Source organism: Camellia sinensis, chromosome 4 (assembly GCF_055761805.1).
Source record: "Camellia sinensis isolate YWXY chromosome 4, ASM5576180v1, whole genome shotgun sequence".
NCBI lineage: Eukaryota > Viridiplantae > Streptophyta > Magnoliopsida > Ericales > Theaceae > Camellia > Camellia sinensis.
This window is the reverse complement of record NC_138964.1, coordinates 159,350,669-159,422,757: the sequence shown is the minus strand read 5'-3', so window position 1 is coordinate 159,422,757 and position 72,089 is coordinate 159,350,669. Positions and strand designations below refer to the sequence as shown.

Here is a 72,089-nt window from a genome sequence, read left to right as displayed (position 1 = left end):
CTCAGTAATTTTGGCGAGAGGTTCTGCTTCGACCCATTTGGTGAAGCAGTCAATGGCCACTATGGCGAATTTTACTTGAGCTCTGCCAGTCAGCAAGGGACCTACAAGATCAATTCCCCATTTGTCGAAGGGACAAGAGCTGTTGAGTGTGATTAACTCGGTGGGAGGAGTGTGGGGGATATTAGCAAAGCATTGGCATTTGTCATATTTCATAACAAAATCAGCAGCGTCCTGATTGAGTTTGGGCTAAAAGTAGCTCGTTCGGAGAATTTTATGGGCCAGAGATCGTCCTCTAGAGTGGTTCCCACAAACGTCTTTATGTATTTCTCTCATTACATACATTGCTTGGTCATCATTGAGGCATTTGAGATATGGTCGAGAGAATCCTCTCTTGTATAAGGTGCCATCAATAATGACGAAATTCGACGACCGAGTTCTGACTTTGGCAACTTTGAGTTTATCCGCTGGAAGTGTGCCCTGTTCAAGGAATGTGGTGATGTCTTGGGTCCATGGGATGGGGTTGTCCTCGAGCAGGTAAATTGCTTGTTGATTTGGTGAGACTGCTGGATGGGTCAGGTATTCGACCCGAATGACGTGACAAATGTCCGACTGATCGGCTGAGGCTAACTGTGCCATTTCGTCAGCTTGGGCGTTTTCTGAGCAGGAGACGTGTCGAATACAAAAACTGTTAAAGAGGCGGGTCAGAGGAAGAACAAGGTCCATGTATGATCGCATGGCTTCTTATTTCGCATCGAACTCGCCCGTTATCTGGCCGACGACCAATCGGGAGTCGCTAAAGATTTGGAGATGGTCGACTCTGATATCTCTAGCTAATCGAAGACCCGCTATAAGAGCTTCATATTCGGCTTGGTTGTTGCTTACTTCAAATAGAAACCAGAGGGCACATTTGAAAGACTCTCCTTCTGGGGTTGTGAGGATTAAACCAGCTCTGCTGCTTTCTCTGCGGGATAAACCGTCGACACAAAGAGTCCAAGAATGGAGGTCTTCTTCCTCGATGGGGGCATATGCTAGAGGAGGCGGCACAGATAGGGTAATATTGGTGAATCCTAAGATGAAATCAGCGACAACCTGGCCTTTGATGGTTGTTCGTGATCGGTAAGAGATGTCATACTAACTTAATTCAACGGACCACTGCATGAGCCTGCCTGAAGATTCTGGTTGTTACATGATCTTTTTCAAAGGTTGGTTAGTAAGAATCACTATGGAATGAGCTTGGAAATATGGTCAAAGTCGTCTGGAGGCGATGACTAGGGCGAGAGCCATTTTTTCCAAGAAAAGGTAGTTCTGTTCAGCCCCCCTAAGTGCGCGGCTAATGTAATAAACGGGGCACTGCACTGTGCCGTCTTCTATGATGAGGGCAGTACTAACGGCGGTGCAGGACACAGCTAGATAGAGGAAGAGGGTTTTGCCTGGTAGTGCTTGGGAGAGTAGAGGAGCATTGGCCATGCACTGTTTTAGTTGTTGGAAAGCTTCCTCAGACTCGGCGTTCCATTCGAAGGCTTGTTGAAGGACTTTGACGAAGGCCAGGCATTTGTCAGTCGCTCGTGAAATGAAACGATTGAAGGCAGCAACTCTGCCTGTTAGTCATTGGACTTCTTTGACAGTCTTGGGAGACCGCATTTCTATCAAGGCCTTGATTTTTTCTGGGTTGGCCTCAATGCCCCTCTGGCTGACCATGAACCCTAAAAACTTACCAGATCCGAAGGCACACTTTTCTGGATTCAGTTTTATTTGATATTTATGTAGAGTTTGGAAAGTCTCCCATAGGTCTGCCAAGTGGTCGAAGGAGAGTTTGCTCTTGACGAGCATGACGTTGACGTAGACTTCCATGTTTTCACCTATTTGGTGTTGGAAGACAGCATTGACCAAGCGTTGGTAAGTGGCTCTTGCATTTTTCTAACCGAACGGCATAATGCAGTAGTGATAATTCCCCCTGTCAGTGATGAAAGAGGTATGTTCCTGTCGACGGTCTGCATCAAGATCTGATTATAACCGTAGAAAACATCCATGAAGCTAAGCATCTGGTGCCCCGTAGTTGCATCGACCAACATATCTATCCTGGATAGGGGGTAGCTGTCTTTGGGACATGCTCGGTTGAGGTCGGAATAGTCGATGTAGAGTCGCCATTTGTCGTTATTTTTTGCGGACCAGTACTACGTTGGACAACCATCTGGAATAGTCTACATTTCTGATGAATTTCACCTTCAGCAATTTGTTAACCTCAGCGACGATGAGACTGTTACGTTCTGGGTGAAAAATGTGTTGTTTTTGTCGGAACAGTCGAAAATATGGTTCAATGCTAAGAAGATGGGTGATAAAGGAGGGGTCGATACCTGGCATGTTGGAATGAGTCCAAGCAAAGACATCATTATGTTCTGTGAGGAGAGCTATGAGATCGGCCTTGGCCTGAGAGGACAACTGACTGTCGATGTTAGCCGTTTTTGTTGAATCTACACGATCGATAGATACTTCGACGAGTTCCTCGACTGGTTCCCCTCTTATTAACTCTTCCTTGTCTCTAACATCGAGGCCCTCAATGATCATGGCTTTATACAATTTGATTTCCTTTAATGAGGCGACGTAGCGCTCTTGGGCTATCATCTATTCTTCCCTAACTGTGCCAACTCCCTGGTCAGTGGGAAACTTCATGGCCAAGTGGTACGTGGAGGTTATGGCTTGAAAGGCATTGAGGGTGGTGTTACCTAATATAATGTTGTAAGTAGAAGGACAGTCGACGATAAGAAAAGTTAGGAGTTTGGTGGATTGTCACGAGTATTCTCCGATGGTAATCATAGGTTGATGAAGCCCATGAATGTGACCCGATTGCCAGTAAAACCCACCAGAGGGGTTTGTAGAGGTGATAACTTCTCTTCACCGACCTTTAGTTGGTAGTAGGCGTTGAGTAAGATGATGTCTGAGGAGCTGTCGTTGTCGACCAAAACTCTCCTGACTTTATAGTTTGACAGCAGAGCAGAGATGACCAGGAGGTCGTTATGAGGATAATGAACGCCTGTGCAGTCTGTCGCTGTGAAGGTGACTGGCTCGGGCCACTGCTTACGTTGTTTGTGGGGGCAGTCTACCGTGACTACTTCTCTATCGGATCCCTATCGGATTTTGCGGAGTTCAGTTTGCTGTGCCAACTTGGACGGTTCGCCGTACGCGAGGCCACCAGTGATGAGCCGTATTTCACCTAACGGGGGGGGGGCATCACCGTGCGCTCTGGGTTGGTGTTGGGGTCGGTCATTATTCCGCTCAGGTGGTGCTGGTCGTCGTGGGGGAGGTGTTGGCAGTGATGGTTTGGGGGGGCTAGTTCTAGGCCTCTGCGGGGGATGGACAGAGGTGAATTGGCTGAGGCGCCCCTGACGGACCAGATCCTCAACCTTATCTTTGAGGTTAACACATTCGTCAGTGTTGTGGCCATGGTCTTGATGGAAGCGGCAGGACTTGGATTGATCTCGTCCAGTGGATGGAGACCTGGATAGTTGGGGCCATTTTAGGTTATAGTCTCGTTGAATTTGGTTCAGGACTTGTTCCATGGGTGAGTTGAGGGGGGTGCATCGCTCGAACCGACCAGGTGGATGAGTCGGTGGCGGTCGATCCAAGCATGGGGGCCGATCTGGATGTGATGGGGGTCGGTATGTATACTGCGAGGGCCATGACTCAGAGTCTTTTCTTTTTTCTTTGGAGAGTGGGGTTTTGGATGTGGAGTCTTGATGAGCTACCAGGAAGTCTTTGGCGTTCATTTATTTTTGGGCTTTGGTGAGGAGGGAAGCCATAGTGGTCGGGGGGTTTTTGGAGAGGAAGAAAAGGAAATCGGATAGGCGTAGACCACCCATTAAGGCTATGAAAATGACTTTGTCATCGTTTTCCTCCGCTTGGAGGGCTTCGGTGTTGAAGCGGGTGACGTAGCTAAGTAATGACTCCCCATCTATCTGCCGGATGTTCAATAGTTGGGTGGCTAGATGTCATTGTCGCTGAGCACCGATGAAATGACTTAGGAAGGATTCGCTGATTTGGCGAAATGAAGTGACCGAGTATGGAGGGAGCTGACTAAACCAAAGGCTCGTCGACCCCTTTAGCGTGACCGGGAAAGCGCGACACATGATTTCGTCTACAAAGACGTGTAAGATCATGAGTGTCTGGTATGCTTCTACATGGTCGAAGAGGTCGATGGTACCATCGAAAGTGTCAATTAACAGCATCTTGAACTTAGGAGGGAGAGCTTTATCCCGGATAGAGACAGTGAAAGGAAAGTTGATGGTGGATGAAGTCTTGTATTGCATGTTCTACATGACCCTCTATAGTTGGAGTTTCATGGCCCGCAGCTCTTCATCCTAGATGGGAGCATTATCCCCACAGGCAGGGATCGGGGGTTGAACACTGTTAGCCTCGCCCTCATGGTAGGGGTGTAATTTTAGCCCGTGGCCTGCAGGTGGCCCGAAACCCACTCACGGCCTGGGTGAGCCCGACCCATTAAGGCCCGTTTAGGCCCAAACCCAGCCTAGCCCGAGTCCTTGGGCCAGGGCCTGGGCCATCGTTTTGAAGCTCGGCAAGCTTAAGGCTCGCCCAAAAACTCGACCCGAGGCCGGCCCGTTTGGCCCACCCGAGGCTCAGTGTTATTTTTAATGAAAAATAATAAAATTTTGGTAGAAAATATAAAAAATAAAAAATAAAAAAAATATTTAGGCCCGCCCAAAGCCCGAATACCCCTAGGCCTGGGCTTGGGCCGAGGCCTAGTTTTTTGGCCCGTGGGTCGACCCTATTTTTTGGCGGGAGCCTGCAAGGCTCGACATGGGCCAGGCCATGCCGGGCCAAAATTACACCCTTATTTCATGGGTGATTGTATGGTGTGGTAAAGGGTGGTTGTGGAAGGCTGGTGGTATATCTAGGCGAGGTTGTGAGCCTGACTGAGGAGGATGAAAAGGTTGAGGATTTGGTGGTGCGAAGGTTGGAATGGTTTCTTGAGACATGTGTGATGGGAATTGGTGGTGATGATGGGCTTGTTTTGGGTGCGGGGGAACCATAGGTTGTGGTGGAGGCAGGATAGACAGATCACGCTGGAGTAGAGCATTGATCAAGGCCTGGTTCTGTTCAGTCAGTCAGTTGATGCTGTTGGTGAGTTCTGTGAAATATGGAGGCAGGTTATTTGGGTTGGAGGGCTCAGCTTTGGGGTTACCAACATTGTGTTGGGAAGCCATGGATCTAGTCGTGACCATCCACTTTGAGGTAGGATGAAGACGGGGTTCCTTCCGATAACAGTGAACATTATCTTTCCGAAATGAAGTTTCCCACAGATGGCGCTAACTGATGCTGTTCTTTTTCTGACGGGAGATGGACCGGGTTGAGTTGAGCTCCCAACATTTCTACTGGTCTTGAGGTCCGTGGAGCACCCCTGCAAAAGGTCCAATGAGGGAGATAGTCCCTCGGCAGACACTCTGACGCTCAAGTTAGAATATGAGAGATTAACTGTATAGAGAGAGAGAGAAGGAGAAAGATTAAAAAACATACCCTTTGATGTGTCTCGGAAACTTCCTTATATCCTTTGCTCATCATTTCCTTGTCTATTTTAGCCTGTCGTTCTAGCCGAAAGTCGTTGTTCTAGCTTGCGTTATTCATGGTGAGTCTGTATATTTCGACGTAAAAAGGTTGTCGCATTTAATGCTGTGAGAGCCTTATTAATGGCTGATGTGTGGTGCAATAACTTTGCAGGATCTTTGTCTGCTTACGTGTCTGGGCTCCTGTTTGGCCAAATATTATTGGTCTTGGTCTAATGTTGTTGGGCTTAGATCGCAAGAATATGGGCTGGGCCCTTGATTCGTGGGTTGGGCCCATCGGTATCAATTATCATTCACTATTAGTATAATGAAAATAAAATGGCAAGTTTAATGAATTATCATTCTATTTTATTTGTGCTATTATATTAAGTGAGGACTAATTTTGGTCTCCTGCAACTTTTACCATGCGTAAATTATATAATAATAATAAAAAATCCCTACACCTACACATGTTGTAGTTTAATTGCCCTACACAGTTGTAGTTCCCTCACTTTTTATTGTTGCATACCTACACGTTCCCTCACTTAACTGTCTAATTAGATTTTTTTTTTAAGCAAAATACTTCGTCCCTACACCTACACATTCTATAGAGATTTTAGGAATTATCTCTTGTGATTGTTTTCTATTTGTAGATTAGGAAATAACTTGATTGTTTTCTATTTGTAGATTAGGAAATAGTTTCATTGTAGCTTTGATTATAGAAATAGCTCAATTACAGGACTTACTGCTTACTGATGATCTATCTCTATAAATAAGTAATTATACAATGTATTGAATTAAGATGAATAAAAATATTCTTCTCAAAGTTTGATTTGCAAGTTGGTATCAGAGCATTGAAAAAATCATCATCATTCTTTCATTGAATCCTTATCACCATCAAACCATAGCTAAGTCAGATTCTGAAATATTTGGCACCAAGTCTGCTCCCATTGTCATTCAATCCGAAGGCTCATCGTTCAATGCAGGGATTGTACTCAATGAGACCAATTATGATAAGTGGTCTCAAATCATGGAGACGCATATTGCTGAGAAGGAGAAACTCTCATTTATTCGTGGCAATTCATAACCACCAACCGAGACGAATGATGGATATGAAAAGTGGTATGCAGATAATCAAAGGGTCAAGATGGCTGTTGATTTCTATGTCCCCAGACATTATGAAGCGATACATTCGCCTACCCACCGCTCGCGATATTTGGAAAGCTCTTTCTCAAGCTTTTTATGATGGAGCTAGAAATGGCAACGGGGCGGGGCGGGGGCGGGGATCACCCTCCCCGTCCCCGATCCCCGATGGTGAAAATTACCTCGGCCCCGGCCCCGGCCCCGATCCCCGACGGGGGACCCATCATCGTCCCCGTCCCCATTCCCTAACGGGGATCGATTTTCCCCGACCCCGGACATTCCCCGGGCCAAAAAAAAAAAAAAAAAACAGCAACAACAATAATAATCTGTAATAATGTGTTAGATCTGAGATGAACAACAATGAACAACAATAAGAGGATTATTATTGTTAGATTATTCTAACAACAATAATAATAATCTGTGTTAAATTATTTTTGTTGATATTATTGTTGATATAACAACAATAATAATAATCTGTGTTAAATTATTTAAATAATCTAACAATAATATTATTGTTGATCCTCTTATATAAAAATCTGTGTTAGATTATTTTTGTTGATCCTCTAACAACAACAATGAACAACAATATAGATCAACAACAACAATGAGATGATACATACATATATACATACAAGTTAATCTATATTTATATATATTGAAAAATCCATGAGATGACACATACATACATACATACACATATATATATAGATAGAGAGAGAGAGAGAGATCTAAGGGCTTCACGATTCACGATCTGTTGGCAATCGGCGGAGGCGAGAGTGATTCACGATCTGTTGGCGATCAGTGAGGTGGCGATTCACGATCTGTTGGTGATTCACGGAGTGTGATCAAATCTGAGAAAGAAAAGTGAGAGCGAGAGTGACAGAGGAGAAGAAAGAAGAGAGTGGTTCTTCGATTAACGATTGGTGGTGAGTCGATGACAAGGCAGCAACGGAGATGAGAAGAAGAAGAGAGAGAGAGAAGGCTTAGGGTGAGACGAAGACGATGATGAAATCTAGATTAGGGTGTGTATGAGAGAGAGAGAGAGAGGGAGAGAGAGAGAGAGAGAGAGTAATTGATTTAGTGAAATCCGTGAATATAGAGAGTGAATAAATGAGTGTAGATGAGTGAATAGAAAAATATATACATATACAGGGATAAGTTCGGGGATAAATCGGGCCAGGAAACGGGGACGGGGCCGGGCCGGGTACGAGGCTGGAACACTTATCCCCGTCCCCGGCCCGAATCTGTTCTGGGATTGAATTTCAAATATCATCCCCATCCCGTCGAGGGTATTTTTCGAGAAAAATCCGCTCAATTTGGGTTTGGGGGGTCGGGTCCCCATCGGGTCGGTTTCAAATTGCCATCCCTAGATAGAGCGAACGAATTACAAGTATTTACCTTGAACTAGAGGGCCTTCTCTGCCAAACAGAGTGGCAGAACACTCTCTGTGTATTACGAAGAGTTAATTGAAATTTTTAGTGAATTGGATCATCGTAATCAAATGATCGTGGAGAATGAAAAAGATGTTGCATCCTATCATAAATCAGTTCAATGGCTAAGGATGCATATTTTTCTTGCTGGATTAGATGGTGAATTCGAACAAATACATGGTGAAATTTTGAGGAAGAATCCAATTCCCACATCAGAGGAATGTTATGCACTGGTCCGCCATGAATGTGTTCGACGTGAAACGATGAATGCTGAACTTGGAAATTCTGAAGCTTCCACCATAGTGATTCAAAACCATTCTAATCAGAATTGGCCTCTTTAACACCAGCAGAACCGACCAAAGCCCGTTCCTCTTGAGACTACTATTGGTGCAATAAATCTTCCTACAAATGCACTCGCTGCAATCCAAGTGGTCATACCAAAAATCGATGCTATGAACTTGTGGGGTATCCAGAATGGTGGGATCATAGTCGTGATTCATGGAAGATGAATTCTAAGAAGACCTCTACTGCTGCGATTGTTGAAACAAAGACAGAGAATGCTATTGCCGAAGCATTCTTGGCATTAGCAGCAGCGACAGGTAATGATGGTAAGGTTTTAAATGTTTCTGCACCTGTTTCTAATAGTGCATGGATAATTGATTCCGGTGCTACGGATCATATGACATTTGATTCTAAACAAGTCTTTCCTCTTAACCTTCCACACAAATTTTTGTTTCCACTGCCAATGGTACCTTAATTCCGATTATTAGAGAAGGATCTTTATTCCTCATTGACACTTTGAATTTAGATTCTGTTTTGATTTTCCATCTTTAGATTATAATATCTTGTCAATTTCTTAAATAACCACTACCTTATTTTGTGTTGTCATTTTCTGGCTTGATTTTTGTGTGTTTAAGGATATCCAGACAAGGCAGACAATTGATTGTGGTGTTCTGCGAGGGAAGCTGTATTACTTAGACTTGGTGTCAAAGAGTTCGAACCGGTTGCATCATGCTTTAATGATAGGCGGTTCTGTGGGTGAAAAGAATAAATCTAAGATATGGTTATGGCATCGACGTCTAGGGCATGCTTCATTTGGTTACCTGAAGAAACTGTTTCCTAATTTATTTGCAAAAAGTGATATTTCCAGTTTCAAATGTGATGTTTGTGAACTTGCTAAGAGCCATCGTGCTTTATTTCCGTTAATTTTGAATAAAAGTCCATTTCTTTTTATGATCATACATTTTGATATTTGGGATCCATTTAAAGTTACTAACTTAGATGGATCTTGTTGGTTTGTTACTTTTATTGATGATTGTACTAGGATGACTTGGGTATGTTTGATGAAGTCCAAAAGTGAAGTAAACTTGTTATTTCAAAATTTTCATAAAATTGTTCCAGTCAGTACCACACACAGATTCAGGTTTTCCGCAGTGATAATGGAGGTGAATATTCAAATCCTGAATTGAAGCGGTATTTGGAAACCCATGGAACTATTCATCAAACTACTTATTCTGATACACCCCAGCAAAATGGGGTCGCAGAGCGAAAAAATCGGCACTTGTTGGAGGTTGTTCGTGCTTCCGTGATAGAAGCCCATATGCTGGTTTCTTATTGGGGACACGTACTTACCTCTACAACTTATTTGATCAATCGAGTACTTTCTAGCACCATTGATTTTCGGACACCATCTCAGGCTCTCGCTGAAACAATTGTAGCTCCCGTTACCCCCAACTTATCTCCTTATGTGTTTGGTTGTGTAGCATTTGTACACCTTCATAAGCATCAGTGCACCAAATTGACTCCTCGAGCATTGCGATGTGTCTTTCTAGGATATGTTGCTTCTCAAAAGGGGTACCACTGCTATCACCCTCCCACCAAATGCATTCTTGTTACGTTGGATGTCGTTTTTCATGAAGACTCTATATATTTTTCCTCAGAGCTTGAACTTCAAGGGGAGTACCAGGAATAAGTTCAAGCTCTAGACTATGACTATAATTTTTTGATCTCTACCAAAGAGGAGCTCTCTGAACCTAGTAATCAGGATGTGAATAATGAGGAACTCTCTGAATCGACTGAAAATAATGCGGGTGAATTAGATTTGCGTAGTATACCTTTGGACCAAAGTGGTGATGAACACCCAGACAATGATGAACACCTAGAAAATGAAGTTGCAGCTCTATCTCCGTCTGAATCCCTCACACCACAGGCCGCTAATACACCAAACCAATCGCTTGCTGAAGATGTTCCTGAACCATCCAGAAAACAGCTACCACTGCGTCAAACCAAAGGTATCCCTAAAATCACATATGAACTCGAACTTTCTAGTAAAGTTAAATACCCCATGAGTCATTATGTGTCTAACTATAGTTTGTTAGAATCAAATAAGTCATTTGTAAATCAATTATCTGTTGTATCTATTCCTAACAGTGTGCAGGGAGCCTTAGCCAACCCAAGGTGGAAAACTACTATGAATGAAGAGATGAAATCCTTGCAGAAAAATGAAACTTGGGAACTTGTTGATCGTCCACTGGAGAATAAAACAATTGGATGTCGGTGGATGTATATTGTGAAGCACAAAGCAGACAGTACAATTGAACGCTTTAAAGCAAGACTTATAGCAAAAGGGTACACCCAAACTTATGGGATTGATTATATAGATATATTTGCACCTGTAGCTAAAATCAACACAGTTCGTGTATTGTTGTCTCTAATTACGAACCTGGATTGGCCATTACAACAATTTGATGTGAAAAATGCATTTTTTTATGGCGAGTTGTCCGAAGAAGTCTACATGGATTTGCCACCAGGATGCATGATACCAGAAGTGCATTGTCAGAAGGTGTGCAGATTAAAGAAAGCTTTATTTGGGTTGAAACAATCTCCTAGAGCATGGTTTTGAAGGTTCACAAAGTCTATGAGAGCCTTTGGCTATCATCAAAGTAATTCGGACCACACTTTATTAGGAATGGCAACGGGCCGGGCCGGGGCCGGGGATCACACTCCCCGTCCCCGATCCCCGATTGTAAAAACCTCCCCGTCCCCGGCCCCGATCCCCGACGGGGAACCTATCAACGTCCCCATCCCCGCCCCCAACGGGGATCGGGTTTCCCCGACCCCGAAAATTCCCCGGCCCAAAAACATCATCATCAACAACAGATACACTATCAACAACATCATCAACAACAACAACAACATCACAAATAGAGACATATTCATACATACACGATCTGCATCTCCGATTAAAAAAAATGGAGCCATATACATACATACACTATCAACAGATCCACTATCACAGATCAAAAAAAAAAAAATTGGACAAACAGAGACATACCATTTTCAACATCACAGATCAAAAAACACAGATCTAGGGGTTCGAAACCCTAGATCTAGAGGGGGAAGGAGAGAGAGAATCTGGAGAGAGAGGCGAGAGAGTAGAGGGAAGACAGCAGCGGTGATGTCCCGGACAGCGACGTTGGCGTCGCCGACAGCGGGGTCGCGAACAGCGGCGGTGGACGGCGACAGTTCTGGCCCACTCTCTGCCCTCTTCTTCTCGCGAACAGCGGCGGTAGTGTGTTTGACGATGCTTACAACGGAGGGAGGGAGATCGATCGGAGGGAGGGAGATCGATCGGTGGTGGTGATGAGAGGGTTAGAGAGAGAGAGAGAGAGAGACCCAGAAAGAGATGAGAGAGGGGCATGACAGAGACGAAAGTGTTTTATGCTTTAGGATTTGATTTATATATATATATATACAGAGGGGCATAACAGTAATTTCACATCGGGGAAATGGGGCCGGGGCCGGGGTCGGGGGTCGGGGACGGGCCGGGTCCGGGGCTGTGAAAGCTATCCCCGTCCCCGGCCCGAAACTGATCGGGGGTTCAATTTTGAATACCATCCCCGTCCCCACGGGGATATTTTTCGGGGAAAAACCATTCTAATCGGGGTCGGGGGGTCGGGTCCCCGTCGGGCCGGGTTGAAATTGCCATCTCTACACTTTATTCTTGAAAAAACATGGTAAGATCACTGTCCTTATTGTGTATGTTAACGACATGGTGGTCACAGGAAATGGTCCTAAAGAAAAAAAGGCTCTACAGAGTTATTTGTCCAAAGAATTTGAAATGAAAGATCTCGGTCACTTGGAATATTTTCTTGGTATCGAAGTGTCTCGATCTAATAAAGGAATTTTTTTGTCTCAAAGAAAATATGCCTTAGATTTGTTGCAAGAAACTGGTACGTCAGCATGTCAACCAGCTGATACCCCAGTAGAAGAAGGATTGAAGTTATGTATTGAGACTAATCAGGTGCATGTTGATAAAGGGAGATATCAAAGACTCGTCGAAAGATTGATGTACTTAGCCTACACAAGGCCAGACCTTGCCTATGCTTTGAGTATTGTCAGCTAGTTTATGAATAATCCTGGAGAGCAACATATGAATACAGTTATGCGCATTTTGAGGTATCTGAAGTCTGCTCTTGGAAAAGGAATTTTATTTACAAAAAATGTAGATTGTTAAAGTGTGGATGCATATACTGATGCTAACTAGGCTGGAGCAGTAGATGATGATATATTTTAGGATATTTCACCTTTGTAGGTGGTAATCTCGTTACATGGAGAAGCAAGAAACAAAATATTGTTGCACATTCAAGCGCAAAGGTTGAATTTAGAGGTATGACATTTGGAATATGTGAAGCATTATGGCTAAAACTTCTCTTGGGGGATTTGGGCTATTCGCCTACGCAACTAGTTCAACTCTACTGTGACAATAAAGAGGTATGCGATATTGCTCATAATAAGGTTCAACATGATCGTACAAAGCATGTGGAAGTAGACAAATTCTTTATTAAGGAAAATTTGGATGAGAAAATTGTGGAGTTGCCTAAAATTGGCTCAGAAGATCAATTGGCTAATATCCTTACTAAAGCAATGTCTAGTTGAGCATTCTTAAAGTTTTTGGGTAAGTTGGGCATGTGTGACATCTATGCACCAACTTGAGGAGGAGTGTAGAGATTTTAGGAATTATCTCTTGTGATTGTTTCCTATTTGTAGATTAGGAAATAGCTTGATTGTAGCTTTGATTATAGGAATAGCTCAATTATAGGACTCGCTACTTACTGGCGTTCCATCTCTATAAATAAGTAATTGTAAAATGTATTGAATTAAGATGAATGAAAATATTATTCTCAAAGTCTGATTTGCAAGTCATTCTCCCTTAATTTTTAGGTATAGTTTCATTTTATTGTTCTGCAAACTTTTCAAACGTTTTCTTTCCATCAAACCATTGACAGATTTGATTAATTCTATTATCTTTTTCTTCCTAAAGTTGTTCATTTTAATTTTCTTAATCAAACAATTGTTGTTTTTATTAACCTCAATCATTTTGTTAATTTTGGACGTGACTGTTTCTCAAGTAAAAGTATAAAAATAAGTATACAATTTATTTTTATGTTATTGGTATGTAGAACATGAATTGAGTGCTGTAAAAAAAATTTCCCCTTCCATTTCGCTCTTAATTTCTTTTTAACTGAAACTCTTTTCTTCAATTTTATTAATTTTATTTTTAATTTGATTACTTTGTTATGATGTATCATAAAAATTGTGATGAACTAATTTAGATGGTGGTATTGTTCTATTATTCATCAATATGAGCACAATAATACTAGCCCACGTGACTTGTTACCACTTATTTCTAATTTAGAATGCAATTTTATTTTATTTTATTTTTTGTTGTGGCAAATCATTGTTTGTTGAAGGCAATGCAACTTCTTTTATGGGTTATTTTTTGGTTGTGATTAGAGCTAAAGATGATCGGATAGCTTGTTGCTTCCTTGATTTTTAGGTCGTACATAAGAACTTGACAAAATATGAATATAAAATAATTGTTCCTTCTTGATCATGTTACTTAAAAAAATAACCAAAAAAACCAAAAAAAACATATATGTATACATTATGATGTGGATTTTAGGCTCAAATTTTTATAAAAAAAAAAACTTTTTAATTTTTCATACCATATAAAAGTTTAATCTATTCTACAAATTATCATTCTTACATTTTTTTTTTTTGGTATAAATTCAGCTTAAAAAAGCCTTTGCTTGAAAGAGGTTGATTATTAACCAATTACAAAAACAAAGTCATGATTGCAATCAATTAGCTAAAGTATATTTATTTATTAAAATAACGTAAAATTTTATTTTAATCTTTACACAACAAGTGAAAACAATACTAATTTTTTAATGTATTCTATATATTTTTTCTCAGGATTTTTAATTTTCAATCTCATGTCACTACCAAATTAAGATGTTTTATGAATTCATAATGTATATATATATATATATTTTTTTGTGGATATTAGGAAATATTGTATTTTTAAAAGATATTGATATATATTATGTTGTACATATTTTATTTATGAAATATATTAAAATCAAATGTTACATTGCACATAATTAGAAATATTTAACTTACGTTAAATTACGCTTATGATACATATGTACATTATTACCAAAAAAAATATGAATCACAAAATATAATTTTTTTTTCCATCTCTAGTTTCGTTTAATTCTAATAAACCAAATATTACATTATTTTTATGAGAAAATATCTATCATAGCTATAATCTAAAGATAACTTACATCTACTTCTTCTAAGGTTTCATACAATTATAACTATACTATTTAGGACAAAATACATTGATGTCTTTTAAATCATGGCTAGTAAGTTACTATAGCCCTGTTTGGTAGGGCTTATTTCTAGCTTATTTCAGCTTTTAGCTTAATTTAAGCTATTTTGATGTGTTTGGTTCAGCTTAACAATACAACTTATAGCTTTTTGTAAGTCAAAAATCAACTTATTCTTTGAGCGGGGGAGGAGAAGCTTAATTTATAAGTCAAAAATCAGCTTATGTTCACAGTTATAAGCTATAAGCTGTTAAGTTATAAGCTATAATTACTTTCCCACAGCTCTACCAAACGTAAACGTTATGAGAGGGTGGTAATATTAATTATATTATTCATTAACCCCACCAGGAGGTGAGCTTATATTTGGACCAATATTTTACCTTATTACATCAGTTTAAAACTAATATTAAATTTACTTTGATATCATTATACTCATATATTCTTACCCCCTAACTTCTCACACTTTCTACGTCCACTTTCTTAACTTTTTTTTTTATAACTATTATTTATTGTATTATATTATATTCCATATCAATCTTAAAGAATATATTTTGAAGGGTTTATATCAATCTTATGTCTATATTATAAATATAAGTTTTTGAAGGATGATGTATAGGATTTTGAAAATGGTACGAGAGATGGCAATAATAGTTTTATGTGTGCCATACATAAGAAGGAAGTGAGGTTTTTTCAGTAGAGAAAATGTTTAGGTCATTGCACATGCGAGAGGAAAATTATGAAAAAATAGGGAGATAAAATAAAACACTGGGATAAAGTTACAATTGAAGAATGATGAGGCATTAACAAAGAGATAGATGAAACAAACATGCATTGGGGAGAAAATAAGAGACGATAGTTTTGGCCTGGAAATGATTATGTAGAAAAGAGAATCGGGATAAGAAAGAAGCTGACGTAGTCGATGGTTGAAAAAAAGTTACAACTGAGTAACAAAATAACATCGTAGAATGAGAGAGAGGAGGCTTATTTTGGGAAGTAGGAAAAACAATTTGATTTTTTGTTGTTTTTTTTTAAATGTGTAAAAAAGTAAAGAGATGATGTGACCAAAATAAATCAATAAACGGGCTTTTTTCTTAGTTGCCAAAATATGGGGAGATGGATAAAGGGTTAAGTGGGATAGATGGTTGCATCGGCGGCAGTTGACAAGGTGGGGAGAGAGGTGACATCAAGTAGAGTTGTGCAAAATATGACACAATTTGCTAAAAGTGCACTGATTCACATCAATCTGCACTGTTCTATCCACTAACTGCGAATTAAAATTTTAACATTTATATTTCTCTTTCGAAACCGCTCTGCTCCATTATAATTAATGCATATATATTTTTTAACCTCTAATAAAATATCAAAGTAAAATTAAGTGTGAGAGAAATTTAAGATGTGAAATTTGTTACAAATTAATACTTAGATATATGAAAATATTATTAAATTAGTTTGTGTTATCTATGGAAAATATTATGTAAATTAATGTTATATATTAATGTTGGCTACATATTTTGTATATGCCAATCACAGTTCGGCACGTGACAGAATAAGGGCAGTACGGGAAGACAATTCAAATCTTCAATTATAATCACACACGTGGCAGTCAGCATTGGTTTATTATAGATCTGCGTAACACTGAATTAGCAAAGAAATGCAAGATGACGTGGCCTTAATGGTTACTCACATATTTAAATTCAAAATCCAGAGGGAAGCCTAACTGCATATGACATAGTGGAGCTAACTGTAGGGAAACATAATCAGTGATCATGGAGTGATGGTTCGACGGTTAGAAGTCCATTTCGATGGTTGTCATTAAGAAGTATAAATAGCAGAGAAGGTCTCAGAAAACGCCCTAGACTCAAATCCAAAAAATCAGTTTTATCTACTTTATTTTTCCTTCCAGTTTTTATATTTCTTGTTCTTTACATTTTTGTACTTCAAATTCTTGCACTACATTTCGTTCATAGGAGTTGTTTTCAAGTAGCTTGTTGCTGTAAACCTCTACAAGGCTGATTTAGATCTTTGTAAGTCTTCATTTTGCTTAATGAAATGCTACAATTGTTCTTCATTTAATTATTGTTTGCTTAATTCTCCTAAACAAAACCACCAGTAAAATTCCTCTTCATTGAGGCTGAAAGAACTAAAATACAATCGTCTGATAATTGGTTGGCAATTAACATTCTGTAAGGACTGATTGATCCTTGCTGGCATACTCACAATTACAAAAATAACCTTCGTAAGCCAAAAAAGCCAACATATATTTTTGGCACGCCCAATGGGACTAATTGAAATGGCTAGACGTAGGAGACAAGGAGAAAATGAACGCTTGGAAAAAGGTGTGGAAGGAGAGGTAGAAATTCCTAATCCAGAGGATAATGTGATAACATATCTTGTGGAAGCACCTATTTTATCAGAACCTATGGTCGAACAGACCAGCACTTCGGAACAAGTACCGCATGTTCATAATATTAGACGAGGCCAAGGAATTGAACCATCCACTGTTCCATCTACTCAGCTAATGAATTCATGGGGGTGGCCTAGTAGATGCCATGGGACAGCAGTTAATGAACACAATTGAAAGGTGGACAACATCCTTTTTGGATCGAATGAATACTTATCAACCAACTAACGCAAGACATATAGAGGAAAATTCAAATGTCCCTCAGTAAAGATTGGCTAGAGATAAACAGCCTATGCAGAGTAATGGACATACTAACGGCCAAACTAGTAACCAAAACCATGAAAGACCATCACTTCAGTCTTGGTATGAGCCTCTTTCGAGGCTTGTGGCAAATCAAAATGCCTCCTTACTCAACAGTGAAACCATGCAAATTGGTGGATCTGGTCCAACATAAGAAAATGGCATAAGGATGTTTCCAAATTCCATGTTTAAAGCCATACCTGGTACGAAGGGGTTCACTAATCCTTTGTTCGAATTTATACCTGGGGGGTTAGAAGGGTTTCTTGTAATTGGAAGAGACACAACACCTGTTCCAGCACATTTTGCAGGTCCTTTCGCAGGTCAGGCTCAAAGGGGTCACCCATACCTTCAACAGCAGCCAGCACCACAGGGACAACCAGTCCCAAACATACCACCCTATGGACCAAGAGGACCCCAGACACAAGGTTGTCCACCAAATCCTGTGTTTGTTCCTCTAGTAGTGGTTCAACAGACATAAAATATGGTCTTTAGGGACCAAATTGCTAATATTGTTAGAGAGATGTGTGGACCAATGGCTCGGGGGGTTCAGACTCTTGTGTACAGGAAACTGTACCCAAAATGGGTAAATAGGGTACATGAATACCCAAGAGGTTTCAGGATACCAGACTTTGCCCTTTTTTATGAGAATGGAAACCAGTCAACGGTTGAGCATATTGCTAGGTTCGCGGCTCAGTGCGGTGAATTTACTAATAATAACTATATGAAGTTAAGATTATTCCCAAATTCTCTAACTGGGGAAGCCTTTGTATGGTATATGTGACAACCCTCACCACTGTTTACTGCTAAACTGAGACTAAGCATGTTAATTGACTGATTGACTGAAAGTCTGAACTGATTGATTGAGTATATGAGTTTAATTGCATTTCTCTCTGTTTGACTGGTAAATTATCTGTTCATGTTCTGTGTTTAAACTGTGAATTGAATGCCTTATCGGCGGCCGAATCAGAAATTGATTAATGTTTTATGATCATTAGAAATTATGTGATTTAATGGTATATTTATTTAAAGTGAGATTTGGTACGATTAAATTAGATTATAATAAGCTAGATTACAAAAATTGGCCCTATTTACCAATTTGCCACCTAATGGATTAATCTAGACAACTCCTCTCCACTTCATACACTCTTGACTAAACTTTTTCTCAGCCATTTTCTTGAGACAAACCGACGAAGAGAGAAGGGAGGGAGAGAGTGAGAGAAATTGAGCTCTATATTGTGAATTGCTTGGAGATTGAGAGAAATTAAAGGGATTCTTGCATATTTGTGCTTTTACACTTGAATTGAAGACATAAGGTAAAGAAATCACTCTCTTAATTGTGTATCTAAGTTGTATCTAGCATGGATCATGGTAGTTTAGAGAGTTAAGTCTAGAATTGGCTCTAGTATGTTGTATTGTAGTTCAAATCATGCATGCATGTTTACATTGTTGAGTTTGGAGGTTGGATTTCATTGGAATCTTGCATGCATGTTCATGTTTGTGTTAAAATCTATGAATTCATCTTGTCTTTGAAGAAATTGACTCACTTGAGCATGTATTTGAAGCTTTAAAGTTGATTTAACTCATGCATGTTGCATTGAGGTCATGTTCATGAAATTTGGTTTGAAATTGGGTTTAATTGAACTACCTTTGGGCTTCGATTTCTCAAATGGATCTTTGAAACATGTAATGTTTTGAGTTTTGAAGTGCTTCCCAGAAAATTAGCCCAAAAGGATCGAATTTGATACATTTGAAGTTGATTTTGAGCTTGAGGTTCAAATCTGGAAATTCCACATTTTGAACTCACGCTCGAGCGGGGTGATTGGCGCTCGAGCGTGAAATTCGTGCATCCAGCACTTTACTTGTGTTTGTAGTTCGCTCGAGCGGGGTATTGGACGCTCGAGCGGGATATTGTGTCTCACGCTCGAGTGGGTGTAGAGCGTCTATCGAGCATGATTTTCACACATCCAGCACTTTTGACTGTTTTACAGTCCGCTCAAGCGTGGAAGTATACGCTCGAGCGTAACCCTTTTGTTGTATGTCCGCTCGAGCTGAGATAATCACGCTTGAGCGGGACCTCTGTTTTCTGAAAATTCTGAAAATATTTTTAAAGCGCATCTTTGCATCCTCATTTCATTATAAGCATTCCTAGGCCTAGTTTAAGGCATCTTATTGAGGATATTGATGTAGAACTATACCGAGACAAATTAGGGATTTAGTTATTATTTTTTCCAACTGTGTAGCTTAGTGTGTGTTCAATCTGTAACTATGTAGGGTTGGCATTCCGGAGACGCTCTAGCTTATCTGTAGCCCAGAACTCTGTGAGTAACAATGTTGTAAAGATATGTTCGAAAATGAATATTTTTTGAATGATCAACTGAACTGTTTTCTGTTAACTGAATGAATGTTTGTCCTCTATTCTGAACTATATTGTGGCATCCTTAGCAACTACCGTTACTGTACTGTACTGCTACTGTCACAGAGATCTCTGTCGGTTCCCATATTGGAACCACTACTGTTTACTGATATGATGGCCATCAACTGACTGTTCGGTCTATAAGACCTACTGTACTGTTTTGCTATTGGATGTACCACATGTGACTATTATAGTTTCTGAATGACTGTTGACATGAAATATGAGCCATAAACTGAATGACTGATATACTGTTTAATTGACTGTTTTCAATATTGAAAGGACATTCATTCTTAACCTCTTTACGCATATGTTATTCACTGGGCTTTAGCTCACTGCTCATATATATATGTAGGTGTTCAGGCACCGGACTGTTGCTAGGGGCGTCATGCAGGCTCTTGTTTTGTCAACCAACCATTGTGCCTCACTGCGAGGTTCCAAGTGTAACCAAGCTTAGGCTGCTTTTGGGGTGTCTTAGTTTCACCCAACTGTCACTGTTCTGTAATACTGTATAGACTGAACATTTTTAAACTGTACTGTTTACATAAGGATTAAGTCCCTGTCCTGAAAGATTGTAAATATTGTGCATACTGTTTGGTACTGATTGTATACATGTGTGAAAAGTCTTCTGCATACAGACTATCACAGCTCATTGGACAACTTTAATTACTGTATTGGTTTCCGCCTGTCCCTGTGCTCTGTAGTACTATTCTACTATTAAGCAGGCCTTCGGTAATCTCGGATTATTGGCCGGTTACGGTGCTAAATCCATAGGGGCGGGTTTGGGTCGTGACAGTATATTAACCTTACACCTGGCTCTATCCAAACTTGACAACAAATGGAGGAGGCATTTCATGCCCAATTCTTCCAAACAGAGCCAGAAATGTCTATGGCAGACTTGGCAAGATTGAGTCAAAGGCCTGATGAGAAGGCTACTCAGTTTATTGTTAGATTCAAAAGAGCATGAAACAAATGTAGGATCATCTTACCAGAGCCTGAATTTGTGAGGTTAGCTCAAAATGGTCTAGAGTTTAGGCTTCGAAAGAAGTTTGACTCAACTGAGTTTAGAGACTTTGTGGAACTAACCTAGAAGGTGTTTAGGTATGAAACATTACTAGAGGAAGAGCAAGATCGAAGTAATGCGTCATACAAGACGTATTGTAGAGATCCTAATTATGAAATTGATGCAACAGAGATTGTGGGAAAAGAACCTGTGATCTGTGAAGCATTGATTCATAAAGACACAATAATAGACCAGCAGTTCAAAAAGAAAGACCTTCATAGGAAATACTCTTTCGATTTAACAAAGGTAGATGATATTTTTGATCATTTGCTTGCGACAAACTTCTTGAAGTTGCCAAAAGGAGTCAAAATTCCATCTCCAGAGGAACTTAAAGGAAAAGTGCATTGTAAATGACATAATTCTTGGTCTCACTCAACTAAAAACTGCATTGTTTTTCGAGACAAGATCCAAGAGCAGATTCGAAAAGGGAGTTTAAAATTCCCAGCTAAAGCAGAAAAGGCCATGGGGATTGACACTAATCTATTCCCAGAAATTGGAGAAATGACAGCCAATGTTATTGTACCAAACTTCCAGAACTTGTCCTTGAAAGAATTGGAAGAGGTCAATGTGCAAATGCATGTTGCCAGCCAAACTACTGTCAAAATAGATGCTAGAAGTTTACCAGTTGTTGGGCAAGACTTTGCAGGTCAAAAGGAAGACTCTGATGAAGAGGCACTGGATGATGATTCTTTAGAGGCGACTGTCGTGCAAAGAATGTGTCCTAGGTGTAGGTTGAGCTACAAATGGTTGAAAAGGCTTCCGATTGATGGAAAGAAATATTACAAGGATGTACAGGCGTCCTAAACCAACCAGTGCCTATAATAAGAGACCATATTCAACTGGTACTAGACAACAGCCATTCATGACTGAGCCAGCAGCCATGGGAATGCAGTCTAAGGGCAAGAGGCCTCTACACAAATGCAGACCACTCAACTATTACAGAACGGAGGGCAATCATCTTGAGAGGAGACTTGAAGTGGGCTCGAGTCATGGGATCAAAGCTAGAGATTGGCCCCCTAGACCAGTCTCATACAAAAAGGAAAATGGTTACCTTCATGGGAGGTCTGAATTAGGCCTAAAACAAGGGGTTAGAGCTAAGCAGTGGTCTTCACAGCCAGTTTCGAAATTGGCTTCAAAGGAAGAAAGAGGTAGTTCGATAACTGGGTTAGCAAGTTCATGGGTACCTGGAGTTCCAGATTGGTTTGTCATACAGAACAAACCTAGGGAAACACCTACCCAAAGAAATATTGTTGGAGATCAAGGCAGGATGGTTAAACCCCCTTTGGTAGCTCCAAATAATTGGGTGTTACTAAAGCATCCAAAAACAAAGAAACCAGATTGTAGACGTCCCCGAACGCCCCGGGAGGAACGAGCTCCCGTTCTGTTCATTTTGGGGTCACTATAGCTCAGGACTCTCAAAATTGTCACGGTTCTAAGTCTGAACCAAAGAGTCCAAATCCGGCAAATCGTTTTGAGAAAAACAGATTTTGAAAGAAGTGCCAAACATGGACTGCTTTGCCAGATACAGAGTCGCCACCTAAATATTTTATAATGGGAAATTTAGGAAACCATGACTCGGTGCCAAAGGCCACGTGTCCGTCATCACCAAAGTTGTCTCGGCTCGGGAACTTGGGTACGATTGGGGAAGGTCACTTCGTGAGCACCCCCGCTCGCCCGATCAAAGATCGGCCTCTACTAACCATGATATCTATTTTTGAAAACTTTGTGTGTCCTTAATCCGGTTATTAGCCTAGGTTACTATGTGATGTACACAGCATAAGTATAGACCAGGTCGCCTAAATTGGAACAAAACATTTCATGTTTATTTTTGAAAGATGATTTGCTACTCGCAAGTAGGCTTAAAATGCAGATTTTGCCACCCTCAGGTGGGCTTAGAAAAGATGGTTTTGCCACTATCTAGTGGGCTTAAAACAAACATTTGATGAATTGTCCCAATCCAAATAACCTAGCCTTCACCTACAGGCATTCAGGCAGTTATATCACATAAGCATTTAGCCTCATGGTAAGCATGCTATTCATGGCAGTCACTCACACGCATGCAAGGATGCTAAAGCATAAAACTTACCGAGTACTCCAAGCCAAAAACAGAAACTACATTAGAAATCATGCATGATCCTAAGTATACAGAATTGCCTAATGCAACACATGCAAGAATGCAAACTATAGCAGGCTCGGCTATTCTAAACATGGCATGTGGAATGCTACAGCTAACATGTATTCAACTTGTAATTGAAATACAAATGCAGTTAGTATGATGCGCCGAGCCCGGTGCATGCAAAACAGATGAATGATGCAAACATGCTGTCATACTGTATGCTAATTGAAATATGCCCTAATCTAATCATCATAAGCAGTTAAATAAAAGGGAAGAAAGACGTGGGGTTGGAAGACATACATCACACTCATGCACACTTATTACAGTTTTGCCCCCGCGCAGAGGGTCCGAATAAATATACAGTCCCGAATAAAAGAATAGTACAGTCCAAATATTACAGTCCGAATAATGTACAAATTCCTAATTAATTAACAAATTAACTAAGAAAACTGTAAAACTGGCGTGCAAGCCAGGGACTGCCTTGCTCCTGATGAATGATATATGTCTGGGCTGCCTTGCGCGGAAATCCACTGGGATGCCCCAATTAGCCTCTGTTTAGCAGTTATTCTTGTAAAGCGTGCCAGACTCCGAAAAGTTGCTGATTCTTCATTTTGCTGCAACAGAGAGCAGGAAAGGGGCATGGCAATGTATTTTCATAGATATATGCATGCCTCGATCCTCGTGCCACCAATCACGCATATCGATGCATGATGGCAGAGGGGTCGAAATGTGCAACTCAATATAGAATGAATGCACGTATAAACACAACAAACCCTAACTCCATCATGGGTAATCCGGAGTGTCAGTGACTGGGGAATTGAGACACGTTCCGTCACTCGGAGTACGAAACGTACCTCGTTTCCCGTGCCCGGGCTAACTCCTATCCCGGGCACGATGCAATATGCATGATATGCATGAATGCAACTAAGATACAGCCTAGCATGCACAATGCTATGAAAATGAGATGTCTCGAAATACGTGCGCACGGGCACGCAAACCGAGGAAAATGACTGAATGCGATCTAAGATACAACCTAGTATGTACTATGCTGTAAAAAAGAGATGCCTCGAAATGCGTGCACACGGGCACGCAAACTGAAAAAATGACATACGCAATGCAAATGACATGGAAATGTGATATGGGCTTACACTAACATGAGAGAGCCTCAGCCACACTCACATAAGAGACCGATGGATGAAAATGAAGTGCCTCGAAACACGTGCACACGGGCACGCAAATCGAGGCAATGACATACGCAATGCAATATGGCTAAAATGGCATATAGAATGTAACATGGACTTACACTAACATGAGAGAGCCTCATCCACACTCACATAAGAGGCCAATGGATGAAAATGAAGTGCCTCGAAACGCGTGCACACGGGCACGCAAATCGAGGCAATGGCATACGCAATGCAATATGGCTAAAATGGCATATAGAATGCAACATGGACTTACACTAACATGAGAGAGCCTCAGCCACACTCACATAAGAGGCCGATGGAAGAAAATGAAGTGCCTCGAAACACGTGCACACGGGCACGCAAATCGAGGCAATGACATACGCAATGCAATATGGTTAAAATGGCATATAGAATGCAACATGGACTTACACTAACATGAGAGAGCCTCATCCACACTCACATAAGAGGCCGATGGATGAAAATGAAGTGCCTCGAAATGCGTGCACACGGGCACGCAAATCGAGGCAATGGCATACGCAATGCAATATGGCTAAAATGGCATATAGAATGCAACATGGACTTACACTAACATGAGAGAGCCTCAGCCACACTCACATAAGAGGCCGATGGATGAAAATGAAGTGCCTCGAAACGCGTGCACACGGGCACGCAAATCGAGGCAATGGCATATGCAATGCAATGGCATGGAAAATGATATGCAAACATGCTAATGGAATTTCAGCACTGAAAAGTGGGGGAAAACAGCCCCGAAATGAGGCGAAAACACACCCGATGCATGGAATAGTCCCGAAACATGAATTTTGGGACCCGAAATGGCCTATAGCTATACCAAGCATGCACAATATGGATACGCAATGAATAGACAGTAGCAAGGCAGCCCCAAAATAAGTATTTTTACAGTTCAAAGCATGGCCAAACAGCTAACAGAAACAGGGCAAAACTAGCATGCAAAAATGGCCCTAAATGTGAGGTTATGAAGCAACTCATAGCTGCTGACCTCAAACAGGTTAGGGCCCTTCAACAACATTGAAGAGGGGCCCAAAATAAGCCACTTTACAGAACTGTAAAAACCCCCAAAACAAACATAGGTATGGCTAAGCTCTTATGCAAGAAAATGGGCCAAAAGGTGGCCAAAGAGGCAAGTAGTATATGCAAAGCCCAAACTGAAAAATGTCCTTCTACAACATTGAAGAGGGACCAAAAATATGCATATTTAAAGTTTATGGAAGCCCCGAAATCAGTATACAAACATACTAGAAATGCAATGCAAAATGAGGCTCAAAAGTGGCTATAACATGAGGTATGCAAAGCATTCACCAAACGAGCAAAGACCCTTAATAAAACATGTTAAGAAGGTCAAAATAAGGCCAATTTCAGTTCTTATCATGGTCCAAAAATAGAAAAATGATAGGCTAGTGAAGCATGCCAAATATTGACATACAAAGAGGCATTGAAACAAGTGTGAGGTGGGGTTCTCAAATAGGGTTGAACCCTTCGACAAACATGTAGAATAGCTCAAAATAGACCTAGTTTGAGTTAAGGTCGGAGCCTAAAACCGTAAGCAAGATGGCTAGAGGAATGGTGCAAAAATGAGCTAGAAAAGAGGGAAAGTGGACTTACCCTTGAAGGCCAATGCTTTTGTTGCTTCTTGGACAAACTTTGATGACTCTAAGCTGCTGGAATTCCTCCCCTTGCTGCTGGAATGGAGTGGTGATGGTAGAGCTTGAAGATGATGAAGAAATGGAGCCCAAAACTTGAAGGAAATGGGGTGATATGTATGTATATGCTCCAACCAATTCTTCTAACCTTCCCTCTTGAGTTGGGAGGCCAGCAATATATGCAAGAGAGGGAGAGAAGAGTCTAGGCAAAAGTGAAGGGAAATGAGGCTTCTTTTCCCTCCAAAAGGGTCCCCCGGATATAGATATTTTTGGGGAAAAACCAAGACACAGCTGGAAAGCACACACAGTAAAGAAGTAGGCCGGCCTGACATTTTTGCTGCAGGTGGCCGGCCGGCCACTTCCCCTAGCCGGCCGGGTAGTTCAAAGGGAAAAAGTGACCGGCCACCTCCTAGGATTAAGCCCCAGAAGTTAGCTTTCCAATGGCGCAAACCTTGCATTAAAATTCCTCCTGTAGAAAAAGTTATGCCCATTTCCGTGAAGCTGCGCAGATTCGGTCCAACCAGACTTCAACCAACCACATCTCACCCCCCGGACTTGGACTTGGGAGATTCTTGAGTGCAAAATGAAGTCCCGGAAGTAATCTTTCCAATGGTGGTGGCCTCATATCTTAATTCCTCTTGTGCAAAGAGTTACGCCCGTTTCGGTGAAGCCGCGCAAATTTTTCTCCTTCTCGGATTCATGCTGAACCACTTTTGACCAAAAAGAAGTTGGCTTTTCAGCAAAATTGCTGGCCTCCCACCCTCCTACAAGCTTTCTAACAGTGAAAATAAGGTCTCCACCAAAAATGAGCCCAAACCGATGCAAAATGAAGGTTCGGGGGCCAAAACGCGCAGCCCGAGGCCCCGAAAACTGGCTGTTAGGCACCGGGAGTGGTGTTCGACCATGAAGTGGGTCTCTCAGACCTCAGTGTCCCTCAAAAGGGAGTAAAAAGGAATTATGCCAAAAATTCAAAGCAAACGGAGATGGTTAAGCGGTCCCGAACCGAGGCACACGGCCAACGGTCCCGAAAAACTGGAAATCGGGCTCCGAAATGGGCAAAATGGCCTACGGCCACAAAATGTAGCCCACGGCCACTAAGAGATGGTCTACGGGACCTCTCCCTCCCCTCAGGAAAAGAAACAGAGAAAACTGAGTCTGGTTCGCAAACCGAGGCAAGGCAAAGAAGAGAGTTCGGAAGTTCGGAGGCAGGGCTCACGGCCGCGACTCTGAAACTTCTGAACGAGCGCGATATGCAACATCACCAAGCGCTCAATCAGTGACGTCTGAGTCTTAAGGTCAGTCAAAAATGGGGTGTCTACACAGATATGGTTCCAATGATCTCTAAACCCCAAAAGAGAAAGATCCAACGAAGGTACACTCAGTATCAGAAAGATCAGAAATAAAGTAGAGAAAGCTCTTTATTGATCCAGCCAAAGTGCCAAGCAGAGGGAGAAAAAAAGTTTAAAGTTAGATCATAATCCAAAATCAACTCTTCAAGACAAGAGGAGTTGCAACAGAGAGCAATTGACCAAAGTTCATTCCGAACTGAATGCCAAAGAGAGATCCAGTTTGGCAGGACTGGAAAAAGCTTTTAATGAAAAGTGATGGTGAGACAGAGGAATAAGTTAGCCTAGGCCAAAGGAAGGAGATGGTTGAAGAAGAAATGTTTGAAGCCTTCATGGCTGAACAAACATTTTTGGTTGAAAAACTAGCAGAAACAGATCATTCGAAGGAATTTACGAGTACTGAAGTGCCAGAATGCAGCATGGAAAATGCTTCTGAAATAATTAAACAAGTTGGCTAGGAAGAGAAACAGGTACAACCAGTCATCCAATTTGGCTCGTTTCTTCCAGTATCAGTGAATATGGTACATATACTACCACAAGAATTCCAAGCTGAAGATGAGAACAAAGCAGGTCAAGAAATTGACCCAATTTCAGTTTCCAGTAAAGACTCACAAGTGAGTATGGTGCAAGATGAATCCGAAGTGGCCATACATATGGAAATTGAAGATGAGAGTAAGGAAGAGGTGAGTATTAACCTCCCATACCCTTTTGAGTATTCCATGACATCCATGACACATCATATCAAACCCTTGTATATCAAGGCCTTCTTCGATGGGATACAGATGAACCGAGTGTTGGTAGATAATGGGGCAGCAGTAAACCTGCTTCCAAAATCTTCTTTGAAGAAACTAGGAAAGAGGAACCCCAAACTAATCCCAACTAGTATAACCATTGCTGGTTTCGCTAGAGACAAACAGATGGCTCAAGGCATTTTGCCCATCAACCTGAGTGTGGGAACCAGGGACTATATGACTGCATTCTTTGTTATCGACAGCAATGCTAAATACAATGCTCTACTTGGTAGGGATTGGATTCACACCAACAAGTGTGTGCCTTCCTCTCTACATCAGAAAATAATGATGGCCTTGGGCAGTGGAGAGACAAAGGAGATCAATGCAGATCCTCAACCCTTCATAGCTTGTGCAGATTTTGCAGAGGCCAAATTGTATACTGAAGGAGTGGCACCACTCAGTGTACTAAGAAAACCTGATAGATCAGCTAAAGTGACGGCTGATGAGGAATTAGCACACCTAAAGCACTTAGTCCAAGAAAGTGCTGATGAGGAATTTGTTGTCAAAGATGACAATGATGCCTGGTTGTAGGCAAAAAGATGGAACCCAAGAGGCCAGATCTTTGGCTTTAATTAAGTTCTCAGTATTGGGCATAAAATCAATAGTACAGAAGGTGCAAAGGCAAGAAAAAGAAGCCATGATAATTGGCTTTGAGCAGGAGCAGCAACAGATCAGGATTGTGGCCTTGGGTAAATATTGTGCATTAGATATTGAAACAAAGGTCCAGGAGATACAGAAGAAGCCTTGTGGTCAGACTTTGTCTATGAGGAGGAGGGCAAAGAGGTTGAATCAAAGAAATTGGAGGCAGGACAAAGTAAGGAGATTGCTTCGAAGGTAAAAGAAATAAAAAAAGAAGCATCAGTAAGTCCTCAGATGCAAGACCCTTTGAAAGAAGTGAACTTGGGGGAAGGTTCTATACAGCAGCCCACCTATATAAGTGCTTAGTTGAATGCTCTCGATAGGGACCAGTTGTTGGTGGTCCTGAAGAGATATAAAGATTGTTTTGCATGGTCTTACAATGAGCTACCAGGATTGGAAAGATCATTAGTAGAACATAGGCTCCCTTTGAGGCCTAATTTTAAGCCATACAAGTAAAAACCAAGAAGGATGAGTCCTGAAGTGATTCAGAAGGTCAAGGAAGAAATCCTTAGGCTCCTCAAGGTAGGCTTTATTAGGACAGCCATGTATGTTGAATGGCTATCCAATATTATGCTTGTAGTTAAGAAGAATCGTAAAATGAGGGTATGCATTGATTTCAGAAATCTGAATTTAGAAACTCCAAAAGATGAGTATCTTATACCCATAGTAGATTTATTAGTAGACCGTTCAGTAGGGCATCAAATTTTATCAATGATGGATGGGTACTCTGGTTATAACCAAATCTGCATTGCAGAAGAAAATATCCATAAGACATCATTCAGATGTCCTGGGAACATTGACACCTTCGAATAGGTTAAAATGCCATTTGGTCTGAAGAATGTTGGGCTACCTATCAAAGAGCTATGAACACTATCTTTCATGATCTCATTGGAGGATACTTAGAGTGCTACATTGATGATATTGTAGTAAAGTCCCAATCCATGAAGGAACATTTGTTTCACTTGGAGGCAGCTTTTGAAAGAATGAGAAAGTTCAAGTTGAAACTCAATCCTCTCAAATGTGCTTTTGGCATATCAGCTGGAAACTTCTTAGGCTATGTAGTACATAAGAAGGGAATATAGATTGATCAAAATAAAGCCAAACTCATCATTGAAGCCAGACCTTCATCAAGTAAGAAAGAAGTACAAAAGTTCCTTGGGCAGGTTAATTTTCTTCGAAGATTTATTTTTAATACTGCAGGGAAAACTAAAGTATTTTCTTTCTTATTAAGGTTGAAAGATGAAGAGAAGTTTGTGTGGACAACAGAGCATCAAACTGCTTTCGAAGGAATCAAAGCCTACTTGGCCAAACCTCTAGTGCTGATGCCACCAAGGGGTGATAAGCCCTTGAAGTTGTACATAGCTGCAACAGAAGATTCACTGGGAGTTTTCTTAGCTTAGGACAATGAAGAAGGTAAAGAGCAAGCAGTTTATTACCTTAGTAGGTTTCTAAATTCTTGTGAATGTAAATACTCAACTGTAGAAAAGCTGTGCCTTGCATTGTATTTTGCTGCAATGAAATTAAGATATTATCTTTTGCCTGCAACTGTCTTGGTAATTGCAACCACATATTTGGTTAAATATATGTTATCTAGACCTATGTTGAGGGGAAGAATTGACAAATGGATACTAGCTTTATCAGAATTTCATCTAGAATATGTTCCCCAAAAGGCAATGAAAGTACAAGTGTTAGCTAATTTTTTGGCAGACCATCCATGTCAAACAGAAAGTCAAGAGATAATGGAACTTGGTATGGCTAGTGTTGAACCATGGCAAATGTGGTTCGATAGATCAAAAGCCAATGGTCTAACTGGAATTTGTGTAATAATGAAGTCACCACAAGGAGTAGAAACCACACATGGTTTCAGAGTTGATGAAATTACTTGTTCTAATAATCAAGCTGAATATGAAGCCTTAATAATGGGACTGGAAATGTTTATTGGATTACAAGCTCATGCAGTTGACATATTTGGAGATTCTCAATTGGTAGTTATCCAGGTAAAAAGAATTTTCAAATGTCAAAGTGTAAGCATGTTGCCATACTATGTTGTTGCATTACACCTGCTTTCTCAATTTCAGATAGCAAATGTAACTTATGTCCCAAGATTCTTGAATGACAAAGCTAACGATGTAGCTCAAAAAGCTTCGAATTTCAAGAGAATGGATAATACTCAAAGGGACATAAGCCAAACAACATATTAGAAAGTAATACCACCTTTAAATAAAAGGAATGTGGTTCTGGAAGTCAATCATAATGATTTATAAGAACAAGATTGGAGGCATCCAATAATGTAGTATCTGGCTGGCCCATCTTCGAAAGCCAGCAGAAAAATTAAATTGCAATCTATGCAATACATAGTGTATGGTAATGCTTTCTGCAAAAGGGGGGAGATGGGTTATTGTTGGAATGTTTAGGTCCAAAAGGAGCATTGACAGTTATGGTTGAGGTTCATGAAGGCATCTGTGGTGCTCATAAGCTTGGTGTGAAGATGAGATGGCTGTTTCAAAGACATTCCTACTATTGGCCAACCATCCTTAAAGACTGTATAGAATATGCTAGAGGTTGTCAGACATGCCAAAAGCATGGCACAATAAGGCATGTACCCATAACTGATCTGTATGCAGTTGTGAAGCCTTGGCCATTTAGAGGATGGGCCATGAATATGATGGGAAAAATACACCCACCCTCTTCAAACCATCATTGTTTCATCTTAGTGGCCACAGACTATTTCACTAAGTGGGTTGAAGCTAAGCCATATAAGGCTGTAGACCAGATCGAAGTTATTGGATTTATTAAAGATCTGATTGGTATCCCACAGACTATAATTGTTGATAATGGGACTGTATTTGATGGGAAATGGTGAAGTCTTTTGTGACAGAGTTTGGAATTAGCTTTGTTAATTCCACAGACTATTTGGCATCCCACAGACTATTGGCCAACCATCCTTAAAGATTGTATAGAATGTGCTAGAGGTTGCCAGGCATGCCAAAAGCATGGCATAATAAGGCATGTACCCATAACTGATCTGCATGCAGTTGTGAAGCCTTGGCCATTTAGATGATGGGCCATGGATATGATGGAAAAAATACACCCACCCTCTTTAAAGCATCATTGTTTCATCTTAGTGGCCACAGACTGTTTCACTAAGTGGGTTGAAGCTAAGCCATATAAGGCTGTAGACCAGATCGAAGTTATTGGATTTATTAAATATCTGATCCACAGATTTGGCATCCCACAGACTATAACTATTGATAATGGGACTGTATTTGATGGGAAATGGTGAAGTCTTTTGTGACAGAGTTTGGAATTAGCTTTGTTAATTCCATCCCTTATTATGCACAAGCCAATGATCAAGCTGAATCATCTAATAAGTCTTTGAAGAAAGGAATACAGAAAGTTGTGGAAGATAATCTCAGGGATTGGCATAACTTGCTGTTAGATGTATTGTGGGCTTATAGGACTTCTTCAAGATCAAGTACATGAATCACTCCTTATGCTTTAGTATATGGGCATGATGCAGTGCTACCGTTGGAAATTAATGTTAAGTCCTTGAGGGTGAGACGCCAAGATTAGTTAGATCTTGAGCAATACCATCAGAGTATGTGCTTAGAATTAGAAAATATAGATGAAGCTAGAATTCTGGCATTAAATAGCATTCTTTTCCAAAAGACAAAAATAACCAAAAACTATAATAAGAAAGTCAAGCACATCAGCTTTAATGAAGGTGATTTGGTATGGAAGACAATACTCCCGATAGGGATTAAAAGCCATAAGTTTGGCAAATGGTCACCTAATAGGGAATGACCATATCAAGTTCATAGAGTCTTGCCTTTGGGAGAATATCATTTGAAAAATTTGAATGGATATGCACATCCCAAAAAGATTAATGGCAGATATTTGAAACCTTATTTTCCAACCATGTGAGAAACACAAGAAATAAAATAAGTGCTGAATGAAAAGAACATGAGAACACTCAAATGATGAACAAGAACTTTATTTCATAAAGAGTTGAGTACATGTAGCCATAGATTGGCCCAAAATTCAATACAGTGTTTCAGTTGTTTTTTTACAATAGATGCTCTATTCTTGAGAGATGAGAACGACTGAATGGCCGTGGTCATCTCTTGCTTTCGGTCAGCTAGCTCTTGATTAGTAATTTGCAGCTTGGTGGCGCTTTTCTCACCGGCCTTGTACTTCTCACACTCTGCGTCAATAATCCTTTTCAGGGTCACAGACGGACTCGCACGCTCCACGACCGCTATTTTCAAAGAAGGAGAAGCCATTGATAGAGAGTTTTCTCAGAAGACGAAGTCGGGAAAGAGAGTAGAGGAAAATGAAGGTCAGTAGAGATGAAGGGTTAAGGTGAATTCAAAATACGAAATAAAAGGGTTTTAAAACTTTTGTGTCTGAAAAAATATACCCAGTCGTGTTGCACGAACGAAATTCACAAAGAAGTACTAAAGTTACGAATGCGAAAAGTTTCTTTCTATATTGATAATTATGGAGGGAAACACATCTCAAATACTGATATCAACTTCGAAATAAAATATTTGGCTTCGAAACCAAATTTTGGCGCCAAAATGAAATGACAAACGGCTTCGAATGTTGAAAGCCGACTTCAAAGCACATTCCAAGCCTCACGGTGAAAGAGTGTTTAGGTATTTGTTTACTTCAAAAGGATTAAGAACCTGTTTGTTGGTTTCTAAATGAGAGTAAAATCCTTCGAAGCAAAAACTGAAATACTTTTACTCTTTCCAAATAAAACAGTGCAGTACTTAGCAGAGGTTTCCATACTTCAGAAAATATAGACTGATTGTTCGAAACAAAATTGATTTGAAAGTCCTTGGTTGTGTTAACCATATGATGGGGAGTTGGATATGATTAAATCAAGTTTCGAAAGGCAAAATTGGTGAATTCGGAGCTTTGATTCTAAAAGGAAACTGGCAAAAGTTGTTAATTACACTCCATAAGTTGGAAAAGCTCAAGTTGGTTTCTTCAGTATTGCCATTGATAATGATTGAATTGAGATTCGAAGGATGAAATTGTTGACTTTGAAGCCCTAAGTTTGTTTGTCTTTGACAAATAGGGTAAATTAGACCATGTCAAATAAAAAGGAAACATCTTAGCTTTATTAAAATAAGAGCAATTACATCATAGGTCTTTTTTGGCTACATATTCGAGCTCATAAAAATAAGGAACATGATAAATAACAAGGTCATGAAATTTGCTCCAATTATGGTCAATGAACTTCTATTATTTCTTTGTTCTATCTTCTATCTTCTCCAGGCTGGGCTTCTGAAGTTGATATGCTCTAACTTGATAAAAAAGTTTCTCAGCCTTTATTTCGAATTCTGTTTCCTTCAACCCTTATTCTATCTCATCCATGTCCAAGTCATTCCAGTATGCAGAGTCTTTATTCTTGAAATCATTATATTTATCGATGAGGTTCTCTGCTTCATACTGGGTATGAACTCGACGGGCTGAGATTTGATCCAAGGATCTAGTGGTGGCCACAGAAATATGGTGCCAATGAAGAAGTAATGGGAGCTGGTCTAAAAACATTTGAAGCTTTGCTTGGGCAATAGGGTTGAGGACATAACCCCGGGTCATAACATCACAAGCCCATCGAAAGTTCTTGAGGGAAACATCGTCCTCAAGAACATTGAAAGGCGAGTGAGAGAAGGCCGTAAGCAGAAGTTGGGCTTACTATTGCTGATGTTTGGTAGGTGGAGATGGAGGATGATAGGAGAGGAGAAACTAGTCCTCAAAGAGAGTAAGTCTCAGTTCCTCCATCCAGTGAGGGTTTTGCGAAGAAGAGGCGCATGAGCTTCCATCTTGAAAGAAGGAGGAAATTAAGGGTTGTTAACAATGTCAAGCCAGTCAGAAGAGCAAAGTTTAGCTCTTTGAGCTAAGAATGATGGGCTGTATCCTTGGGCCTCTTCTGGACGAGGGGTGGCTTGAACTATTTTCATAGGCATGAAAGACATGTACCATGCTACGAGTAAGTTATCTTCTAAACGGCGTCGCGCGGTCAATGCGTACATATGGGTAAACCACTGAACTCTGAGCAAAGGGAAGGAAAGTTAGAGGATCAACGAATTTGACAAAATGATGATTGATTCGTTCCCTCAACTTAGACTCCTCAGGTTCTGGCCAGCTTCTCCAACCAGAAGCCCCAGAAGAAGAAGAAGAAGCGACAACTTCATCCCACGCAGAAGGTTTTGGATCAGAAGAAGAGCTTCTAATATCCATGTTTGCAAAATTTTGGGTTAAGGAGTTGTGAAAAACAGATTTGTAATCCAAAGGTTGATAATTTGCAAAAGCTTCCATGACTTGAATATAAGAAGGTGGGTAAAGGTGGCCAATCGATGCATGGAGATTCTTTCGAGGACGAACAACATTATTAAACAACTCTTCGTATGCTTGATCGAGGTAAGAAAAGGTCTACTTGGCCATGAGAGCTGAACTAGTCTTTTCGAATACTGAGATAGTGGGAGTGTTCAAGGGTTAAAAGAGAATTTAATGCAAATGTTTCATTAAGAAATGACGGTTGCATTTCTGAAAAATGCAGAGCCCATGCACGTTCTAAGATGTGGGTAAAGTACCTTGCTCCACTAATATCACCAAGTATTGGGTATATTAGTGCGGGAGGTAATGTTGGCTACATATTTTGTATAGGCCAATCATAGTTCGGCACGTGGCAGAATAAGGGCAGTACAGGAAGACAATTCAAATATTCAATCATAATCACACACGTGGCAGTCAGCATTGGTTTATTATAGATTTGTGTAACACTGAATCAGCAAAGAGATGCAAGATGACGTGGCCTTAACGGTTACTTACATATTTAAATTCAAAATCAGGAGGGAAGCCTAACTGCATATGACATAGTGGAGCTAACTGCAATGAAGCATAATCAGTGATCAAGGAGTGATGGTTCGACGGTTAGAAGTCATTTCGATGGTTGTCATTAAGAAGTATAAATAGCAGAGTAGGCCTCAGAAAACGTCCCAGACTCAGATCCAAAAAATCAGTTTTATCTACTTTATTTTTCCTTCCAGTTTTTATATTTCTTGTTTTTTACATTTTTGTACTTCAAATTCCTGCACTGCATTTTGTTCATAGGAGTAGTTTTCAAGTAGCTTGTTGCTGTAAACCTCTACGAGGCTGATTTGGATCTTTGTAAGTCTTTCATTTTGCTTAATGAATGCTACAATTGTTCTTCATTTAATCATTGTTTGCTTAATTCTCCTAAACAAGTAAAAGTCCTCTTCATTGAGGCTGAAAGAACTAAAACACAATCATCTGATAATTGGTTGGCAATTAATATTCTGTAAGGACTGATTGATCCTTGTTGGCACGCTCACAATTACAAAAATAACCTTCGAAAGCCAAAAAAGCCAACAATTATGCAAATATTTTATAATTGACTAAGAATATTCTTCAATCCGTCTTAAATCGTCCAAACAGCGATTTAGTTATTTGTCAATCTGTCAATCCGCTATTTGATTTATAATTTTACTTTTAAATCGCTTGAACTGCACTGCACACACCCCTGATTAGGGTTGTGCAAAATACTGGCTTAATCTGTCAAAATTGCACCGATCTGCATCGCTAACTGTAGATTAAACTTTGAAATTTATAATTCACCTTCGAAACCACTCAGTTCTGCCATAATTAGGGTTGTGCTGCACACCCCTGATTAAACTTTTAAATCGCTTGAACTGCACTGCACACACCCCTGATTAGGGTTGTGCAAAATACTGGCTTAATCTGCCAAAATTGCACCGATCTGCAGATTAAACTTTGAAATTTATAATCCACATTCGAAACCACTCCGTTCCGCCATAATTAGTACATATAATTTTTTTTAAAACTTTTAATTAAATATCAAAGTAAAAAATTAGTAAAATGTACGCTTTGTTATAAATTAATACTTATATATATGAAAAATATTATGTAAAAATAATTTGTGTTATGTATATGAAAATATTATACAAATTAATATTATATATTATATAAATATTTAATAATTATTTAAAAATATTTTTTTATCAACTAACAAATTAAAATCACTCCACCATTTGATTATTTGTTAATTCGCCACTCGCCACATAATTTCTCTTTTTGCTCAAACTACACCGCACACATCTCTACCCTCACCGCCGAGTGAGTGATAGTGACAGCCGAGTGAGTGATAGTGACAATTACAACGATAACGATAACAACGGCGGCGATAGGCGGTAAGTAGGAGAGGTTAGTGACAATTTAAGATTTTCGAGGAGGCCTTTGCAAATTGTCAATATCTTATGAAGGTATGCGGGCTGGCCCCTTTTTTAATTCTTTAGTTTTCTTGTTACCCGGATGTAGAGGGCAGGTGAGAAACATCTCTCTCTCTCTTCCCTTCCCTCTCAACCTAAAACCCTAAGCACGTACAGAAACCCTAGTTACCTTCCCCTTCATCGACTTTGCTTCCGAGTGAGAGAAAGTAGAGAGAGAGAGAGATGGGAAGCGATAGCGAAGCAGAGAAATCGGCTCAGAAGGAGAAGAAGAAGATTTCAGCTTTGGCCCCCATTGCCAAACCCCTTGCTGGCAAGAAACTCAGCAGACGCACTTTCAAGCTCGTCCGCCGAGGTATCATCACACACACACACACACATCACATACACACACACTCTCTCTCTCTCTCTCTCTCTCTCTATATATATATATATATATATCTACACATCCAAGATCTGTATATTTATATATTTGTTATTGTTTCAGCGGCTGAACACAAATGCCTGAAGAGAGGAGTTAAGGAGGTGGTTAAAACTATTCGTCGGGGTAACAAAGGGTGAGTCGCGCATTGTCTTGTAATTATACCCAGTCATCTGTATATACATTATATATAGTGCCTTTGATTTGTTTATGGATATTGTTTGCTGCTAAGTGATTGAGAAAATGTTGGGTTTTGATGTGACTTTTAGCATGCAATCTCAAAATTTTACTTGTTATCGTTTAATAAAGATGCCCAATTTGATATATTTATGTACCTATTTGGTGACGGTAGACTGCTATTTAGATGTTGGAGATTTGGAGATTACATTGTTTTCTTTATGATTATGGAATCTAAATACGATGTGTGGTGAGGTGAGTGGTCTTCTTTGGTGGTTTATACGTCCCGTGGGAGGGGTTTGTGGAAAGGCATTAGAAAAGGTGGTTGGGATGAGTTTAATAATACTGGATTCAAGGCAGGCAGAGGCGAGGGGATTAGATTTTGGCAGCATAGGTGGTGTGAAAAAGGAACTGGATGTGACTTTTATTGCATTTGTGGTGGATAGAGATGTGTTGGTAGCAGAGTATTTCCATAATGAGGGCAAAGCGGATGTTTTGGGATGTGAATTTTAGACAAGCTTTGCGGGTTTGGGAGATTGGGGAACTAAGCTTTTATACAAGGAGATGGAGAAGATGAACTTAGATGGAATATTTATAGTTCAGGTAAGTTTGGAGTTAAATCTTACCATGACACTTTGGTGGAATATGATGGGGGTTCTATTCATTGAAAGGGGATTTACCGATTTAGCATACCATTTCCCCTTAAAAGAGGTAGCATAGCCATTCTTGTATGGGCAACAACGTACCAGAGGATTCTAACATTGCATAATATGATTTGACAGAGCCCAAGTGCATTGTTGTTAATTGTTGTAAAAGAAGTTACAAAACCCGTGGATCACTTGTTCATCGCCAGATTTTGAGAGTTGTGGGTGTTGATTTTGAGCCTTTTTGGTGTTCCTTATGTTTTTTTCCTGAAGTGTGGCTGAGCATATGCAAATTCTGGGTGGAAACTGATAATTTGCACTAGAAATAACAAAAGTGATAACCTTTGAATTTGAAAAGGAGAAAGTAGTCCAGAAGGATGTAGTAGTAAGATCTCTCTTCAACATTCAACTGGGCTTTTACATCTTCACAAACATGCCCCCTTTTTGTTAAAATTTCATTTTCAGTTCTGCACATATATGTGTATATATTATTGCATTTGAAATAGTTTTCGCAATCCTTTTAACATGTCAACTATACAAATGCCAGGATGTATTAAAATCTTGAATACAAATTGTTTAATCTGAAGAAAATGTCAAATCATAATTTCACTGCCACTTCAAATGGAAATCTCTGATTAATTTATTTTGTTTTTACCTGGATAGTTGATCTTGAATCAATCAACAAGATTATGTGAAAAGTATCTTGGCCTTAAAGATTGTGTTGTTGAATTTGCTTTTGGCCACTTGAATTTGAAATGTTGTTCTAATTCATCTTGTTATTGGTAAATGCAGATTCTGTGTTATTGCGGGGAACATATCTCCTATTGATGTCATCACTCACCTTCCAATCTTATGTGAAGAAGCTGATATTCCCTATATATATGTGTCATCAAAAGAAGTAAGCAGCTTTTCTAATTTTTTTATTCCTTCTGTCATGGTTACTTTGTCTAATTCTGCCATCAATTATAGTTTCTGTGTTTTTGTAGTAATAAGGTTTAAGCATGGGTTGGACATCCCATGAAAGTGTAATTTTCACAAGCATTTGAAATTAGTATTTTAATTCTACATGGCATTTGTAATCAGTGTATTACTATGCCTGTTTACTACATCTATAGGATATTTTGGGTGTTTTATTAAGATGAAGCCATTTAATTATTTATTTATTTTTTTATGAAAATCATATTACTTCTTGCTATGCTTTTATCATCTTTCATGGTTTCATTTTAAAGAATGGATTTGTGCATCAAGTTTTTGGGTCTTCATATGTGCTCTAAATGTAATCTATTGGGTCCCTCTAATAAAGGAAAAAGTTTCCTAATCTGCTGATAAAATAACAAAAGGAGAAAAAGTTCCCTAATTTACCTTGTTCTGGTTCCTCCCTAGCACTTCTTTGATGCTGGAGAAGATCTCCCATGGCATTTCAAGCTATCAAGGTGAGGTAGGCAGTCCAACGGGCTCTCCTCACAGCTGTAGGTTGGATTCTACCCAATAACCTAATGCTAGTACTAACTCTAACATTGGATGTACTTCAATAGTGATTGTTGATGGGTGCTCTAAACAATCTTTCCTTTTTACTTTATATGGTTAATGATTGGGGAATCGTTATTCCCACTCCAATGTTTTATAGTTGCATGCCAAAATTTGTTTTCTGTTTCCAAAACTACACATGGCATGATTCTAAATACACACTAAAAGACAATTTTGGGTGAATTTATGAAGAAATGGAGACATTTCCTATGATTTACAGTGCTAAAAAACATATTAATAATATGTTTCTTTGTTCAGGATCTTGCAAATGCAGGAGCCACCAAGAGGCCAACATGCTGTGTCCTGGTGCTAACCAAGCCTATGAAGGGGGAACTCGGCCAGGAGCAACAAGAAAAGCTCAAGGCAGATTATGATCAAGTTGTTTCAGATGTTTCTGAACTTACTTCCTCTATGTTCTGAAAAACAATGCAAAAATTGAGTCTTGTATTTTCCATTTGCTAATGTTAATGTACTTTATTTTGACTCATATTTCATGTGGCATTTATTATATATATGTTTTGATTTGAAGCAGCCGGAGAGAGAGCACGTGATGTGTGTGCAATTATGTTCCACCCATAAATTTGAGTTTTCTTGTTACGAGCTTTGATGATTTCATATTGCATTTGGATCCTTATGTTGGGATATGAGCATTGGAACACTACTTACGATTCTGTCATCGTAGTAATCATCATCATCATCATCATCATCATCGTAAAAATGATAGGAGATCCGATTTTGGTTTCTGATTTGGTAGTTTTGGATTGGATTTCGCCAACAGGAATGATTTTGCAAAATTATTTACGTATGATTGGATGGTCTATCTAATTTTGTATTGTCAATTAAGTTATGAATATAATGTATTGACGGAAAAACTAGACCTTTTTTAAAGGTCCAGTGACATGTTATAGTATAATTATTTTAAGGATTTAATAAAGATTGATTTAATTTTTTATTGATTTTCTAATGAAAATTTTCTTCTCAATTTAAATAAATAAAAAGTCTAAAGCCGTTATAGTGCATGAAAGACTGGTTTGTCTCTAGTCTAAAATTATATTAGAGCATGCTGTTGAACCTTTGTGGATTCATCACAGAGCTCACATCAATGATCTGAACCGTTCAATATATAGATATCGTTCAATATTTCATCTCTACAAGAAATCACGTTGATTGGGTATTGATAGTCTATCGTCCAATATTTCATCTCTACAAGAAATCACATTGATTGGGTATTGATAGTCACTTGATCATATCAAGTTTGTGTCAACGGTAGTTATAATTTTAAAAATAAATTATTAACACAAATGTTATCTGATCAAATGGCTATTGATATCTGATCAACGAGATTTTTCTATAGAGATAAAGCAATTGACAAGTTCTACACATTAAACGGTTTAGATTGTTGAGACTAATCCAAAATAAACCCACAATGGGCCAACTGGACTGCCTAGCTGGACTAGCCAACTAGAGACTGTCCATGTAATTTACACAAGATTTCGTGAAAATAAAAAAAATTATAAATTGATATTTGTATGCTGAATCTACAATTTTATTGTTGGCACATGATCAAATCAGATCATAATTTCTCAAACATGAAAATCACAATTTTAAGCTATCATTTTTAGTGAAACTGGTCTTAAACTTGTAATTTCAAACTATTTGATTTTCAGTTCAAACCAAAAAAATAAAAAATAAAAAAATATTTATTTTCAAAAGCCAGTTTTTGAAATTCTTTCTCAAAACAAGTACTCACAAAAAAGAAAAAAAAAAAAGGTTTACAAAAAAATCCAAAGATTTGACCCTTATAGTAAAATAAATGAATCTTAAAATTTTAATTTTATCAATATACATCTTAACATTTTGATTTATTTTAATATAAAAATATGTCTATTTTTGTTGAGTAATAAAACTAATGAAAAATGAGTATTTTATTTATTAAATTACATGTACATAAAATATCTAAAATATTTATTGATTTTAATGATTAAAATATATTTTTTGGTCAACAAAAATAGACAAATTATTTAGATCGGAAACAAATAAAAAAAATTAAAACTAAAATAATCATTATAACGTTTACGTTTTATTTTTCAAAAAATAATTAAAAAAAAAATCCATAACAGAGAAAAAAGGGAAATACAAAACCAAATTAAGGCCTTGTTTGGGATGTATTTTTTTTATCTTATTTGAATCGCATAAATTTTTATTTGAGTTACATCACTTTTTTAACACATTTTATATCTTTTTATAAAAAATTAAAAAATATATCAATCAATTTTTTGGCTTTTTAAACAATTTTTGAAAAAAGCCTACAAAAATTTTAAAAAAAATAGAGATAATATAATAAAAAAAAGTCAAAAAAACCTAATTTCCAAATGAGGTCCTAATAAACAAAGGAAAAATTACAGCGGTAGTTTATGTAATTTACCTTTTTTTCATTTTGATCATTATTGTTTTAATTTGCTTAACTTTGTTCCTTAATTTTATAGATTGTGTTATATTAGTCTAATAAATAACAGTGGTTAAGTTTGATGGACGAATGATCATATGATGTTTCAATTTGGTTCATGTAATTTACAAGATGTATAAATTTAGTCCTTATTGTTTTGATTTTCCTATAAACTACAAGGATCAAATTAATACATCATATAAATTACATGGACCAAATTAAAATATTATTTGATTTTTTGTCAATCAAATTTAACCGTTGTTATTTATTGAACTAATATGACGTAATCTGTAAAATTAAGAGATAAAATTAATCAAATTAAAATAACGAGGACCAAAATAAAAATATGAGTACACTATAGGGCCATTTGTATAATTTACCCATAATCAAATATGGGAGTTTGGACATCCTACTAAATTTTCTAGAGTGAGAGAGGGGGAAGGAGGGAGCAGAGCAAGGTGTGGAAGATGGGATGCTCGATTTCAGGACTGAACGCACTGTACGACGTCGTGAACGGAGGTGGAGATGTGTGGATCAATGAGCACCGCTTCAGGATCCTCAGGCAGCTCGGCGAAGGTGGCTTCGCCTACGTCTTCCTCGTCAAGGAAGTCCTTTCCGAGTCCACTGCTGCTTCTGGTGGTGGCATCGCCAAGAAATTCAAGGACCCTTCTCACGTCTCAGGTTCCATCGCATCCTATTCTGATTGATTGAATTCTGAACCTGAATTGCTAAGTTGATTTGAATCCTGACGACAACGATTGGTGGTGCAATGTGTTGGTTTTAGTGAATTTTTGATCTGTGATTTGATAATTGGGTAGTTTGGGTTCATGATATAATTGTTATGAGTAATTGATTAGATTTAAGGGTCAACAATGTTGTTCTTTATGAATTCTGCCTTCAATTAGTGCTGTTTACGTATTTGTTTTAGTAAATTTTGATCTGTGATTTAACGCTATGTTTGGATTGAGTGATTTGGAGAGAAAAGAAAAGAAATGGAGAGGTATGCATTTCTCTTATTTGTTTGGATAACCTAAGTGGAGAGAAATGGAAAGAAATTGAGAGAAATGGAGAGAACTCATTTCTCTTATAAGCCTCATTTTCAATCTTTCCAAAAGTAGAGAGATTAGGAGAGAAAAAAAATCACTATTTTCATAATACCAATGTTGTCCCTATAAAAATAAAAGAAAAATAAAAGAAATAAAATGATTGAAAATATAAAAAGGTTATTTTGGTAATATAACATAAAATAATTTCTTTTCTTTTCTCTTAATGAAATCTAACCAAACAAGAATGAGAGAAATCATAATCTTTTCTTTTCTTTTATTTCTTCTTTATCCAAACAAAAATAAGAGAAATCACAATCATTTCATTTCTTTTCTTTTCTCTTATTATTTAAGTAATCATTTCTTTTCTTTTCTCTCCTAGGTTCCCAAACACAGTGTAATAGTTTGGTAATTTGGGTTTGTGGGTATCTCCATATTACACTCTCAATAACTTTGTAAGAGATTTCTTTCTGCAATAAGCAAATTTGCTTTTGTTTATAAATTAGATTAGTTTTGAGAGTGTTAATTTCATGTTCTTGAGGAGGAAATAGGAATCGGAAAACAATGTCCTGATTGATGAGGACAGTAGAGATTCCTTCTTTTGTAACAGTAAAATGAGCTATCATAGTGAGGAAAGGTGTTCCTAATATAATTAACTAAGACATTACAAGAAGATGAACTTGAATTGCTAAATTGGTTAGATTTAAGTATCAACCATGTCGTTCTTTATGAATTCTGCTCTCAATTGGCTGTGTAATGTGTTTTTTTAAGTAAATTTTGACCTTTGATTTAATAATTGGGTAATTTTGGTTTTTGGGTAGATATATTTATTATGAGTAGTTGAATTCTGAACCTGAACTGCTAAATTGAGTAGATTTAAGCATCAACAATGTCATTCTTTATGAATTCTGCCCTCAATTGGTGGTTTGTTTTAGTTAATTTTGATAATAATTGGTAAATTGGGTTTGTGGGTGTATATATATGTTATGAACTTATGCGTAATTGAATTGTGAACCTGAATTGCTAAATTGATTATATTTAAGTTTTAACAATCATGTTCTATATGAATTTTATCCTCAATTGGCGGTGAAATGTATTTTTTAGTAAGTTTGGATCTGTGATTTAATAATTGGGTAAATTTCGATTTGTGAGAGGTGGGTCTGTTTCATTTCTCTAAGCATTTATTGGGTTGTTTGTGTTTGTAATGAAAATATTGGATTAACCATTTGAGAATTGGGTTTGGTTTGATATGTGGGTGATGTGTTTATTGTGTGTTGCATGTTGCATGTTGATTGATCTGATGTATAGTTTTGACCAGGGAAGGACCTAGGATATTAAGGGAAATATATACTAACAAAACTTTTAAAATGTAAGCATTACAACATGTATAATAAGCAGGTTTGCTTCTAGCTACGGTGAGTTAGAAAAAATTGCAATTGTAAGACCATCTTTCTATTGAAATGAGACATCTTGAGTTGTATTCCACACTCTTTCATGTCATTAAATGAATCTATGGTAGAATAGACATTAAGATCCCAGACAATGCCTTTTTGAATGAATATGATCAACTAACTTGCTAACTTCTCATTCACCTTCTTCTCTTCTTTGCAGCCTACAGAATAATGCTTGTCATTAACACTAGTTATGATAAACTATTTTCTTGGGATGTATTTTGGTCAATTTTGTTTTTAAAATTTTAAAATTTGACCCCTATGTTTAATAGATATGAGGGCAGTCAATAAATTTTTTTAAAAATATCAGAGGGGAGATCATTTAAAATTAAAAAAAAAAAAAACTGGTGGGGGCGAGCTTTTATAATTTGGAGATAAGTAATAGCTAATACTATTGTAGTAAAGTTATTTATTTATTTTTATTTTTTAAATCGTAGGGATTGCCCCCCCTTATTTATTTATTTTTATTTTTTAAATCATAGGGATTGCCCCCCCTCTTGGTCCATCCTTAGTTTTGATGATGTGATTGTCTTGTCATATGGAGTACCATAATGGTTTCAGCATTTGGCTGATGGCTTGATGAAGAAGGAAAAATATAATCCGATCTTGCTTTTTATTTGGATTGATGCAGATGATGGAACTTATGCAATGAAGAAAGTTCTCATTCAGAATAGTGAGCAGTTAGACTTGGTGAGGGAGGAGATCTGTGTTTCATCCTTGTTTACCCATCCCAATCTGCTTCCACTTCTTGATCATGCCATAATTGCAGTGAAGGTAATCACTATTAATTCTTGGAAGCTATAAAAGCCTTTTGGCAATTGAAAGCACAAGTTTATCATATTCAGATGTAAGGCTAGTTGTGTTGTGTTAAGGTTTTTCAAGCATATATCACAGTTAAGCACAACCAACCAATGTATCATCGATATCACCAAAACCAAATCATAGACTTAACACTCAGTTGTTTTAGCCCTCCCTATAACTAACTGCAGATAATGCCATTTTAGCTCACACTGCTGTCCTACAACAGCATGCTTAACGGGTTAATTATTTATGGTTTCTGAACCTAGAGTAGAGATGTTGACTCTTTTTCTAGTCACGAATAACTTTGCTGTTAACTTGAGATGAGAGAATCCACTGATCAATCAGTGTATTATTCTTGCCTATGTCTCAGAATGTGCTGGTTGACATGACACTGGCCTTTATTACTTACCATGCACAGCTTGCGTTGTGTACGACACCTATAGATTGCATGGAGAATGCCACGGGAGCATCCAATTGATTTTTAACTGAAATAAGATTTTTTGGAAAATTCATGTCTAATTAAAATCTTTTTTCAGACTGTCTGGCTAAGGCAACTAATTAATTTCATTGTCTGTACTTTAAATCTGGCATGCATATAAGCCTTTTAAGATATTTGAATTGTCTACTTTTCATGGATGTCTTTTTTCTCATTAACAAATCGGATATTTATGAAAAAGATTCTCTTTCATTGGATAGTCCACACAAGAAGGATCTTGGAAGCATGAAGCATACTTGTTGTTTCCAGTTCATTTGGATGGAACATTACTGGACAATGCTAAAGCTATGAAGGTTAAGAAGGAGTTCTTTTCTACCTCGGATGTTCTTCATATATTTCGGCAGGTGAATAAAATCATTATGGCTATGAAAGCAATGGATTATTTTCCCCTTTTGCCTATATTTTGGAAGCATGTAAGGTGTTTTTATGCTATTTGTCTACATCTGATCTGAAGAAGGATATTCTGCATCATACTGTCTTTCAGAGATTATTTTTTAATCATTTGATTTCACCACGTGGTGTTTCATTTCTTCTTAATTTTAAGCTTGCTATTGCATGATATGCCATTTACTCAGTTCCACTGTATGTCGATTTCTTTCTGAAATATGAACATGTATAGGTTGATGTTTGTTAATTTATGCACAGTTTTAGCCTTCTTTAATGACAACTGTAGTGGCTTTGGAAGTTTGGATGCATTGATGCATGTTAACTTTTTGCTGATTTGCATTTGCAGCTTTGTGCTGGACTCATGCATATGCACAATTTTGATCCTTCATATGCGCATAATGATGTCAAACCTGGTAATGTCCTTATAACACATAGAAAAGGACAGCCACCTCTTGCAATATTAATGGATTTTGGAAGTACTCGTCCTGCAAGAAAGCAAATTCGCACTCGTTCAGAGGCACTACAGTTGCAGGTAATTTATTATTTTTTCCTTTTTTCCGTGTGTAGTTAGCTCTTCATCATGGAGGTAATTTGTCCATAAATTTTCTATAATTATGTATTTTCTCCAATTTTTTCTTTTTAAGTTAATTCTTGGCATGAGTAACTGTTAAACTCCTCAACATGCATCTCTTTTTGTTTACTAGATTCATGGCTTAGTTAAAATTAAGGCAAGTGAACATTAAGCATCACTGGCCAAGCACCAGACAAGCATGAGTCCAGTCTGATTCCCAAGTCTAACAAAACCAATTTCATGCAGTCTACTCTGGGTTTAATTAACCCCTAACCTCCCTAGCTACTACACTGCAAATGTACAAGTGAGTGAGAAAGGGGTTTGATAAGAAAAAGGTGTTCCAAAAGTCAATCGGAACACCTCAATATGTATGTAAGTTTTGGAATTTTTATATAATTTTCTTATATGTGACCCCCCCAATCAAATACTTTTGTAATGGCATGGATGTCTGGAGAAGATGAGTGGGTTGCCTCAGAAATTTCAATATAAAGAGGTCCACGGGCTGTTTGATGGACCAACAGGTTGTAGTTGGGGCTTGATTTCTTGGGCTGTGAATGGGGCTTCTCTCATATTAATGCTATGCTTATTATTTGATTTTTATTTATATTTATTCTATCACTGATACTTTGGATTTGTAATACATAATACTAATATATGAGGTAGTGTTTGGTTCACTAAAACAAATATAGAATGAAATGTTCATTCCATTAGAATATATTTTCACATTTGGTCAGTTAAAAAATAATGAAAAATACATTCAAATGAAATAATTATTCACCTAGATTGGTTAACGAACTATGGTTTCATTCTAGTAAAGGTTAAAAAAAACATTAAATGATAAATGTAAATAATAAAGTTAAATTGTCTACATAGCATTTTTGTTTTTCTCATCATTTTTATTTCCGTGTGTTTTTAGTTCTATACAGGCTAAGAACGACTAGGCTTGTGCTATTTCTTCTTGTGTGCCGTAATGAGATGTGTTTTGAACTTTATTACAAGACCAAAATAATATATCATAAGGAGCTATGTGTAAACTTGGTGCGATAGAATTAAGACTTATACATACTTGTCCAACTTGATAGAATTAAGTAGAATTGAACATATTTTCCCCCCATATATTGATAGCATTACCTACTAAGTCTTGTTCCTAAATGTGCCACTAAAAGACATTTAGCAATGTTTTAATAATTATTTAAGTAGTTCATAATTTACTATAAATTAATTAACTCAACTTGCTATAATCCCCACGTGTTTCGAGCTCAAGTCCAGTTCACCTATTTGGCCCCCCCAATGCCAAACTCCTGGCTCCGCCTCTGGAGTGAGGATCCTCTAGAGTAATTTTTCTTAGAGTGATCTTAGAGCAATTTTTTGGATGGTTGAGATTTAATTCTACCAAAGTTAAGGGTACAATAATCATTTCACCTTCCAACATTCAGAGCCTAACCTTACTACTCTATTGGCATGTTTGATTGGAAGGATTAGAACATGGGATTGTGATTATTAATCCGTGGGCCCAATTATCCCATGTTTGTTTTGATATTTTGTTTTGGGATTATTAATCCAATGGATAATTAATCCAACAAATTTGTAGGATTATTAGTAATGGGGTAGGGGTGGGATTGTGAATACCACACTAATTTAATAGGATTGTTAATACCTCACTATTAGTCTTGTGGAATCAAACATGGCCTATGAGCACTCAAGGAAAAATCACTCTAGAGATCTTGACTAAAGAAGAAGAGGGTGGAAGTGTCCAGCTTAGGGGAGATACTGAAAGCCTGAAGTATTCTTCAGTTCTAGTACCAGTTAAACGCACACATATAGACTATGCTTGGATGTCAAGAAACATACGAATTGCATATGATTGGTTTTCTGGATGTTTATTATGTAGGAATGGGCATCTGAGCACTGTTCAGCACCTTTTCGAGCTCCTGAATTGTGGGATTGCCCAAGCCATGCAGATATTGATGAAAGAGTTGATATCTGGTCATTAGGATGCACATTGTTCGCAATAATGTAAGCATCTGACTTCTGTCCTTTACAGCAAACTATTTGTTTTTCGATATTAGCAATAATAGGACGCAGCTCTGGTTATCTCGTTGGCATAGCTGTTAATTTTGTTATACATCATCAGATCACTCAGTGACCATTTAGCAGAGCTTATGGATGGAGTCTAACCATGTGCACTGTGACTTGATCAATAATTTAGGCTTTGTTTGGATGGGTATAGGAATAAAAAATTATATATGATTTTCTTGTAGCAAGTACAGAATAGTCCTCAGAGTTTAAAGTCATTGATTGTTATAACTCGGAAGAACCCAAAAAAAGGCACTATCTGGCTTCTGCATACAATCTTAATTTTTTTTATAACACCGCATGGATTTGATCACTGTAGGTACTCATATATATATGCATATACATATATATTTTCCTTCCCTTAATCACTATATCTTTCAGGTATGGCATGTCTCCATTTGAGTATGCACTGGGGGAATCTGGAGGAAGCCTACAGCTAGCCATTGTAAACGCACAGATAAAGTGGCCAACTGGGCCTAATCCTCCATACCCAGATGCTCTTCACAAGTTTGTGACATGGATGCTCCAGCCCCAGGTGACAGTTCGACCTCACATAGACGACATTGTCATCCATGTTGACAAGTTAATATCAAAGTTCTCTCATTGATCAAACAAGGACAAAAGAAATGTCGGATTACTTCTCGGGTGTGTATTACCATCCACAATTCAGCCTGTTCGGAAATTAATAGTTACCATGCACTTTATTGTGAAAATGTGATAGGATATAAGCAAAATAGCAAATTTGTTGTTAGCTAGTGTTGAACAGAGTTTGGAAGTACTGTTGGCTACTGTGCAATGGTTTGATTTTATCAATTGCAGCTATTTAATTTCATATTTTGGAATTTAATGCTTCTCAGGCCTTCTATGCCTTTGACTCATATGTATTGTATATAGTATGTCATGCTATATAAATGTCGATTCATTGTTGTTAAATCACAAATTGAATAGTGAATTGTTTTGTTAAAACACTACATTGTGAGATTCAATTAATTAATCTCTTTTTATTTTGCAAAAACAACACATTTAATACATTATGTGAATAGACTGAATTGTAACTAATCGTAGTGAATCATAATTGAATTGTATGATTCACTAAATTAAAGTTTTACTAATACAAATTAGATCATTTTGATCGAAATTCGTATCAAATCATATAAATCGAATTGTGAATCACAAGATTCTAACAGCCAATCTTCAGTGATTAGTGGTGAGAAACAAAAACTGTGATGATGAACTATATCTGATAAAAAGCAAACAATTTGTTAGGTCCATACATATTCGCAGTTCCCGGTTATTATATAAATTATTTTCAACCTCATCATTGGTTTCGGATTTAGGAATACGTACTCCTTTGATGGGAAGAAGACTTCTTATCACCACAAGTAGTTCAAATAGTTTGAACTTACATTACAAATGGATATGAAAGTGCTAACACATAGATGTTTCATCCCTTCATTGATGCGTAACCATATATCTGCTGCAGAAATGAATCAACAAAAACAGTATGAATCTCCAAAGAAGGATTTGTTGCGGAAAGACAAAGCAAAAACAATCATATCAGAATGATGATAAATTTCTCAAGTACCTTGAACAAGCGAATGTTGTATCATTCAGACTCTTTAATGGTCAATCTTCATGCTCATTATCATCTTCGGAATCTATACACGAAAACAAAAAAAAACAAAACTATGAATCTATCCGTATGTGCACGTTTCTCAAATGAAGTAAACAATGCAAATCAGAGGCTCATAGTTTTTACATGATTCAGAGATCGTCAGAAAAAATAAAAAATTAAAAAATTTGCTAACGACTTTTGAAACTCCTACCAAATTTTAGCATATTTAATCTAGAAACCCTAAAAATATTCTTATTCCTTTTAAAAATCGTAGCCCTAGAAGCTTTCTAACCATAGATTCACCATACATCCAATCATAGGCAGCCTTAGGGCAAGTTTCATGAAGTCATCCCACATCAATAAATGAACACTACCAATTTATACCAAAGTTTTTTTTAGAAGTATATGCATCTCCACCATGTCTTACGTAATCCCAGATACAGATCTAATTGGTATGTTTGGTGGTACGTTTGTTAGTGTTTCTAACATATTGATATACACATATCAATTATATACATGACACAGAGAAAAAAAACAGAGGGTTGTTGCATATATTATTGATAAATTTCATCAAAATCTCTAACCTCCTATGTAGCTTTTACATAGCATGGTGGATTCTATATATGTATTTTTTACATGAGTTCGTTGCATAGATGGGCATTAGTGATGAAATAAATACGGTGATACAGATATGCCCTAGAAAACAAAATACATATGTTTTAGGCACAAAAACGGATTTGGTTAGTGGTCAAACATCCACATAAGGTGACAAACATGTCAAGAATAAATTAGTAGCTTTTCTACAGCCAGAGATCTCTCCCTGTCCCAATTCACTCAGTGTCATTGGATACAAAGTGAATCTGAAATATGGCACCATTTATGTAATTTTTGCTACTTACCAGATCGAACATCATCACCAATCTGGCCTCTGTTTTGTATTTGCTCTATGAGCATTCGGAACATAAGCCTCCACCAATACACGTGGCAAACAAGCAAGCCGAATAGAAGAAAGTTAAACACACAATAATATAGAATTCCATTGGGCATCTGCTTTTCTATGTCGAAGATGGACAGAACTTCATAGCTGCAACAAAGAGAGAAGAAAAAAAAAAAGTCGTCATCTATTATATAAAACGTACATCCCGTTTGGGGTGAACGCTGTCACGCTTCACTTTCAATAACTATCACATTCAATAATTGCTAAACTGTTTTTCTCATTCATCAAATCATCCAAAACAGCTAAACGGTTTTCATCATTATTAAACTGCCCAAAAATTTAATCTATAATGCATTTGTACCCGCCGAGGGGATATTAAAGAATTGCGAAACAAGGCAAGTTTTAAACACTCTCTCCCTCTTATAACCCTAACTCTAGACGTTTTCTATAGCCAAACCCACAACTCTTATTGTATATAATGTTTGTAAACACAAGCCCAGCAAAAACTTTGCTTTAGCCTAATGGCCAGTAATGGACACCTCACAACAATAGCCATAATAAAATCAAGGGTAAATTACATTGAGCTCCCTCGAGCTTTGGAGAAAATATAGTATGCCCATAATTTTGACGTAATTATGCCAACCTCTCTTTTAATAGGGTTTATAGAGACCAAAATTAATGCATAGTATGAAGACACAAAGATGCACAAGATAAAATATACATTTTAGTGTAAAAGATATGACAAGATCATTTTTTCATTCATAAGATAAGACTATCAAATTTTTGATGAAAAATGGGCCCAAGTGTTGTACGAATTACAACCATAAGGGAGCCTAGTATAATTATGGCAAATTTGTGGGGCTTATTATATTTTTACCAAATCTCAGAGGAGGTCAGTGTAATTTACCCTAAAATTCAAAATAAGCAAAATAACTATGAGCACTACAAATTGAATTCACCTTGTACTCCAAAGTATCCAGAATGGATAATATATCATACGAAGTATAAGCCAAGACAAAACAAAAAGAAAGAAAGAAATGCTTGCAATCTTTTCAAAGCCACTGTATTTAGACATCTTCCCAATTTGTAAAAACACATCATTTCCTTCATGGAGAATTAAAACAATCGCACCAACTCGACCAAACCTGCAAGGGGAAGAAGAAACAGACCGTTGAGATTCAGAAGACACGATTTATCATACTGAACTGTAACATAGAATAGGGAAATATAGAATAAATTCACATGCATAATAATGACTTTGTGAAATATACCTGAATACGTATTTATCAATATGTATATACATACCTCAATATGTAAGACAACACAATGAGAATGACAGTTGATACATGATGAGCCATCGACACCTTAAAGTCTGAACGTCTTATTTCCCAGAAAAACAAAGTGAATATAGAGTATATGTAGAATCCACCAGTATACATGTACAATCCCTTCAATTTCAATCTAGAAAACAACAAAAGAATGACTCAATTTTTGTTTACAGAGGTATGAAATAGGTAAAACTTTAGGGTTTATGAAGAATTAGTTTATTCTTACCCATGTTCAAAAAGGGAAAATTACACTTTACTCCCTCAACTAAAAATTATTATATTTTGTCTCCCTATTCTTTTGATTTGTTTCAATCTGTCAACATTTGGATATGAAAAGATGATGGAAAAGTGGCATGTGAGCTGTACACACCAATTTTATGACCAAAATACTTAATCAAAAGCTGGTTTATATATGTGCGTATGGAAGAGAGAGAAGGGGGAGGGTGGGGGCATTTATATATTTTCTTCTCTGGTCATAAAATTGGCAAGCGAGCAAATGTATTTTCTCACATATTTCTTCATAGGAGAGGAAAATGTATGGACAGATATCGCTCATATATATGTAAATAATACTTTGTTTGGGAAGTGCTACTGTAACACACTTTTTTTTTTAATCTTTTTATCTTTTTTTAGTCACATCACTTCTCTACTTTTCTGCACATATTTTCATAAAAAGTCAAAAAATATACTTATTTAGTACTTCCATAACAAATCAGCTACGGAATGAATATTTTGATCATAAAATTGGCATGTATAACAAACATGTCACTTTTCCATCCCTTTTCATATAGAATGTTAACAGAAGGTTGACATTCAAACAAAACAAATCAGAAGATTGGGAGGCAAAATGTAGTAATTTTTACTTGAGAGGAGTAAAAGTGATAACGGCCCAGCTTGAGGGGATAAAGGATTATTTATTCTTAAAAGAAAGAAGAAGAATATAGAAGTTATAAAGCAAGCCAGAGGAACTACTTAGGTTGTGTTTGGATCATGGATTTATGTAGAGATTTGGGAAGAGATTGCGAAAAAGTAGGTGAAATGTGAATAAAATATAACCATATTTTACCTACTTTTTCCCTCTCCAAATCTCTACTCAAATCAATGATCTAAACATGTGTAATGGGTTAAGAAATCTTACTTCATTTTCTGATGAGGCCAAACCTGATCTTGAGGGCCTAGCCAAAAGCATCTTGTGTTGGTGAACCAGGGTTCATTGTAGGAAACGTAAAGAGCCAAAAGCTCAGCAGATAGAGAATAAAGACATTTCCAAGCTGACTCTTTGAACTTATTGAGTTTCTTCCTCCTCAAATATGTTTCACCATCCTGCTTTCCATGTCCCTTTCCCAAAATTAGTCTTCTAGCTATTTTCTGTCAATCATGAGCTTCTGGTTCAATGTTCAAATAGCAACAATATGATGTTGTATAAAAACAATATTTTAAAATCTGAAAAAAAAAAAAACATATTTAAAAGAAAGGGTTTATGAATACCCACTGAAAGAGATCAAAATTCAGAACTTAAAACCCACAATTAGTCATAGGTTGAACAGAAGTTACTGCCCTGAAAAAATCAATGTTCAAGATATATAAAGATAGGAGTTACTGGAGTGCATATTGTATAACTTTACCACAACGTATGTAATATAATCACAATGTTTCATAACAAACATCACAGCAAGTCATAATTTTTGTTAATGATTCGTAACATCTTTCACTACAAATGGTTTATAACATAACCACAATGATTTGCATATTTCATTTTAGGGGCGTATGTGCATACCACGCATTCGCCATTTGTAATTTTTATCACAAACACCACAAACATTTGTAATTTTCACCTAAAAAACCATAACATTCTACAATTGACACTTACTATTTTCTTCAAAAATACAAGTCGATTAATTTAAAATTCAATAAATAACTGCTAAATGGTTTTTAAATCCAAACCATCTTCTTATTCATCCAACTGCCCAAAAGTTAGATGTAAAATTATAAAGTGTACAACCCATTTGGTGTTCTGAAGCTTCATCATTTTTTTTCAAAACTATTATTGGATTAGTTTAAACTCCACAACTAGTAAATAACTGCTAAATGATTATCAAATTGAATTTATCTTACTCATTCTCAAACAGTTTAAAATGCAAAATTGCCCAACCTAACTATAGGTATGTGAGTGTTTCAAATAAATAGGACTGTTAAATGAACCAAAATGCTCAAGCTTAACTCGTCTTTGGCTCTTTAAAAACTTGATTAAGATCGACTTGTTATGTAAACAATTTTAAATTTGATAAGTTTTTAAGTCACACAATCTACTACTCGACTCGATAACTTAATATATAATATTAAAAATCCAGCTACTCGAATTCAACTAGTGTTTGGCCCGTTAAAGCTCGTTTGACATCGGTTCACTATGTAAACAAGTAAGTTTAAATATAGGGAAATTTTTTTTGAAGGTCTTGTATTAAGATTTTATAAGATAACAAACATATAATATTTTCGTAATATTTAAAGTCCTCAATATTTTTTTTACAGAGAAAAAATTTGACTCAAAAAAATTTCGTTCCGACTCAAAAGAAATTTTAATTTTCAAAATCAGAGAAATTTCTTGAAATTTCTCTGAATCGAGATCATAATTTCTCTGAGTTGAATAAAATTTTTCTAAATCAAATTTTCTTTATGAAAATATTGACAAACTTTATCTAATAAAAAGTAACTTCTTACACCTCTCACACTACACAAAGTTTGAAAGGATGTTTCCCTCATTTTTCCTTAAATATATTTTGAAACTAAAGTCTTCGTTTTGAGAGAGCCAAAATAGCCTGACTTTTTAATTTAATTTTTTTTTTTTAGCTTGTTTGGTTTTGTGTTTTTTATTTTTTTTAGAGAAAAAATATAATAATTATGATTTAGACATAATATTTTATCTCACTAACTCGTATAGTCAATTTTGTTTTTGTGTTTTTTTAGCCAAAAAAAATCAAATCAAACACAGCTTTGAACAACTTCTCAAATAAAAGAGCAGAGCATGATATACAAACATACCTCGAAGACAAATCGGTAGAGAATGAAGTGAAGTGAGGGGAAGAAAAGGATGAAGAATGGAAGAGCCACTAAATCTTGGTACACTGGGTACGATTCATACTCCAAATCCATTAGGGTTTTGCAGTGAATTCAAAGTGTAGAGAGAGAGAGAGAGAGAGAGAGAGAGAGAGAATCACAGCCATCGTCAAGAATGACAGACAATTTTATCATAGCCATCGTTAAGAAAGTCAATTTTGGCCGGCGGACTAGAGGAATTGAAAAAAGCAAAAAGAAAAATGAAAAAAAATCAATTTGTCAATTTTTTAAAGAAAAAAACAATAGAAAATTTGTGGAAAAATAGTTTTTTTTCTTTTTTTTGGTAATTATAGAACAGCAATGATACATTTCCTTAATTTTGAAATTTTAATTAAGCTCTAATGATATGATATAATGAAAAATAAAAAAATAAAATAAAATAAAATCGGTGTTAAAACATCACACCTCCTATTAGAACTCCCAATCATCTTTTATCACAGATAATTTGCCGAATAATGCTTGGGACCCCCTTTTGGGGGTCACCCCCTCACCCCCTTTGCCACGTGGCAGGTGGTGATTGGAGGAGTAGGAAAAAAAAGAAAAAGAAAAGGTGACCAATGAGAGAGAGAGGGGGTCAAAGGGGGTGAGGGAAAAAGGGAGATGAATCATTGTTGTAATTTGCCTACGCCTCCAAACAATTTGTGGGCCTCATTTTGAAAGATCTCTTAAATTTATTTATTTATTTTATGAATTTAATAATTTAAAAAAAAGGTTAATTATATTTTTTGCCCTCAAATTTTACTTTAATTTACTATAATTTTAAATTAAACAATTTAATCTCTACCTTTTAAATCAGTTTCAGTTTGGCCATTCTATTTGAGTTCAAGATTAAAGTTAATAATTGAGAAACAGTGCCCTAGGTTATACACATATGTTGTTTTTATATTATGGATTTTGATAGGAATTTGAAAATAAAAAATGACAATTTGGGTAAAATTTAAATGAAATATAGTTACATTTTACTCAGATTTTTTCTTTTTTCTTTTTCAAATAATTATCTAAATCCATGATTCAAACATAACTGTAGGAAAAATTAATAAAAATTTGAACGAAATGATCAAAATAAAGTTGAATTTAAAGTATAGGAATCAAATTATTTAATTTAAAATTATAAAAATTAAATTAAAATTTAAGTCAAAATATAAGAAATAAAAGTGATTTTTGATTTTGTAAACTCATTTACAATAAACTATAATATTGTGAGGATGGGAACAGAATTTGGAAGGAAGATAATATGAAATGTCTGCTTGACCTTAACACATTGTCCTAGCTGTGAAACATTAATCCAAACCCTCAAAATGAATGGCGAATCAGATCTTTCCAGCTTTGTTGAGTTTGTCCCATTATCAAAGAGAATTTGTACATAAGGCACCATCATCTTTCCCCACATGGACGAGTCTGGATCTTCTGCGGTGGTTCCGATAAGGATCACAAAACGATGTCGTTTTGAGATAAAATTAACTACAAAAAAAATAAAAAATAAAATAAAATTTCTGAAATAGAGAATTAGAAGCAGAAGCAGAAGCAGAGACCCTTTCCCTTCCATTCCGGCAAGAAGAGTTGCAACAATTGATTCAAGCCACTAAATACCACTGAAATTTCTTGATTATTTCTTTTTCTCTCCATTTTTCAGATTGTTGAATGTTGTAGCAGAAGCAGATTGTTGAATGTTGGACTAACAATGCAAATTTCAATTGAAACAAATCAAGGCCATTAATGAATAACTAAGTTATTATTATGTTGATTCAGTAATCTCAACCCAAAGCAATCCAAGTTTCCTATGTTTTCTGGATTTGGTAATAATCTGAAGTAGTGTTGGCCTCATTTTGTTTATGGTGTGTTTAGTTGGGGAATTTGAAAAGAGAATTGGAAAGAGAAAGGGAAAGGTACGTGAAATTAACTGAAATATAAGTGTATTTTTTTTTTTCATATTTCACCTATCTTTTTCATTTTTCTTTTCAAATCCCTTTTCAAATTCTCTACTAAACACAACATTGGTCTAATTTTGAAACCAAATTTAAGCCAAGTCCATTTCGTCACTATCAATTTCAAGCACACCTCCGTAGTTTTGAGAAGTTTTTCTCATTCACATAAACAGTCCATGTACCTGTGGTGGTAGTGGCCTTGAGCTCCAATAGCCAACTAGGAGAGAGAAACGTGATCCTGTTGATAAATGTTATTCTAAGCAGGCAACTCAACACGAGGTGAATTAAGAGTTGGTTTGGGATGTCTTAAAAAAGTGTACTTTTTGACTTATTGGTGGATTTGGGTTGGGTTTGGGTTGAGTTTGATGTGATGTGTTAGAGAGGTGATGTGATTTAAATAAGATGATGTGACTTAAATAAGATAGTGACTTTTTGACTTTTTGACTTATTTAGTACATGCCAAACTAGCCCTAAGTTTCCAAATAAAATTTTAATTCAGATAATAAATAAATATCAAATAGAAATAAAATAATATTCTAACTCAACAAAATCAAATAGAATAATCAAATAAAATGAGCAAAAGGAAGATAAAATAAACTTAGCCATTTATAATGATTCGGCACACCGAGATTACATATACAATGGCCTTAATATTTTTCTTAAGTCATTATCTATACTATATATTAAGTAAAAGGGAATTTTTAACCCTCAAGACCTGTGAGAGTTTCAATATGCCAATCCTAATTTTCTAATTTTTTATTTTTTTTAAAAAAAATTAACCTCAACATTTATTAACTTCTCCCAATTCACAAGACTTTTTGACTTCTTTCATAATTACTGCAGTACCTTTTCCAAAACAAATAATTTGTATATTAAAACAAATTTAAATATCTATATCTATATCTATATCTATCTATTTATTTATATTTATCTCTAACCCACAAGTTTTGTGGGAGTTCCAATATCTGAACATTAATTTCTTAATTTTTTTGATTTTTTTTGAAAAAAAAAACTTAGCACTTATTAAATTCTTTCAACTTTTTTTAACTTCTCCAATATACACACTCTTTTTAACTTTTCACATATCTATTGCAAAGTCTTCTTTTTGTTTTCTCTTTTTTGACTTCTCACTTCTACACTTTCAACTTCAGTGACCACGTATGCAAACAGTAAGTCTTATTTTTGTTTTCTTCTTCTTGACTTTTCCTTTTGTTTACTGTTTTAATATTATAGTTAGATAACGCATAAAAATATTTGTGATTTGTCTAGCGAATAAAAAATTATAATTTGATTTTTTAATATGACTGAAATTAGATAAATATAAATCCTCACAAAGAGAAAAATGTGATTATAATTAGTTGAATGATTCTTTTTTTTTCCAATGTGATTGTAGTTAGTTTAAGAGTTCTTTTTTTTCATTTACTTATTTTATTATGTGAAAAATGTGATGTGGTTGTAGTTTGTTCAATGGCTCTTTTTTTTTAATATGATTGTTGTAGTTAGTTCAATGAGTTTTTTTTTAATGTTATTTAATCTTTTTATTTACTATTTTAATTTCATTTTTGATTTTTTAATACGATTGAAGTTAGATAAATATAAACCCTCACAAAGAGAAAAATGTGATTATAATTAGTTGAATGATATCTATACTATATATTAAACAAAAGGGAGTTTTTAACCCCCAATACCTGTGAGAGCTTCAATATCCCAATCTGAATTTTTAAAATTTTTTATTTATAAAAAAAAACTCAGCATTTATTGATTTAGTCAAAATCCATTGATTAGCATTTATTAAATTTTTTCAATCCACATGTCTTTCCATATGCCTGCATTTATTGATTTGGTTAAAATTTCCTGATCAGCATTTAAAATTCTCTCATACAAATAATTATAGATACAATCAGTGTATAGTTACTGCAGTATCCTTTTCAACTTCTTCCATACACTATGGTTAGTGATAAGATTATTAAATTATTTTTATAAATTTTTTTTAAAAACATAATTTATATATTAAAAAAATCTAAAACAAATATAAATATCTATAATTATCTCGTGCATAGCACGCGTTATAGGCTAGTTTATTATTATTATGATTATTATTACTTTATTTTATTTTTGATTTTGTTAATTTCGTGATTACATGAGAATTTAATATGGTATTTAATTAATTTAATATGATATTTATTATATATAATTAATTTAAATATTTATATATATATATATATATAAAAGGATGTTTTATATATTGATAAAATATATAATATATTTTTATATGTAATATGTATGTTATATTTGTATAATATAAGTATGATAGGAAATTATATTATAATATATTAAAACTTAGGTTGTAATCATAAAAGTGTGGAAGACTTTTCAAGATTAGCAACAGCCGAGGGAGAGAGGACGAGGCAGAGAGAGAGAGAGAGAGATTAGACCAAAAAAAAAAAAGGTATCAGGATCCTCTGAAGTAATTGGTCCTGAAGTGATCCCTGAAGTGTGTTGATTCAATGGCTGAGAATGTAATTAATCAAAACGACGCCGTTTTGGTTAATAATTTCAAAAAATAAAAATAAAAATAAAATTAAAGCTGATTCAAAGTTCCTAAATCATTCCCTCCAGTAAGCAAAGCTGTGTGGCGAGAATGCAAAAAAGAGAGAAGAAGTCAGAGAGAGAAGAGTGGCGGGAGTGTTGTCCAGCCATTGCTACCATTGCCGCCGTCCAGTCGTCGCCGCCGTCGTCCAGTCGTTGCCGCCATCGCTGAGGTGTGGGAACATTTCATTCATCCCTTTTAACATTGTACAAATCTATACATATATACCCCAATCTTTGCACAATTCCCAGAATTTTTTCGACTCAAATTTTTATGTATATGTATTGTTTAAAGTGTCCTTCATTTTTCACAAATTCCACCGTTTGACTAAATGAATGATGATTGAGATTTAAGATTCTTATAAAGTGAAATGTGTGTTTACATGAAAACAAAAATACGCTGCAATTTTACATTCTTGAGCATCTTGGTTTGATTTCATTTTCAGAATCTGTTTTCTGAAAAATACTAAAAAACTAGTTTGCTGAAAATAAACACTAGAAAGATATCTTTGAATTTTCAATAACTATTTATGAATTTTCTTTTCCACTGTTTTGGAGGTTGAGATGGAACTGTTTAAGGAAGTTCACGAAATCTGTGAGGAGGGAGAAAAGCAGAGTTGTTGGAAGGATTGTGATTGCCAAATTGAAAGAATTCTGGCAGTGATTGAGACATAGTTAGCAAAGAGGTCTGAAAAAGAAAACCATTTCAATAAATGGAACAGTAAGTCCTCCATGAAATCTTCTTTTTCTAGTCCTTTCTGAAAGAAGAAATGGAGGTATTTCTGAAAGAAAAAGGCTTGGGGTATTTCAGCAACCATGCCAACTACAATGACATGATGATGAGTGTTTTTAAAATTCTCATTATTTTTTCACCAAATTAGTTTTTAGTGTTTTAAAAAAATAGATTGTGAAAATGAAACCAAATTAATTTTTAAAATTTTCATCATTTTTTGAGTTGATCATGGTTGTCATGGATTCAGTATATGTATTGTTTAAATATAAGTTTATAACCCTTCTATGCTTTTTGCACATCATTTATAGGCTGTGCTTTTGGGCAAACCTTATTTATTTTTTTTATTTCATATTAGTAATTTAGCTATTATCTTGATCAATATTGTGCAATTGTAGGTTATAGCGATTTGGTTGATTTTCTTACCCCTTTCTTTTTTGTTTGCTGTGGAGGTGTGGAAAATTCTGGGCATTTTGTTTAATAGAGATGGTTAACATTATGCAATTGTAGGTTATAGTTGATAAGTGATGTTTGTTTTTTAAACATTTGGTGCAGTCAAAGATAATGTATATAAATAGAAGTATCTTACATTTCATTCATCCATTTATTTTGTTTGTTTTTGTTGTTTAATTTTAATTTTGATTTTGTATGTTAACATGTTGATTATAAGAAAATTAAGGAATTTGTGTTCAATCTGGATCATTTAAAACATAATTTAACATTGAAGACCATCTTTGTGCCCCTTTGTTTATATAATCTAATATGATTCAATTCTTGTAGTGTTTTTATTTAGTTTGTATTATTTTGCAAACATAATTTACAGTTTTTATGCTAATATTGAGCACCTTTTTTTATTTTTTTAAGTGACTTGGCACAGTGATATGGAACCTAACAATGTTGAGAATGACGGGGGTGATTGTGATTGGAAGCCTAGAGTGCACATGACATTTGATACAGAACAAGAAGCATATAATTTCTATAATGCTTATGGAGGAAGGATGGGGTTTAGTATTAGAAGGGGTTATGTAAATAAGAACAAGGAGGGGCAAATCACTTCAAGGCTATTTGTTTGTAATAAGGAGGGGTTTCGGGGTATAGACAAGAGAGATCCATTAACAAAAAATCCTAGGCAGGAAGTGAGGACTGGTTGTCAAGCCCGACTTATCATTAAGTGGGATAGGAATATTCATAAATTTTTTGTTGGTGAGTTTGTTGAACAACATTATCATATTTTTGTACCAACAGAATGTACGCATAAGTTACCATCCCAAAGGAAGATATCTGCATCACAGGTAGCCGGAATAGATTTAGCTGAAAAATATGGAATCCGGCTTAATGCTGCATATGAGCTTATGGGTAATGAAGCTGGTGGAAGGGAGTCGCTTGGGTTCACAAAAGTGGACCAAAAAAATTATTTGAGAACGAAGAGGCAAAAGAGTTTAGCATTTGGGGAGGCAGGTAGCATTTTGCAATATTTTCGTGAGAAGACATTGGAGAATCCATCTTTTTTTTACTCGGTCCAATTAGATAGTGAGGAGCAGATTACAAACATATTTTGGGCCGATGCTCAGATGATCATGGATTATGGGCAATTTGGTGATGTTGTCACTTTCGACACTACTTACAAGTTAAATAGTGCACATAGACCATTTGCATCTTTCGTTGGATTTAACCATCATAGGGAAACTGTTATATTTGGCGCAGCTTTAATGTATGATGAGACTGCTGATTCTTTTATATGGCTTTTTAGAAGATTCTTAGAGGCAATGTCAAGTAAGGCTCCGGAAACAATTTTTACGGATCAAGATGCTGCCATGGCTAAGGCCATACCTATTGTCATGCCTAACACAAAACATCGCCTTTGCACTTGGCATTTGATGCAAAATGCATTAAGGCATGCAAATTCTATTTTCAAGGATAAGGAGATGAGGAATAAGGGGATGAAGAGTGTTTTATCCAAATTTATGTACGACATTGAGGATGAGGATGATTTTACGTTAAAATGGGAGGAAATGCTTGACAAGTATGAAGTGCGAGATAATCATTGGTTGAAGTTAACATTTGGAGTCAAGGAAAAATAGGGTTGGCCATATGTTAGAAGTGCATGGGGTGCGGGTATGAGTAGCACCCAACTTGGTGAATCCTTTAATGCATTCTTGAAGGATTTCATTCAGTCTGATCATAACTTAATGCAATTTTTCATGCATTTTGATCGAGTTCTTTGTGAGAAGAGGTACAAAGAGTTACAAGCCGAATATGCTCTATGCCAAAAGTTGCCGAGGGTGAATATTAAAGTGAAGATTATGGAGCAAGCTGCAGATGTTTACACAAATAAAATTTATGAAGAATTTCAAGATGAGTATGTCAAGTCCCTTGAAGTAAACATTGAAGAAACTGAAATTTGTGGTGAGAGTACCATTTATACGGTTCTTGATAGTGATGGTGTAAAGGTGAGGAAGGTGATAGTGGAGTGTGATGGTTCACTCACTTGCAATTGTAGGAAATTTGAAATGAAAGGCATTTTGTGTAGTCATTGTTTGAAGATCCTTAGAGAAAGCCTCAAATTCAAAGAGATTCCTTCCCAATATATTCTGAAGAGATGGACTAAAAAAGCAAGAGCTGAAAATGTGAAAGATAGGTGTGGGCATGATATTAAGGTTGATGTAAGATTGCATCAAACTTCACACTTTAGATCATTGATGGCAATTTTCAGAGCAGTAGCATGTAGAGCTTCCGAAAGTGAGGAAACATATAACTTGACAGTAGAGAAAGCGGATCACTTAATTGCAAACATTGAAAGCATGTTAAGCGCAAAATTCAATATGCCTTTCTCAGATACTATTGAACATGAAAGCCCTCCTGACACATGCCTCGAAAGCTTTGAAGTGGATGGTGTAGTGGACACAAATGTAGTTCAAGCAAAAGGACTCAAACGAAAAGAGTGCACTAGCAAGGGACGAAGGCGGACAAAAGGTGGTTTGGAGCTTGCGTTGGCAAAGAAAATTAAAACAAGTTCACATAATGCTTCTCAAACTCCCATGTTTGTTGCTCCTCAACCTAGTTCACACAATGCTTCTCAAACTCCCATGTCTGTTGCTCCTCAACCTCCTCCCTTATTTTCGGCGAGTGCTCCTGAACCATCTCCCTTATTTTCACCGAGTATTCCTTAATCAGCTCATTTATTTTCAATAAGTGCTCCTCAACTTCCTCCATTCTCGACGTGTGTTCCTCAAGTTAATGCTTCTTCTACTCAATTTATGTATCCCGCCTATGATGTAAGTTACTTTAATAAGAAGTTTTATTATGACTTATTTGTAAATATTTTGTACCATTTTAAATTGATATGTGTTTGTTATTGTTGCAGCCAAGTTTTCTTCGTCACAATATGCATTTTTCAATGCCATCGATGTATTCGGTCCATGGAAGCTATCAAGCCTTGCTTAACAATGCAAGTGGTTATGACTCGCAAGCCTCGAATAGTCCTGCATATAGTGAAGTAATTTATTTTTCACCAACCCTCTGTTATCTTGCCATTCATTCATTTAAAGTTCCATTTTATTTTATGGTTCCTTATATATATTTGTTTTCTTTTTTAGGTACTATATGGGCATGGGCGTGGTCGTGGGCGTGGCGAAGGCCGTGGGAATGTGGATCACACGTCAATATCGTAGCGTTGAATTTTTTTGTTGGATATGTAATATTGAACACTTTTCATGTTAATGTAGAAATTTGAGAAATTTGTAAACTTTTTTGTTGGATATGTAATATTGAAGGCTTGGCAGATTGTACTGAAATTTGAATGCTGAATGTTGATATGTTGAAATATGTCAACTTTTTTTATGTGAATGTTGATATGTTGTTGAAATATGTGCTAAAATTGTACTGAAATTTGTGTTGATATGTTGCTGAAATTAGGTTGAAATGGTGTTCAAATTTCTGCTCATATGTTGATGAAATTTGCTTGAAATGATGCTGAAATTGGTACTGATATGTTGTTCAAATATGTGCTGAAATGGTGCTTAAATTTGGGCTGATATGTTGCTGAAATTTGGTTGAAATGGTGCTCAAATTTCTGCTCATATGTTGCTGAAATTTGGTTGAAATAATGCTGAAATTGGTGCTGATATGTTGCTGAAATATGTGCTGATATGGGGCTTAAATTTGGGCTGATATGTTGCTGAAATTTGGTTGAAATGGTGCTCAAATTTCTGCTCATATGTTACTGAAATTTGTGTTGATATGTTGCTGAAATATGTACTGAAATGGTGCTGAAAGTTGGGCTGATATGTTGCTGAAATTTGGTTCAAATGGTGCTCAAATATGTGCTGATATATTGCTGAAATTTGTGTTGATATGTTGCTGAAATATGTACTGAAATGGTGCTCAAAGTTGTTGAAATATGTTGTTGAAATTTACATTATGTTCAAATCATGGGAATCTCATTCTACTTTGATATCAGCAAAAAATAAGTTTATTTGGGCTGATATGTTGATATGTGTTGATATGTAAACCAAATAAACCAAATCTGTGCTGATATGTTGGTCAATCATTATAACCCTTCAATTTGAATAAAACATTTTTCCATTTGAATTTCTGAAAAATCTGAAAATATATGTTTGGTCATAACAATGGTCTGAAATTGAGTGGGACACAAATCTGACCATCACATGAGGATTGTCCTTCAATTGCAGTGTCCTGATTTACATCAAAGTAAACAAATGGCAACAGTCCATGGAATTCTATATGTGTATACATGGACCATTGTCCTTCATATCTTCAATAACAACATAAACTAGAAGCACAAAAAAACAGTAACATACCATACCAACAATCCAAACCAACAATCCAAACAAACAAAAGAAGTCAACAACCAACTTCATTTACACATAATATTTAGTTCACAAAAGGCGAAGTTCAAATCCGAATTTAAATTACACTTAATTTTTAAACAACAAAAGAAGTCCAAATCCAAATAACATTATTATAATGGCGTAGTGCAACTTTTTCTGACGTTGTCTAATCTCTACGACCATTTGTTTACTTTCTTTCGTAAGCTTTGTAACTATCTCTTTCAGCTCATCATTGGATACAATCACTTCGTTGACCAAAGGGTTGATATTACAATTGTCGTCGCTTTCCTCCCTTATCATCTTCAACCATTGACGCTGCTTATGTACAGGCATCCACCACTGAAAGAAGCCGCATCCATTGGTGTTGTTTGAAGGGCAAGCAAAGTATACCATCCCCGGATTGTCCATTGACTCTGAAATCCTGAATGCTGCTCTCACCCCGCAACGGCATTTCCGATTACTAAACTGAATTTCGCTAATATCAGTCATAGATGCATTTGATGTTGACATTTTTTTACCTGACATAACAAATGGAACAAAAATGAGTAGGACTCAAATTCTAAATCACATGAAATGGGTAATGGGAGTGAATCCTGCCATCTATAAAGGTATATAAGTACATAAAATGGATAATGGGAGTAGGGAATTTATAAATATTCAATGATTTGTCCATAAGTTGAAATCTCATCTATAAAATAGTTTTGCCCATAAAATATTACTTACTTCTTTCATTTTATTTGTCCAGGCATATATATATTGGTCCTTAACTTTTGTTAAACTTTGATAATATAGGGTGAGGATATTGCACAAGTTATATGGACATTTCTGTTTTGTCTTTATTTATTTATTTTGGATAAATAAGCAACTTTATCGAGAAAGCATCAAGACGATGCAAAATTTCTGATTTGTCTTATATTTTGATGCATTTGTCAGATTAAAGTAATCATTTGTTTTTCAAGGTTCATACGTTAGACGGTGCTCGGTGCTGGACCAACTTAATGAACTAAGATTATCAGAGGCCAGATATAATTTGCTTTCCTTCATTGGGATCATAAGTTTTGTAGCGTTTATCTGCTTGTGCTGTTGGAGGGTTCTATAGATCAGCTGAGTTCAGTTTGTTATAAAAGCAAGAAGTTACAAGTGTTTGGTACAAATTATCTCGATGAAATTGGTGGTGTTATATTTGATTTTGTATTCAACAGAAGGAAGATGTTATCATATTGGACGAAACCTCACATTAATTTGAAGACTCTCACCTCCTTGCTTTACATTTTATTTATGTTCTCTTTCTCTCAAACATTTTGGAGAAAAGAGGATATTAAGGTTGTGGTATAAAAGGAAACCATGGAAGATTTGAGTTAGAAGATAAGTATTTTCCTATGATTTTACCCAATTAGAATATGTGCATTGTTATTTCAAATCCATTATAATTTATCATGAGTCACAACAAAACTCTCAAAGTCAATGAACATCCAAAATTAAATTTGAGTTGTCCCCTTGAACAATAAGTTATCAAATATTTTTTCCTTAAAATCCATAATCCAAATACACAAAACAGGAAATATTTTTTCAGACTCTAAATTCCAATATGTCTATGGAATTCCAAAGCCTCAATAGAATGAGAGGTAAATAAAAAGATTAGCCCTGTAACAACTATCATCATCATATCCACAAAGATCCAATTTCTAATTCACACATAAGTTTGTTAAATTTCTCACAAATCATTGTTCTATTCAAGAATTTTCCAATACGGTTTTTGTACTACAATTGAAAATTTTTACCTACCAAAACATTTCCCTTCCTCCAATGTCAGATCTTATATGAAATTCAAATTTTTTTTAACCATATCTCAAAAAACAAAATTCCAAAGGCCAAGTATAATTAAACTAAAAGCAAACAGAGAACATAAATTAAAATAAAATAAAATAAAGTAAAAAATTGTATGGATTAAAATAAAATAAAACAAAATAAAAAATTGTATGGAAGAACATGAAGAAGTAAGATTCGTAAATATTCATTAGATTTGAAACATCACCATAGATTTAACTTTGGATTAACAAAACACTACATACACAAAGATTCTTGTATAAACATCATGATCACATTTACAATGACAGAGTGTACCAAGTTCATATTTTTTATAATTTTTGGATTCAAAGCCCTAATATTTTAACTTTGAAGGATGAACAAACCTGTGCTCTTTTCCATCAATCGGTTGGAGTATGGCGAGGCAACGGCGATCAGGGGTGGATCGAAAGCTCTTCTCTCAGCCTCTCTCTCTCTCTCTCTCTCTCTCTCTCTCTCTCTCTCTCTTGTCTCTGATGCTTCACGTATCACAGATGATTTGGGAATTTTGAATCAGCTTTACTTTTTTTTTTTTTTTGAAATTACTAACCAAAACGACGTCGTTTTGGTTAGTTATATTCTCAGCCATTGGATCAACACACTTCAGGGCCAATTACTTCAGAGGATCCTGATACAAAAAAAAGAGGGTGCACTCTGAGAAAGGAGAATTTTCGAGAGAAAGAGAGAGACGGCGTGGAGACAGTGGAGAGGAAAAAAAAAAAGTTAGGGTTTTGTTTTGATAACTTTATTAATTTTTTAAGTGATTTTTTGATTTTTAAAAAAATATTGTGAGTGTAAAATCTATTTTTCTTAATTTATATTTAATTCGTCGTTTTTATTTATTTATTTGATGTTGGTTTGATTTTGTATTTGTATGTAGATGATGATTGATTTCATTATTTGGTTAGATGTGTATGTAAGGTTTAGAGTTTTTATATGTATTTATTTTATGATTGTAATCACACTCATGATTATATGAAATTAAAATAAACTTAGAACCCATAAATAAATTCCTTACACTTCATCATGACTCCATAGATTGTTATTTTATTTGAGTGTTGGTGAGAAAGAGTATTGAGAGGGTAATTTATCTGTAAATTGGGTCGGGCTAAGTATAACTGTTGAAATTGACCGACCTAGGCCAATCCCTTTGATGTCAGGCCGAAGAAACTTGGCCCTTTATCCCGATAGTTCGTTCGGAGGCAGTCTACCAGTGGCCCGGTTTGGTTGACTGGACCAAGGTATCGAAAGAAAAGAGAGTCGAGGTGCATGATAGCTCTGTAGGGCATCATCTAAATAGTGAAGACTTACGGTGTTGCCTAAAGTAGCATTGAGCTGTGTGAGCACGGTTGAGTCTAGCGTAGGGTACAACCATGTTAGCTCGGTTGAGCTGTTGCCAAACCGAGGTAAAGGGGTTTAAGGCATCTCACAGGACGTGCATTATCCGTGGGAGTGTGATTCCTAGGAGGACTCTGCTAAGGAGAGTTGAAGTCCTACTAGGATTGTGTCAGGCAGAATCTATAAAAGCTCATGACAGGACCTATGTACAGGTATTACAATTTCTACTCTAAAAAACATAGAGCTTTTTGTCTATTGTCTATTTGTTGATTTAGGCATCGGAGAGGTATCCGGCACACACCCACCAGCTAGCTCACGTTTGTGTTTTCAGGAAGTAGAGCGACGACGTTTGGAGGAGTGCAAACTTGATCAACAGGATTATAGGAGAAAATTATTTCATGCTCGTAAAATTGGCGCCCTCTATGGGAAATTGCAATCACAAAGAACAAACCTCTTGATTAAGTTTTCCTATAACTGATTTCAAATGACGCATAATGAAGATTTGTCGTAATCTGCTATTGATGGGCAAACCCCAAAGAGGGCGCGGGAGACGCGAAGACTTACCTCTTATCCCACCCATGACAGAGTTAGAGCCCCAGTGACAGAACCCTCGGAGGGATACACGGGAAAGACGGGGCTCCAGTCTTCGTCGCTCCCAAAGTCCTGGAAGGCAGAGGCGGAGGTTGGATCCTCAGGTTCTGGAAGATCGCGTGAGGGAGCAAGACGAATTGATACAGAGGATGGCGGCAGACATGGAGACAATGAAGCGTCAGATAAAGGACAAAGGGGTAATGGAAGAAGAGGTAGGCAAGAGCAGGGCGTACCCTCGCCACTCAAAAGATCGTGACAGGCAAGTCACACCGTCTCACATGGAGAGCAGAAGCCTAAGGATAAACGATACACAATCGAGGACTTCCAGGACTTGTTACTTCAGGTCTGAGAGAACGAGGATTGAAAGGTCTTACACAGAAGGAAGCAGTTATCAGCTCTCACATTCACACCAAAAGACATCTAGGCACACGGAGTTGCCTAGGTCGGCATACCTGTGGACAGTGCTTGAGGAAAGGGCTCGAAGAAGGGAAGACACTCAGGCTCGCGACCCTCGCAGAGTCTCCGCGCTAAAACGGCTGACCTCTAGAACACACGAGAGTGTCAAGGTTGGGATACCGATGCCAGAGCCGTGCCTTGCCTATGAATCAGCAGACAAAGTATTAGCAAGGTTGCAGAGCTCGCCGTTCGTTCCGGTGATAGAGAACGCACCATTACCCTCAGGCTTCCACCAACTCAAATTCACCACCTATGAGGGGAAGTCGGACCCCTACATGCACTTTCGCCACTTTTGCCAGGTTATGGCCGTATATCGGTGAAACGAGGCTCTAATGTGTATCATGTTTCCTTCCAGCCTTGGTGACCTGGGATTAACATGGTTTGAAAGGTTGCCATAAGGTAGTATAGCTTCATGGGCGCAACTAGTGGAGGCGTTCGTGACCAGGTTCAGAACGAACACCAAGACACAAGTAGAGATTGACTAGCTTCTCTCTATAGACATGGGTTTTACAATAACCGACATTGGGAGATTTTTAATCAGATTTGAGATTGCCCTACAAACCTAGCTATTGCGCAGTACAAGTGAGGTTTGCCAGCTGGCAATAGATTGATGAATTCAATGACGATGATGCCACCCTTCACAATGGAGGCCCTAATAGAAAGAGTGCATCAGCACATTCGGGTAGAAGAAGATATCGCCCGCGCCAAGGCAAAGGCTGGAATAACAGCATTGTTAGACAAGAAACCTGCGGCAAAAGTTAACATGGTCGAGCGGGAAGAACAACTGAGCAAGAATGGGCGAGGTAGACGGGCCAACAGAGAGGATCCCCAAGTAAGGAAGTTGAGAGTCCGCACGGTTATCACCACGGTATTCCATAAACCCATCTACCAGATTCTTAGCGAGATACGCAACGAACCCTTCGTTCGGTGGCCAGCCAAGTTGGGAGAAGTACAAAGGGGCTACAATGAGAGGCACCGTTGCACCTTCTATGATGAAAAGGGGCACCGAACTAAAAATTGTACACCATTGAAGCAACATCTAGAGGAGTTAGTGGCCGCTGGTCACCTGGACCAACATATAGAAGGGGGAACACAGCTGGCCCCCTAAGACCGCAACAGGCCGAATGGGATACTTGTCGACGGTCCACCCCAAGGTGTAATCAACGTGACACATGGGATCATCGAACCTGAGCGGGTATGTGAGCTCAGAGGGATGATCAAAAAGGCTGAGCACTTGAGAGATGTACTAAGTGCACAACCTATCGTCAAAAGGAAAAAAACAGAGGCAACGAACGTCATTCCTTTTTCTTACAGGGACTTATCAAGGTTACAATGCCTTCACAACGACGCATTGGTGGTTACTTTGCGCATCAAGAACTTCGACATCAAGCGGATCCTAATTGACCAAGGGAGCTCTTATGAGATAATGTACTACGAGACCTTCAAACAACTAAAATTGGAGGACAGAGACTTGGCACCCACAACATCTCCCTTAGTCGGCTTCAACTCAATGCCAGAATGGCCGGTGGACAAGATAATCCTACCAGTCAAGGCAGGAACAATGACGAAACAGGTGAAATTTTGGGTATTGAAAGTCTCTTCCACTTACAATATAATTTTAGGAAGAGCATGGCTGCACGCCATGCGATTGGTGGCATCAACCTACCATCAGGTGCTATGATTTCCCAACGAAATCGGTGTGATTGAAGAAGTATTAG

The 72,089-nt window shown here is 37.0% G+C and overlaps 3 protein-coding genes, 1 long non-coding RNA gene and 1 pseudogene across 5 annotated transcripts; 3 read left to right on the top strand and 2 right to left on the bottom strand.

Moving 5' to 3' along the window:
• The first annotated feature begins 36,987 nt into the window (after nucleotides 1-36,987).
• Nucleotides 36,988-40,313, top strand: LOC114283431 (H/ACA ribonucleoprotein complex subunit 2-like protein). The gene is made up of 4 exons (XM_028226241.2): nucleotides 36,988-37,368; nucleotides 37,501-37,570; nucleotides 39,048-39,153; nucleotides 40,041-40,313. Exons 1-4 carry the CDS (start codon nucleotides 37,239-37,241, stop codon nucleotides 40,200-40,202), a joined length of 468 nt encoding a protein of 155 aa, XP_028082042.1. The 5' UTR covers nucleotides 36,988-37,238; the 3' UTR covers nucleotides 40,203-40,313.
• Nucleotides 40,314-42,597: 2,284 nt separating this feature from the next.
• Nucleotides 42,598-49,900, top strand: LOC114283432 (uncharacterized). The gene is made up of 6 exons (XM_028226242.2): nucleotides 42,598-42,909; nucleotides 45,354-45,496; nucleotides 46,220-46,363; nucleotides 46,753-46,938; nucleotides 48,869-48,993; nucleotides 49,435-49,900. The coding sequence occupies exons 1-6, from the start codon at nucleotides 42,696-42,698 to the stop codon at nucleotides 49,658-49,660; spliced, it is 1,038 nt and encodes a 345-aa protein (XP_028082043.2). The 5' UTR covers nucleotides 42,598-42,695; the 3' UTR covers nucleotides 49,661-49,900.
• Nucleotides 46,943-48,870, bottom strand: LOC145789625 (uncharacterized). Its single transcript, XR_014327751.1, has 2 exons — nucleotides 48,667-48,870; nucleotides 46,943-48,430 (listed from the first exon to the last, which is right to left on the bottom strand). It is a non-coding gene; the product is annotated as an uncharacterized LOC145789625 (long non-coding RNA).
• Nucleotides 49,901-50,277: 377 nt separating the features above from the next.
• LOC114283433 (ASC1-like protein) lies at nucleotides 50,278-56,206 on the bottom strand. Of its 2 annotated transcripts, none has more exons than XM_028226243.2 (7): nucleotides 55,973-56,206; nucleotides 54,072-54,301; nucleotides 52,911-53,066; nucleotides 52,565-52,750; nucleotides 51,568-51,752; nucleotides 50,639-50,711; nucleotides 50,278-50,530 (listed from the first exon to the last, which is right to left on the bottom strand). In XM_028226243.2, the coding sequence occupies exons 1-6, from the start codon at nucleotides 56,081-56,083 to the stop codon at nucleotides 50,680-50,682; spliced, it is 900 nt and encodes a 299-aa protein (XP_028082044.2). In that variant the 5' UTR covers nucleotides 56,084-56,206; the 3' UTR covers nucleotides 50,278-50,530; nucleotides 50,639-50,679. The 2 variants fall into 2 exon arrangements, with proteins under 2 accessions (XP_028082044.2, XP_028082045.2); XM_028226244.2 differs by having other exon boundaries at nucleotides 50,278-50,527; nucleotides 55,973-56,196.
• Nucleotides 56,207-62,172: 5,966 nt separating this feature from the next.
• On the top strand, nucleotides 62,173-63,372 carry LOC114304940 (protein FAR1-RELATED SEQUENCE 5 pseudogene; annotated as a pseudogene).
• The last annotated feature ends 8,717 nt before the right edge of the window (nucleotides 63,373-72,089 follow it).

Coding starts and splice junctions, on each gene's coding strand:
- LOC114283431 (XM_028226241.2), top strand. CDS start 37,239: ATGGGAAGCGATAGCGAAGCAGAGAAATCGGCTCAGAAGGAGAAGAAG. Junction 37,571..39,047: donor ATTCGTCGGGGTAACAAAGG/GTGAGTCGCGCA, acceptor TGGTAAATGCAG/ATTCTGTGTTATTGCGGGGA. Junction 39,154..40,040: donor TATATGTGTCATCAAAAGAA/GTAAGCAGCTTT, acceptor TTCTTTGTTCAG/GATCTTGCAAATGCAGGAGC.
- LOC114283432 (XM_028226242.2), top strand. CDS start 42,696: ATGGGATGCTCGATTTCAGGACTGAACGCACTGTACGACGTCGTGAAC. Junction 45,497..46,219: donor ATGCCATAATTGCAGTGAAG/GTAATCACTATT, acceptor TTCATTGGATAG/TCCACACAAGAAGGATCTTG. Junction 48,994..49,434: donor TGCACATTGTTCGCAATAAT/GTAAGCATCTGA, acceptor TATATCTTTCAG/GTATGGCATGTCTCCATTTG.
- LOC114283433 (XM_028226243.2), bottom strand. CDS start 56,083: ATGGATTTGGAGTATGAATCGTACCCAGTGTACCAAGATTTAGTGGCT. Junction 51,753..52,564: donor TGGATACTTTGGAGTACAAG/GTGAATTCAATT, acceptor TCTTTGTTGCAG/CTATGAAGTTCTGTCCATCT. Junction 50,712..51,567: donor TGGTGATGATGTTCGATCTG/GTAAGTAGCAAA, acceptor TTTCGTGTATAG/ATTCCGAAGATGATAATGAG.